We start from the raw sequence: 54,616 nt of genomic DNA, 5'->3' as shown, positions 1-54,616 counted from the left end.
AGTTTTACTACGATCAATAAAATGCATTTAGCTACATTCACGTCCCCCTAAATCACGACCAATAAAACATGTAGGTAGGTAAAAAATAACTGCTTCACGTCATGAACAGAGTGGACAATAGAAATACGAATGAACACGCATTTCCAATCCACATGCCAATAAAAACAACACATTTCCATTCACACCCACCTTTTTTCTCGTGGAATGTTATCAAAGTAGTAATTTTTCACAGAAACTGTGAGCTTCGATACAGCCAATAAAATTATAAATAATTCTTATAAGAATTTGTTTTGTCTGTCTGCTTCCATTTTCCTTGGTTTTTCATTCAGGGAACCAGCAGTAAATCAATTTCATGGCTGCTTTTTGTGTCTATTAGGCGTATTTTTTTTACAAAATTAAGTGGTTTTACCTAAAGAATGAAAAACCTTTTTCCATTTAATAGTAGCTATTTAGGGTTTATCCCGCTTTCTGAAAAGAAAATAAATAACCGTTCGTTACGTGTAAGCGTCCAAGATACCTTTTTCATCTTTTGACATTTGTAATAATTCTTGGCCACACCACAAACGACGCATTGGTCACTTGATACCGTATCGAATGCCAGCCACAGCATGATCGTTAATACCTGAGATGTTATTGTGTATGTGCCAACGGTGATTGAGATTGAAGATTGCACAACAAATCCATACATATGGGTATTTCCAATAGAGATTGCATGTCATCTTTTGCATTGGTTCAAACGAAGTCGGAAAGAAAATGTTTTAACTTAAAAATAAATTAATAAAGGCCTTAGTGCAGCTGCCTCGTCTGCTTGCCTGTATCATTTTTATTATGCATTTTAAATATTCTTGTTGCATTTTAAATATTTTCGTTTCTACGTGGAAATTTGTCTTCAATCGACAATAGCTTATTGCTTAGCGATTTCGAAACTTCTATGGCTGCATCCGATCTGGATTTGATATAGACCAAGTCGTCGATTGTTGCATTAGTTGTATAACGACTTTTGAATAAAGAATAAAATAGATCAATATTGTGATGTGTCGTTAGTTTTATTAAAGAAATATTTCCGTGCTTCTCCCATATGAATAGCACTGCTCTTATAGATGCAATAAATGATTTTACTGAATTATATTTTGATTCATTAAGAAAATTAAGAAGTGTTTGTATTTTCTCTTCCAAAGAGAAACATTCTTCTTGCACCATAATATCTAAGAATTCTATCATGTTCTCTATTACGATTTTGGTCGTATGTTCATCCACGTTTGATGAAAGACAATTTGTCACATTTCTATTAAAATTTTTTAAGTAAAGTTCTAATTTGAACTTTTCATAACGATAACCTCTTTTAAATAGTTTTATAAATTTTATATGGGAGTCGACAAGATCAAAATGAACATATTTGTTTCTAAACATAATTTTTGAAATTGCAAACGTTTACATGAAAACAACTATGCAATGGGGTAAGTCAAAAGAACATGGTAATGTATGCCCTCGTACAATTTCGCAAAGTGGGTTTCCTCTTATTACTTTTGCAAGCAATTTCGTATAGGTATACTGAGCAGGAGTCACAAACTATCAATTCAATTTGTACATTTATGTTATTTGCTGCGATTAGTACTTCATGCAGCCAAATACGCACATTTGGCGTACTACATGGTAGGCCGTATGCAACTCCTATTAAAATAGTATAATCTTTTTTTGCTATGTAATCATGAAAAGGCGAATCGAAAATCTCAACATGTATGCTTTTAACATAAACCAAAGAATGGAACCTTAAAAAATATAAAACAATCTTACATAATGCACTGTAAAATTACATTGAAACAAATTCCCAAGACAATTCGTCAGATAAAGCGGCATAAATAGTCAATTAGACCTTGTTAGCGCCTATATGCACTCACACAGACAGCAAATAAATAAAGTTCTGTGGGGAGTTCTTTTTTTGTTTTGGTATCGACAAGTGTACTGAAGATCAAGGATCAACTTACAAGGCACTTAATCATTTACAACATAGGTATACACACAATTACATGTACATACATATAGCCCTTGAGGATTTATTACGTTAGAGGAGAAATACACGCAAACATTCAAATGTCTGGCTAAACAACTAACTGGGAGGGCTTGTCAAACAATGAACAAAAAAACAAATAGCGGACAAAGGCAAAGGGGTGTCTTCCTCAATGTCTGGCCGACAATGGCCAGGTCAGAATGAATTGGCTGTGTGCATTTTTTTCGTTTTTGTTATGAGTTAAGACACAGTGGGAGAAATGTCCATTTTACATTTTCTGTTCTTTACGTTAAACTACGTTTTGACCCAAAACATACCCTCCGCCACTGTGTTATTTTTATTTGACAATCACTCTTCTGGGCGCTTCGTTCGGTTCTTATTAGATGAATGCATCTTGAGTAGTTTTTGTTTGATTTGTGGATTTTTGTTTTGGGTTCGATGCCAATGGTAGTAACCACCAGCATCGTCGCAGCATCAAACATAAGTAAAAGTTATACCTTTCATCTTTGATGCATGTTTAGTTGTCATCCGACAAAGGTGTGGTAAAGACGTATCGTTGTTCTGTGAATTTTCATTTCGGATGGTATCGAGTGTTTTATTTGAACAAAAAAATGTTGGAATTCAAAATTTGTATTTTTATTGGAATTGTATTTCCGTATCTTCTCGTAACTGCAAGTGATAATGTCAATCGTTTGAAACAGAGACAATTTTTCACGTTGCACAAATGGACGAAGGGCATCGAACTGACATTCCCAAGTGAAAGTGAACGTAGTGCGGCCATAAGCGGTGGTTATTATGACTTGAAGCGGATACAATTACCAGTGGATATTGATATTGAATATAAAGGTAAACAAAGGTGGTCGGTATTTTGGACTGGTGTTGGTAGGGTCTCAATTCTGTTTCTATAAAAATGTGAAATGAAAACTTTTATAAAGAAAAAAAACAACTAGCAAATGAAATAAATTATAAAGGAAATATTTTTCATTTCAAATTTTCATAGAACAAGAATCCAGCCCCCTGGTGGGGAAAGTCTAAAAGATGTTTTAAAATTTCAATATGTGTACTAAAGGGAAACATGTAATTTAACGATTATAATTATACAAATTATTAGGAGGAACATAGGGTCACAACAATTTGAAAACAAATTTCAAACTATTGGCTCACGAGGGTATATGAAGAAAAGACAAAATTTTTTAGTTTTTCATAAAAAAAAAGTTAAAAATTTTTTTTTTAAGCTACATAAAAGATTTTTGGTGCATAGATTGGGAAAAAAATCCCATTCTTAAATCTGTTCGAGATACTAATTTTGGTTGTTGCGCGCAAAAGTTATGGCGGTTTCAATTCTGATAAAAAGAAAAAAAATCTTTAAAAGACTCTAATCATTATATTGAGAAACTCTCTTAATTAGGGGCTCCCTTCATACTATATGTTTACTGAGGTCCCATAACTTTAGTGAAAAAGTTGTAAATTTTCGCGGAAATTGGGAAAGCATTCAAAACAATTGGTAGTTTACAACTTGTTCTAATAAAATTCAAGCTGTTTATGCATCTGAAAAATATATAAAAAATATGTACGTAATCTAAACATCGCGAAGATTCAAATGAAACCAAGACTATACAAATCCGTTTAGCGGTTTGCATATTATAGCAAAAAACAAAAAATATATTGAGGAAATTTATAAAATTTTTGTAAAAGAAAATATTTTTTAAAATTTATTTTGTGAGTTAGTTGAACAAAATGTAAGAAAAATGTGTCGGAGTTTTTCTTCCATTTTAGTTAAATTTCACGCAATAAATCACATTTTTTATTCTAATCACTTCTCGAAAACACGCTAACATCTAGCAGAAGATATGGATATCTTTCAAATAAATGTTGGGTTCCTTTAAATGGGGTATAATCTTGAAATAAAATTGTATCGGGTAATGTTCATTTTGAAATGCGTGTAAATCGCGAAATCCTCAAAATCACTTGATGCGCATGCGGTTTACCAATACAGCGAATTCTTCTCTTTTAATTTGTACAGATTTGCCAGGATTTACTTTGGCCGCTAAGATGTAGCATCGTCTGCAGTTTAGTGTGCAACAAACTGTATAACGCTTATATTTTGCACAAAGTACATACACTTTTTATGCGCATCCGATTTCACTATCAACCGTGAAAAAATACATCGATCTAAACATATTTCAATAAAATCCATCAAGAACCGTGGATGTAGCATCACACAGTATTTTCTGGATAAATCGGACACAGCTCCCATGCCACTAAATTTTTCAAACCGATGTTTTCGCACAAACGCGAGTGATGATTCACTTTCTTCATTGAAATGGAAACGATCCACATAAAACGCGAATTAGTCAGCGATATTTTGAAAAACATTTTTCGCAAATTTTTCAATTTTTGCAGTAGCCATTTCCGCCGTTCTAGTAGATGGATTTTTACGGTCTGTGATTCATATGATCCGGATCGTCGAAAAACTAAAATATCGCGGGGTACCAGCACACTCAAAACGATATTGTAAATACTGTACCCAAAAAATAGGTTTTTTAGAAAAATATTGCACTAAATTTTGGCATTTGGCAGTAGATTACTCTGCTGCTGTGTGGGCTACATACTCAACATACATATCAGATTATGCGAAATCGCGAGTTCTTTAATCCTATAATTGGTTTTTCGAAATATCCGAATGCGCGTCCCAGTTACATAAAAAATACAAAAAACACCTGAAATCCGGCTTCAAAATGTCAGCATCCACAAAAGCTGGATGCAGTGGAAATTTTGGAAAGTGATACATTAGAAGTGTAATCTTCATTTTGTATTCTCCTACTTTTACTTTGGACAGATGTCCGTCATTTGAATGATTTAATCAGAAATCGAATAGCAATGTAAAAAACCTGTTTAGCTTCAACGTGTTTTTACCTATGTTTTTTCCTTTACGCGGTCGTAAGTACCACGTAAATTAATTTTTTTTGCTAAATTTTTGAGGTTTGTACAAAAACATCTAAATTAATCCAGCAATAGTCATAGTTACTGGTAATCTATAATAGTTCGCGCATTATAATAGTGCAAACCTTGGCTTCATGGAAACTAAAAAATTTTGACTTTTCCTCATATACACTTTGATAAGACGATAACAAGTAATAATGTATCAGTCAGCCGTGCCGACAGAGATATAACCTCAGCCTGAGACCTCACGTCTATAGGTATTTTTGGGCCAATTTCTCAGGAAGTATGTATTTGCTCCCGAAAAAAATTGCACCGCCGTAACTAGGGCCGCATACAAAAATAGCCATCAATTTAAAAAAGGTTCCCAGACGAGTTCTTAAACTGCACTCTTTCCAAACTTTGTGCCTACGAGGTACCCGAAAGAGCGGCCCGATATAGTCAATATTCGGACATAATCCGAGTCTGTAAGATATAATACTATGTACAACGTTCGGACCAGGGTTTCGGAGTCGGAGTCTGGGTCGAAAAAATAACTCGACTTTGACTCCGGGCAAAATTTTTCTACATTTTAGAAACATTACATTAAATTCGGGACACAATTTTTTTTTTAAATCATTTTATTTTTCAAAACAAAGATATAAGGAAACATATCGTCTGCTCCGTCGGAAAATGTTGTAAGTCCACTTTTTTTGGAAATCGCTTTTTTGTTACAGGATGATAGTATAAGTCAAAACACGTCGTATGATATAAAGAAAATGGTAGTATGTCGCGTTTTTCTATATGTTTTGCCCTTGTCGGAAAAGGTCGTAAGTCCACAAAACGTACAACTTTTAGTACGAAAAGGTCGTAAGTCCACAGGAAAATGTATACTTTAAAAGAATACTACAGCTAATGTAGTTCAGATATAATGTTTAACGTCATCCATGGTTGGGGTACAATGTAAAGAACTAGCCTACACCTTTGGATGATAATCGGATGATATTTGGCGGAGCCTGTGGACCAAAATTTTGAACAAAAATATCATAAATTCTATATTGCAACGAAAATTTACATTTGAAATCTATTTTCCCCTATAAGCGAACTGATTATGAAAGATGGACTTCTGGCCTTTTCATTGATACAAATTGGGATGCTGTATGTGTTCAAATACCTCATACATATTGAAAAATTTAAAAAAAATCAAAATTTTTACTGTTTTTACTGTCGTATATCTTACTTAACTTTATCAACTGGTAATTTGTGGTTTCTCTAGGGACATTTATTCACATAACGAGATAAGTTTGTATTCTGAATTCAATAAAGTAATACCTTCTAACGGACGGGTAAGTGCAATGTTTATATTATTAAATGATTCTAAAACAATAATTGATTGAAATCAGTATGAATTTGGAATGGAATTAGACGATGGTGTCATGGTTCTAGTTCCCTATGGTTTTCACAGTGATTCTGAAAGCTCTGATGATAAACTTCCTAAACGCCGGACGACATTACATGCTGAAGATTCTACATGGTTTGCAAACAAAAACAAAAGACGCAGGGAGTTGGGGCAGAAATACTTGGGAAGACAAAAAAGGACACTCTTTGGGATTACAATGTAGCTAATAAACCACGTACACTAAACACACTTAATATTAACCGAACCGGTCCACGTTGCTGGCCCTTGAAACAGTTTATGTTACCTTTTCTTATGTCAATTATATTTTTTGCATAACAAACTAGTTAGGATATGCAAGTGACTATCGATAACAAGTAAGAACGTCGTTAAAATCGGCCAGGCCGAACTTGTTATACCCTCCATCAAGAATTGTATTGAATTTTACCTCAATTAGTTTCCTTTCGTTTATGGAGTAGATTAAATACCAAATTTCAGCGATTTCGGTAAAACAATGTGGCTAACCTTCAAAATACCGAAATTTGGGAGGCAGCGTTCTATGGGCTATATGAAGGCATGGACCTATATAGACAAATTTATGGGAGAAAGTTTTATACCCCAAACGAAGAATAAACACCAAATTTCAGCTATTTCGGTGTGATAATGATGCTAAAACCTTCAAAATACCGGAAATCGGGAGGTTCCGTTCTATGGGGGCTATATGAAGGCGTGGACCTATACAGACAACATTCTAGAGGAAAGATGTATACCCAACGAAGACTAAATACAAAATTTGATGGAATAATGAAGCTAAATCCTATATCAAAACGTGGACCGATATACACCCTTTTTAATACCAAACATCCTAGAAGTAATAGAAGCTTCTATACCAAATCACGAAGATCTATAGTACAAATTGGGAGCTGTATCTTAATTTCAAAAGACGGACAGACGGTCATGGTTATACCGACTTAGAATTTTACTCTGATATATATATCGATATGTTTCAAACTGAATAACAAATTTAATTATACCCTCCATATTATGGTGGAGTGTATAAAAATCTTCAGAAATGTTGGTGTCGATAAGCGATTTTAACATACCGCCAAATAACTGATGACTTGACTCATGCCGACTGTGTCCACCTTTATATAATGTATCTTATATACCTATAACTATCGATATGTTGCCTTCTAATCTTAGCACTTGCTTTCCAATAAGACCAAAGCTTCGTTATGCATAACATCTGGTATTTCCATTGATTTGTAGCATATTTAAAAAGTGGGAGTGGTCGGGTGTTTTTGCTAAAATACGTACCCCGGATTAAGGGTACATCACCAGGTTAAATTGCAAGCTTCTTCTTTGTCTTAAATTCAATTCATTCTTAAAATTTCGCGCCGATCGGAATATTACTGCGATCTACAGGACAAAGTCGAGAAAAAATTGAGGGTTTGGTCCATTTCACACCTTTCGATCATAACCAACATCTAATGGGGCACTTCTGGTCGGAACCCGAACTCTCCACAAAATTTCGTGACGAGGCCTGGAGTTTTATTAAAATTGTGAATGGACGGACGAACACACATAGCTAGATCGCTTTATCTCGTCAAGATATGAAAAAATAGCAAGGGGAGGGGGTCTACGACGAATACTTCGCGATGTTACACGAATATTGGACAAAACAAACTTATAATACCCTTTCCACATTGTTTTGTAAAGTATAAATATTTTATTTTAAAAACGTCCGTAAATTGTTGGAAATTGTCGTAAGTCCCTACAAAAATACAAAACTGTACAAGGAAAAGGTCGTAAGTCCAAAGACATCCAATTATCTCCCAAACGCGACGGAATTTTATCAAACAAAGTACAGGTATTGAAGCGGAATAAATAAACGAAGATTACTGCTTTTACCACCATAATAAAATCTTTAATACAGAAAGCGCTGGAATGTTTTTACTTCCTCCTGAAAAATTTATTGAGAGGGACTTACGACCTTTTCCGACGGAGCAGACGATATAAGCAAACGGTATATTAAACAAAGTTAGAGAACGATTCACTGGATATTTACTTTCCTTTGACCTTTTTTACCTTTCTTTTTCGTCTCTATGCATGTCGAGAATATTTTATGGTCCTCAAATTTTTTACAAGTAAATGTGAAGATCTATGACAATCGACATTTTTAGACATTTAACGTCTTATATATACAGTTGCGTTCAAAAAAATTGGAGTGACCATACACAAAAGGGAATGGTCCAAAAAAACATTCATTAACAGAAATGTGGCAATTTTTATTAAATTATGTACTGTTTACACCAACATTATAAATCGTCTTACAATTTTTTGTTAAAATATAGGAGTGTGGAAGAAAAAGGACAATAAAAATATTTTTAGTTCAATTTAAGATCAAAACTGTAAATATTTAAGTTGATAGTACTAAGTACAATGTACTTGATTTTTTTTTTTTTTTTTTTTTGAAAACAAAAGTCCTTTGATAGTATCTAAAAACAGGCTATTGTCCTTATGGCAACTTTTCCAATAAATTAAGCTCTTATTGGGGAATTCAGTGGATTTTATACACAAACCCTTTATTGATTAGACTTGTTTAACACTCTGACTGTTACCTCAAACAAAACATAATGATTGTTATCCCATAAATTGGTGTATTTTGAACCATGAACCAAATTTCAGCCAGTTTCCATTAATCCTTTATGAAAGGATCGGCCAAAGCAGCGCATTCATAAGCCATTTATTCCTCGACCAAATAAAATTATGAGGTCCTCAGGATGTTAGCTTTATGACCTAGACGACGGTCTTAATTTGCATTAACAGCCTTAATTCAAACTAATTAGAACATTATCCCCATGTTTAATGCACAAAATAAAACTGAATTTCTATTGAATTTAGCAATTTCAATATGGCAATGCTGTTGTCAAATGTCCATGTATATGAAAATAACACTGTGCAACAAAATTCAATTTTTTTCAAAATGATGGGAAAAATCGAGTAGATTATGAAAGTAGAGCTAAAAATATGAGTCACGTGTATCGGCGTTTTAAAAGTTTACGTCGGAAAGTAACCAAAATAGGCGGGGCAAGTTCCGCCCATTTTTAATTTTTTCGAAATATTCGAGTTAAGATATCTTTGAATCCTTGCATTTTAGGTATATAGTGTCTTTGGCAACTTTACAGAGGAGTATGTGGGCAATATTCTTGTTAAAATTTTTAACCCTCATGCGGTTCATCAAAGGGGTCTTTTTTGTCCTTTTTTCAAAAATCTTTCAAAAACTCCTTAAAAATGTGATTGTATCAAATCCAAATATTCTACAAAATTGCGTATTTTTAGTACTTTCAACTTAAATTCCGTAGTTTGGATAAGCCATTGGTTGCTTATATTGTAACTGAAAATACATTAGAGGTCTACGGCTACGGTCAAGTGAAAATATAGGTGTCATATGGGCTCTCACATGCACAATTTGGTGTGGTCCAAAAAACTACAATGATGGGGCTAACTCCTACTTTGGTGGCATTTACGGAATAAACCTTAGAAATTGACATAAACGACTATATCGTAACTGGGTTCGTTATGGTCATTCATGATACAGCTATTTATGTCAAATGCTAGTGTTAATTCCGTAAATGCCACCAAAGTAGGAGTTAGTCGCATTATTGTAGTATTTTGGACCACACCAAATTGTGCATGTGAGAGCCCATATGACACCTATATTTTCACTTGACCGTAGCCGTAGACCTCTAATGTATTTTCAGTTACAATATAAGCAACCAATGGCTTATCCAAACTACGGAATTTAAGTTGAAAGTACTAAAAATACGCAATTTGGGCAGGTCCAATGTGGGTTTTTTATATTCCAAATATATATGCACCACAAATATTTCAAAAGCATTTTGAATGGAACGTACAACATCTTCTGTATGAATTCACAACGAAAAACCATCAATATGATATTTACAGTATCCAATCACAACGACAATCTGTATGAAAATTGGGAAATATGGCCCTAAAACATATATATCAAAAACAAGTGCTGCTAAGAATGATATATGCTATGGTTACAGATTTCTTTTATTCAGAGACCCATAATGAAATTTCATTTGGAACATTTCTTTCTTTAACAATATTCCCAAAAAGTAAAGGATTTTGCTAGATTTTGATCCAGTATGGAATTATGTAAAATTAACAGTCCAAAATTGAAACATATAATTTCATCCAAATATATATAAATTTGTAATCTAATTTTTTAAGACTACAGTATACATAGATATATTGTTTATTTTGAAACTCATAGTGAAATTTTGTGTAGAATTTTTGATCCTTTGACACTTTTCGCCTATAACCAAGTTTCAGATTACTCCCATGTACCAACTCGAAAAAAGAAGGAAAAATTTTTCACCAAAAAAATTGGGAAATATTTTCATGTTTTTTCAGCAAAATTGATACTGATATTTTCATGATATAAAATATAAATAGACATTTCATTCCTTTGGTGACCCATAGTGAAATTTGACGAAGAATATTTTTGTCTCTGACACCATCTCTCTAAAATTATGTTTTGTGGGACAATTTTGAATAAATCAGATGAAGTCCGACTTTAACCCTAAAAAGTGTTTTTCATTTTTAGAGATTTCTGGCGATTAGACAAGAGTTACAGATTTGGTGTATTCTGAGACCTATAGTAAAATTTTATGGCGAACAATTTTGTAGAATATTTGGATTTGATACAATCACATTTTTAAGGAGTTTTTGAAAGATTTTTGAAAAAAGGACAAAAAAGACCCCTTTGATGAACCGCATGAGGGTTAAAAATTCTAACAAGAATATTGCCCACATACTCCTCTGTAAAGTTGCCAAAGACACTATATACCTAAAATGCAAGGATTCAAAGATATCTTAACTCGAATATTTCGAAAAAATTAAAAATGGGCGGAACTTGCCCCGCCTATTTTGGTTACTTTCCGACGTAAACTTTTAAAACGCCGATACACGTGTCTCATATTTTTAGCTCTACTTTCATAATCTACTCGATTTTCCTTGTCATTTTTTTGTTGTCGCACAGTGTAATAAAAGATAAACTAATCAGCAATTTTCACGTTTCCTTCAAATAAATAGCAGTCTTTCGCGGCTAGCATAGCAGCTAATCGTTTTTCGCTCCTTCTATCAAATCTATTTTTAAAATTTTTATTTTCACAAACATTTCATTACCCACCATACCAATTTTATCGAAAATAATATATTCTTCAAATGCTTCTTTAAGGCCTACGTACATAAATTCACGTTTTTCGTTCAAAAGTACTTAATTTAGATTAGTTCTCATAGAAAATTGTGTTTTATACGATGCAAAACCTAATAAACATACTCGCAGGGCAACTTCAGAAGTATTTCCTTAAAATTAGCTTTTTAACAAAGCGTGTAGAAAAATGGCTCATATCTGCCAATCATCCAATTTTTCAAATATAAACAAAATAATTGTACTGCGAGTAGTTAAGATGCTAAGGGCCGTAAAAGATTATTTGGTCGAGGAATTAATGCCTTATAGATGCACTTTTCTGTTCAATCCTTAAAGTCTAATGGAAACTGGCTAAAGCTTGGCTCAAGGATCAAAATACACAGATTTATGAGGAACCAATCAATATGTATTGTTCGAGGTAAGAGCTAGAGTGTTAAAAAAACTCTAATCAACAAAGGTTTTGTTTATAAAATCCATCGATTTTCCAATAAATGCTCAAATGATAGGAAAATAGCTGCAAGGACAATATCCTGATTGCGGCCACATCCAAAAGCCTTTTTTGTTTTCAACCAGCCTTCAAATCTATTAAATTCACTACTAATAACTAAAATATTGCCAATTCTGGTAATAAACTAAAATAAAAATTGTTTTATTCTCCTTTCTCTTCCACACTCCTATTTTTGAACAACAATTTTTAAGACGATTTACAATGTTGGTGTAAACAGTAAATAATTTAAAACATATTGCCACATTTCTGTTAATGAATTAACAGTTGGGATGTCAACTATGTTAATCAAATGCAGAATTGACGAAAATGGAGAAGTTTAAACATGTTTTTGGACCACTCCATTTTATGTATGGGCACTCCTATTATTTTGAACACAGCTGTAAGTCCTACAAGTTTTCTGCCAGAAGACCTACTGGCCCTCTTGTCGGAGTCGAGCCAAAAATAAATCGACTCCGAAACCCTGGTTTGGACCAAATCGTTTTCTCCCTTCGTGGGTTATCTTACGTACTATCCAGTTTAGTTGGTGCCGACAGGCTTTTTTGGGCCTTTATCTCAGGAAGTATGGACTTGCCCGTTGTATCAGAGCCCGTAAGAAGAACTTTTTGCAAAAAATTTCAAAAGCTCCCATATTTTGTGTGAGAGGTTCACGAAGGTCCATATAGCACATATTCATTAATATTACCATATGCAAAGTATGGACCAAATCGGTCAGTGCCTTCGAAAGTTATCGTGGGGATTGTTTTAGCGAAAATATTTAAACTTATGTGGGAAGTACCGGAAGGAGTGGATCGATATAACCCATCTTCGAACTTAAACTAAGTTTGGACAAAATATTACGAAAGCTAAATTTTGAACCAAATCGATTGATCCGTTCGAGAGTTATCGTGCGGACCAGCCAACCAGACGGACCTGGCTAAATCAACTCCAAATTGTCTGAAACAACGAATTTTGTCCAACCCAAATATGGGTTCTAAAACTATTATTTCGATGAGGCACAATTTTGGTCGTATAAAAGTGTATATACCCACTTTAACCTAAAGGCTGGGCGTATTAAAATGTACCTCATCGGAATAAGGGCATTAGATCCCATACATGTATGATTGGGCGAAATCCGTTTCAGACAATCTGGAGCCGATTGTTGTTGTAACAGTGTTTATTATTGTGTGTTTGCATGTTCGTTCTTCTCTCCTATATTGTAGGACCTCCCTATCTTGAGCATGAATATCCTTCCTGATATGCCTGGGTGTGTCGGGCCTAACCAGCACATAGTCATTGGGATGGCTCTCACGGTAACACCCGTGCATGTACTGCAACGAAACCAAACTGGCGCCGCATAGCTTACCACAGACCGATCTATCGCGTTATATGTGGTTAACAAAGTTTTTGTCGGAATTCTGCTACGATCGCCACGACATTCAACTCTCTTCTATACTGCGCCGTCCATGTGGCGCAGAGTGACCATAGATTTAGTGGGGGATATCTGCATATTCTTCGCGTGGAAAATGGTGGTAAGATCGACTAAATAGGAGCTCAGTCTCTCACAGATGTCATCAGGGTAGGTAACTGACGCCAGGGGTTTGACTTCTTGCTGTACAATCATCCGCATACGTTACGATCTCAATGCCGTCTGGAGCGGGCGGAATACAGGAAAGGTAGAGGTTAAACAGTTCCGGATATATCACACCACTTTGGGGAACCCCCTGTTTCACTCTACGGAGTTTAGACTTTTTGTTTCTGAATTCCACGTACGACTGGCGTCCACACATATAATTGATTATCCAAGCGATGATCGGTGAACTCTCTGAAACCTGGCCAATCAGCTTTCTTATGTGGTCCGCTTATAGAGACAATTTTGGCGAGATGGTCTGATCCAAGGGAAATTACGGGCTGCTAGGTAACCTCATTTGTCAGACCCGGTGACACTATGGTTATGTCTGGCGAACTGTGACACTCTCCTTTAGAGCTATCAATCTGCTCAGCCAGCGCTGTACCCCTCTGTTTGTTTCCGAGGGCCGAATGCCACATTTCATGATACGCATTAAAGTCCCCCAAGACCAGACGATTATGACCTTCCAAAAGCTTGCTAATGTTAGGCTTGTAATATAAGACAGCTATTTCTCGGCGGAATGTATACGTTCAGCAACTAACTGCTAACTAACTAACTGCTACCCACATACATTCCATGTACGGGTCATTAGAGTCAGGTCCAAGCGAGATAGGTCTGGTGCGATCCTTCCTTAACACCTATAACAACAAAAATTTTTTGGGAGGGTTTGGCAAATCCACACTTCCAGAGATAACGGCACAGAAACTCTAAAAAAATCCTGCCTGCAACTGAAATTACTGATCATGATTACTTACAATTTGAGTTTGGAAGAAATTTTGGACATCGTGACAATTCTTTCACACGTATTGCAAGAAGGTCAACATCTTGGGATGCCTCCCGCACAAAAGTTGAATATTATTAAGTGCAGTTTACGGCAGAACTCCGAATACTCGCTTTAATTCCACTCGCGAGTGAAACTCTTCTCGAATTCGAGCAAGTTGAGGGGGGCAATTTGCCCCCACCCCACCAACAAACACAAATCATACCCCACCCAAAATAAACTTTCCCCAGTACCACCAAAAATTGCACACAAAAAAAATACGACCTACCCCTCAAATTTTCACTAGCAAGTAAATCGGATCTCTGGTTTAAGAGCTGTTCAAAAATCGTTTTGAAATGTTTACCAAAGGTATAGCTTATCATCGTGTTTACGTCGTGTTTTGTGGGCGAGTCCATGCTTCCAGACTTAATCATCCAAAAGCTCTGGAAAATCCAGAAACACTTTCGCGAACGCTCTCAGAAAATTCTAGAGTGTGCCACGACACTATCGAAACGAATGACTCCCAAACTTACGTAAAGTAGCAAGATGAACTACTGCGGTACTTTCTTGTTGTTGTAGCAGCATGCATAGGTTTGGCAGCCGCTGGCCGAAACGTCTTTGGTTTCGGGTCAATCCGGTACAAAGAACCCGCTGTCCTGGGTTTGATTGGCGGTACTTTCTTTCACTTATGCGACCGTGTGAATTATGGGCCCTGAAATGACCCAATATTTAGGGAAAATCCTTCATACATCTGACGTAAAGTAGTATATGCGCTAAAATTTTACTGTGTGTAGTCGGTATTGGATTTAAATTGGATACAGATAAAAATGTACGCTGGCAACTTTCAATGGCAACTACGAAAATGCTATTTATTAGGGATCTGCTCTTAGCACATTTAGGAGCCCCGTTCCTATTAGGGTTTTTTTATTATATTGGCAAAAGAGGACTTTTTACTTGTTAAAGTAACATATGTACATATTAAAAATATGCTCATCATATTCTTACTAATCCCTACCAAATCTTTGTTTTATTTTAGAAAATAATTATCATAGGACATTCCTAACAATACCTCGACTAAATTTTGGAGTTCCTTATTCATTGGCCACAATCAAGGAGGAAGATCTTAAAACAAAATTAAATTCAAAAGTACAGGCATATCCCAGCTATGAATGGCATCATGGTCATGGAACCAACTGCTCTACCATAACGTCAGCCATAAGGACACATGTAAACACGACTGCCTTTTGCAAACATTAAACACAGTACATTCTCATTACATATGCATTAAGAATTATTATACGTTTCAGATCGATGAATGCCAACGGTTGTGGGTACTCGATTCAGGGCAAATAAATTCATTACAATGGTGTCCACCACAAATTCTGCTCTTCAATTTGACAACGGATCATTTAATTCGACGATTTGTACTTCCCCCGAATAATTACAAGGCAGGTATATCTGTGTACACAGATATGGTGACAGATGTAGAAGATGTAGAGTCGGGAAATAATTGTGACAATACCCGTGTATATATTTCCGATGCCTGGGGTCATGGCTTAATTGTTTATGATATGCTGAAACACAAATCTTGGCGCATTGAACATGATCTCATGAAACCGGACAGAACGCTGATCAATAATGCCCATGATGGTATATTTACGGTTAGTTTGAGTCCTAAGAATACTAAATTACAAGGTAGGGGTATTGATTTCTATATAAAAATATTCAAGTTTCAAAACTTATTATTTTTGTTTCTTCTTTGCAGAACGGTATCTTTATTTCCATTCACTCAATAGCTTCAATGAGGTTCGAATTCCTTTGCATTTAATTAACAACGAATCGTTGTGGTACTATCCCAAGGAAAATCTAGCCACTGTCAAGTATTTTACAGTATTGGGTTCACGTGGTACACAATGTGAATCGGAGATAATGGATGATTATGGGAATCTCTATTGTACGCTTATTGGTTCAAATGCTCTGGTAACTTGGAAAGAGGGTCGAGCATATTCTGCAGACAATCTAAATGTTGTAGCATATGGGCCGCAGCAATGGCGTTTTGTCACCGGTTTAAAATTAACAAAATATCGTCACAGACATCAGGAATTGTGGGCTTTAAGCACCGAACCTAAGGTAATCAAACATTGGTTTGCTCTTTTTAAATTAAGGAAACTTTAATACACATTGTGATAATTGTGCTGTTTGTTTTTGGTCTACAGCTCTTTATGGGTAATACAATGCCAAATGACCAAGTCATGTATCAGATTATTGGATGCCGCATAAAAAATTTGCTTCGCAATGAACCGTGTACTGTTGGAGTAATGGATTTTGAAACATCAGCAAATCGTATTTAATAGTTATTAGGAATTGAAACATTTTATTGTAAATACTGTAGTTTTTTATTAGTATAGAAATATATTTGTATGTTTTTTGTATATATTTTTTTTTTTTTTTTTTTTTAATAAATATAAATCATAACAATTTAAAGGGGCTCTCATATAAATAAGTGCACGATGATTCATATTAACTCAATGATATGGGAGCTATTTTTTATTGTCGAGTACGAACGGCGGTCTTAATGGGTTACAGCCACTACAAATTTAAAAAAATCAATTTTTTTATACCCTCAGCCTTTAGGCTAAAGAGGGTATTTACACTTTGATACGACCAAAAATGTGCCTCATCGAAATAATGGTTTTAGACCCCAAGTATGTTTGTACGATATCCGTTTCAGACAATTTTGAGTAGATCTAGCAATGTCCGTCCGTCTGTCTGTCTGGCTGGTGCGCACGATAACTCTCGAGCGGATCAATCGATTCGGTTCAAATTTCGGGTATCGAAATATTTTGTCCAGATTTGATTTAAGTTCGAAGATGGGTTATATCGGTCCACTCCTTCCGGTACCTCCCCCACAAATGTTCAAAAATTGTCGCAAAACTTGTGCGCACGATAACTCTGGAAGGGAATAACCGATTTGGTCCATACTTTGCACATCGTGTAATTTCTACCAAACTTAGATGAGGTTCCAGTATGGACTCAATCGGTTCACTCCTTTGGGTACCTCCCACACCAAATTTCGGAAAAGTTCAGTATAGGACCTGGTCTCGAATTGTTTTGATTTTTGTTTACGCTAGTTGTATTCGCTGTCCTCTATACGACTCTGTAAGTTTCATTAGGCGCAAGTCCATACTTCCTGAGAAAATAGCCTGAAAGTTACAAAAAACCCTATGACACCGTGTGTAGTGGTTGGAGCGCAAGATAACTTTCGAACGGATCTGCCGATTCGGTCCAAAATTTGGCTTTCGTAATATTTTGTCCAAACTTAGTTCAAGTTCAAAGATGGATTATATCGGTCCACTCCTCCCGGTACCTCCCCCACAAAAGTTCGAAAATGTTGGGAAAATTTGTGCGTACGATAATTCTTGAAGGAAGTAACCGATTTGGTCCATACTTTACATCGTGTAATTTCTAGCAAACTTAGATGAGGTTCCAATATGGACTCAATCGGTGAATTCCTTCGAGTACCTCCCACACAAAATTTAGGAAAAGTTCAGTTTAGGACCTGCTCTCGAATCGCTTTGGTTTTTGTTGTAACATCTTGTATTCACTGTCCCCTATACGAAGGTACAAGTTTCCTCAGGGGCAAGTCCATACTTCCTGAGAAAATAGCCTTAAAGTTGGAAAACGAACCCTATGACACCATGTTTATGGCTGGAAGCGCAAGATAATTCTCGAACGGATATGCCGATTCCGGCCAAAATTTGGCCTTCGTAATATTGTTTCCAAACTTAGTTTAAGTTCGTAGATAAGCCATATCGGTCCACTCCTTCAGGTACCTACCCCACAAAAGTTCAAAAATATTCGGAAAAATTGTGAGCACGATAACTCTTGATGGGAGTGACCGATTTGGTCCATACTTTACACATTCTCATATCTACCAGATATAGATCAGGTTCGAATATGGACTATATTTGTCCACTCCATCCCGTACCTCCCACACAAAATTTTGGATAAGTTCACTTTAAGACCTGCTATTGAATCACTTTGATTTTTTGTTGAAGCAACTTATATTCGATGCCTCAATTACGATGGTAAAAGTTGTTTCAGGGGCAAGTCCATACCTCTTGAGAAAACAGCCCGAAGGGTGTAAAAACCCCCTATGGCACCCCCATGGTCTATGTCGGTCCATTCCTTTAAGTACCTTTTCCGCAAAATTTTTGAACGTTAATCGTAATCAACATTTTTGTCGGTTCATACGACCAAAATTTTGAAACCCCCTAAATACATAAGTTTTTTTGTGAAAAAAGTGTTTTAATTTGCACAGGCTGCGGGTATATCTCAGTCGGCAAAGCCGACTGATACTTTTTTACTTGTTATTGGTTAATTTTAAAGAAAAGATAATAGAATATCGTCACCATAAATGCCCGCAGATGTAACCCACATGAAAACCGAAATTGGATTTTGATGGAATCAGTAGTGCGATTCTCTAACTCATTTTTTCAGTTACCTGCAAAAGTCGATAAAATTAAAATCATTATATTTTCGGTAATTAACGATATTATTCGGTAAGTTAGCCACCAATAAAAAGTAGCCGAAAAGTTCTATCGACAGCACCAGAGTTTTCAACTTTTATTTTAACTTTTCATTATTCATAATTTTAGGTTTTAATTTTACCGATTTTTATCGGTAAATTAAAAAATAAGTAAGAGAATCGCCCCTACAGATACATAAAGCCAAACTACATGTATTAGCAATATTTCAAGCTTCAATCTTCTATATTCAAAAATAACGATCCTAATCAAGAAATGGCATTTCGGAAAATGGTATAACATTGTAGATGTTGTTGTAATGACGGATCCAAGCGATTTCAGGGTTTTGGTTTCAATACTTACTCCCATTCGTATATGATTGATAGATAATACACCAAATACTCGCCCTCATAAGTTTGATCTTCTATAAAACAGTAAGGTTTTGGCTTGTGGGTTACGTCTTCGGGCATTTATGGTGACGATATGTTTCAACAAATTTCGAGTCAATCAGAAAAAAATTGGCTGAGAAATGAACGTTGAGTGTTTCATTAATAGGATGTTAAATTCTACATAAATATTAACATATCTAGCACTTAGGGTTATCTTCCCCTTACCACAGAAAAATACTTTGGAAGCCTAGATCTCGGGATGTATACATTTCCGCAACAAAAGAAATACATTGTTAGAATCGGTATAAAAATCACTATCAGTGACAAAATTTCTACTTTTATCTGATCCAGTTCTGTAAAGGAAAGTAATTTCGCACTTTATAACATTTTTTTAAATAATAAGAAAAAAGTATGTTTTTATACAGTCTATCTTTATTGCATACTTTACCAGTAAAGTTAGAAGACATCTAGAGCTATTTGTTTAAAACCACCATATTATTACTAAGTTTAAAGCATATTATACACGTACTCGTCCTAGCCAGTCCTATGTTCCACAATCTTTTGGTATGTATTTTACAACAGCACTCTAATTACGAAAATTAAATCCTTTGGCAATCAAATCTTTGCGTGCCTCCTCAATCTCTTTCTGTAACTCGGCGGCAGCTTTGGGGCAATCATTAAATGTAAATGTACGATACAAAACTGTTCCAGCTGCATAAAACTGCAAACGTATGTTAATTCATATTATTCTCTATATCATATTACATTAATTTGCATTTATTTCGATTTACTTACTCCAAACATCAACACCAACACGTAAGGCAAAATTTGCAAAGGCACCAACAGCATTTGCATGCCCGGTGTTTTTATGGAAGCCGATAGAAGTACAAAATAAGGAATTAGGAACAATACCAAGTACATCAGCCAACGTTGAAGATTTGTCATTGTGATGAAAGTCTGTTTTCTTCTTAATTTAATAAAAAATAATAATAATTAGGAATGTTAAAAAAGCAAGTGAGTGATTCGTTCTTTTGATTTGATTGGATGTTGTGTCTTTCAGATATGAACTAGTTAAAAGTAACGATTCAGTGAAATGAGCTAACGGAAGTTATTCAATCAATCGTTCTAGTTCAAGGTAAATCCAATAAGGTACATCAACATCAACTTGGCTGTTTAGATCCTCGATTTTCCAAAAAGTTCTTGTAAATAAAACAGAAAACAACATATTGTTTAAATTTAATGAAATATGTTTTAAAGTCTAAAATTTTGATTGAATTAACAATTGGTTTGTCTTTTTACGTACTGAACTTTACTGAACATTTTTTCTTCAGTAAAGTTTTGACAATTGTATAATTAAAATGTTGCTAAACATTACTGAAGAAACAATGTTCAGTAAAGTTCAGTACGTAAAAAGACAAACCAAATGTCGTAGTTCTTTTTGATAAACAAGATATCTCTAAGCCAAAATTGTTGGCAACGCATATTTGTTGGTGACGCCGTTAAAAAGTACTATGATGCGGTGGCGGTAATCGGTACTCACGTGTTGAATGTGTCACTCTTTGAGTTTACGCCAAGAAAACGAAAGCGTATAACGCATATACTCCTGTTGCATTTTTTTAAAATAGTATGGTACAAAACCGTTACCAAAGTAAAAATTTAAAAATTATTTCAAATGAAATTGTAGGCTAGCTTTCAGGGTTTTTATATCCCTTGTCATTCCAAATCTGTATTTGTTTTTTAGCATTAAGCAAGTGAGTATATAGTCAGCAAAAATGTACCCTCAACATGAGACATAAAGAAAGAATAATGTTTGGTTTACATTAACGAAATCCACTCGATTTCAACTGTCAATTCCTTTGCGTATACGTCAAATGAAAACTCATCTGAAATCAATTGTAGCTGTGTTCCAGAACTAAAAAGTTTTTACATTTTTTACGACTTTTACACATTTTACTGGAAAAAGCGTTCCCGTACACAAAAAACTTGTAAAATGTTCACTTCTCTTTAAACAAAAATGGAGCTGAATGACGCTCTCTTTAAAAACTTTTTACACGACAAATTTGGGCGAGTAAAAAAATAGTAACATGGTTGCCGGCGTCTGATTGGCAGGTACGCCGACTTTTTTTACGTATTTTCCATTTTCCCGTTCCCGAACTATTTCAAAAAACCTGTGTGTGAGAACAAATTTTTTGCAGTTCTCTCTTTTACGAGTTTTACCATTAAAAAGTACGGGAACGAAGCTTGTATTTCATTTGACGTTTAAGCAATGGAATTGACAGTTGAAATCGAGTGGATTTCGTAAATGTAAACCAAACATAAGATCTATAGGGGTTGGTTCTCAACACAAATCTTTTACTCCTGACCAACTCCTAACTGATTTTCAAACATATGAACAACAGTTAAAAAATATATTCAAAATCTATTGAAATGAAAATTGTTCGTAACAGGCTCACTGTGGAAAAGTGTTATAGGAGACCGTTATTGGAATATACCAACTTGCATGGAATTTGATATGTATAGCTTGGGTGTTGCTGTAAATTTCTTACGATATTAGAGGTGCATAGCTGATTCATTATTTACATTAATTATATTAATGTTTCCCTTTATGCCTTGTTCAGACTGACGGTAATTCGCTCTCTATTCGTTGTTCGACCCCAAATTACAAATTAATTACTTAATTTTCCATACAAAATTCTGAGAGCGAAGAAAGATTTTTATACTTTGTTCAGTTTTAATCAATCTCCGAACGACGATAAAAAAGATGTCCCATCTCTAACAAATGACAGAATTTATCGAAATAAATTAATTATGACAAGAAAAACGAAAAATTAAAAATGTATTAAAAATCCAAACATTTTTAGGAAAACTGCAAAATATGAATGAACAGTAAACGATTTAACGACTAATATACATTCAAAGCATAGCAAATTTTGTCTTCTCTTTCATTGCAGTTACATTTCTTGTCCATCGTTTCAAATTCGCGTACAAATTTAGAAACAAAAATCAAATGCCTGCCGGAAAGTCTGTATACCAAAAAGTTATTTTGGTAGGTCCCTCTCTCGTTAATTTTTAAAATAGAGAAATTTGAAAATATACTGAAAACACCAACATTTTGAGAAAAAATAGAAAACATGAATGAAAATAATATAATTTAATATTGAATAGATATCTGTAAGAAGGACAAATATTTTTTCAGTTCATATCAATTAATTTTACTAGTCTGTTGGCTGAAACTTCTTTAAAATCAGTAAACAAAAACTATGCAAATATGAATCATGTTGCTATGAATTGTGCACCATGTCGTATGAACGGGTTAATTCGTGTACGTAATTATGAGAACGAACGACGTGATTCAAATACTGGTATGAACATGGCATTAATTGACTTCTTAATTTTCTATTGTTATTTTTGGTCTGTTACAGTACTGCAAGAATCTACTAAAGCTGGGTACACATTGTCAGTTTTGAATGACAGCTTGTTGTTGCTTGCTAGTGTGGCCGTTCATTTTTGGCATTCATCATGGAACCACAAAATATTTTGTGGTTACTGGACGGTTGGACAGTTATCGATAATTGCAAAAAATCGTCATTCAAAACTGACAATGTTTACTGTACTTAATATCTACTATTTTTTTCGATAACATAAAGGAAAAATTGTTATCGTAGATTCTTGCAGGTTCTGGAACAGAGCATTTATTTGTTATTTGATTTTAATTTTTTAGATAATTGAAAATGAATGATTGATTTTGGAGTAGTAAATGTATTGTGGTTTCTGGAACCGTTCTTGACCCTATGGGCTAGGTTTTCATTTATGTGACTTAATAAATTAAATTAAGTTAAACTAAAATAAATTAAATATGGGTCAAATCTGCATTCGAAATATTTTTTTGAGCCGCGTGAAAATATAAACTTTAAAAGAAATATGAACCATTAAAAATACGTGAATTCGGAAGGTACCGTAATAGAGAAAGACCAACACTTCCCGAAAGACCAATACTTCCTAACTAATTGCAAACAGAGGACATGGATAAATAGACTTCAAAATGCCTGAAACAGATTTGGTATTAACATAAGTAGGATCTAAATTAGTATCGGGATCTAAATTAAATACTAGTAGGATCTAAATTAAATACCAAACATTGTGTTTGTTTTGTGTTAAGCAACAAGATATACTTCAACATAACGAGAGCACAAGATGTTGCCTATAGTGTATTTGTGCTTCTTTCTGTTCGTCTTCCCTATGTGTGTCGATTTCCAATGCTGATCTAAATCCATTATATTGTCTCCCTATGATCAAGAGTATAGGACATGTCCATTGCTGATCTAAATTCATTATTTCGAAGAAGCAAAAGAGGGTATACATTAGACTGACCCCAACAAAATGGGACTCCTACCCCCATTTTGACCCAAAAACCTTATATGTACAGTGGCGCCCATGTAATTAAGAACGAAAACGTATTAAAAAGTATTTGACTTGCTACGTTCCAACTATTTGAATATTTATGTGGAATAAAATTTGTACATAAAGTACACGGTAAGCACTTTCAAATAAAGCCAAAACATGTTTTAATTCCCCCTCGTTTATACGAAAGAAACCACGATTTATTAAAATAGTTATAAATCGACCTGGCCACATAATTAAGAACGATATAAGTAAAGGTTACTTAAAGGTAATTTTCATACACAATATGTGAATATATCGTTATGCATTTTAGAAATCGGTTACTTTGATTCATTTTTGGTATCAAATATCCTTCAATAGTACATATTATTGAGTCTAAGTTTGATAATTAGGGCATACATAACGTTTTCAAAAATCCTACCGCTTTGTAAGGTGGAAATGGCTCTTACGAAACTATTTCCCAGACAATTCCCTCGTACAGGACTCAAAGAAGTGGGGTAAAAACCAATTTAAGGGTAAATAAGCGCCGATTATGGAACGACAATCACAGGGTATCGTTCAGAGCGTCATCGAGGGAAGAGAGAAAGCCAAAACTGTCGCTTCAGATCACAAAAATAAAACAAATTCGTTAAATTATGGGCAAATTTTGGAAAACGTTATGTATGCCCTAATTATCAAACTTAGACTCAATAATATGTACTATTGAAGGATATTTGATACCAAAAATGAATCAAAGTAACCGATTTCTAAAATACATAACGATATATTAACATATTGTGCATGAAAATTACCTTTAGGTTACCTTTACTTATATCGTTCTTAATTATGTGGCCAGGTCGATTTATAACTATTTTAATAAATCGTGGTTTCTTTCGTATAAACGAGGGGGAATTAAAACATGTTTTGGCTTTATTTGAAAGTGCTTACCGTGTACTTTATTTACAAAGTTTGTTCCATATAAATATTCAAATATTTGGAATGTAGCAAGGCAAATATTATTCAATACGATGTCGTTCTTAATTATATGGCCGCCACTGTATATGAAATTTTATGGCGATCGGTTAACGTTGACTCATACCAACGTAGCTATCAGTGTTTCCATATAATTTGTATGGGCCCAAGGTGAATTTGCAAGAAAATTCTCTAAAGGCCGCAATTACCGCCCAAAAAAACTTTACCAGTTTATTGTTGTGGCAAAAATAGATTTCTACAAAAATGTATGAAGATCGCCCCCTGGCCGATCATTATGCGATTTTTCAGAAAATAGGTAGCTCTATACATAGGTCACAATTATTTTCCAATCGATGAAAAATTTACCAGTTCATTGTTGTGACTAAAAAAGGAATCCTACAAAAATATAATGTAAATGGATAGTTTGGCACGGGTCATATATATATATATGTATGTAGGTTTTGGATAAAATGGACAAAAATTAAGGGGATAGCAGCTCAAAAAAGTTTTGTTTTTTGGGTCGCTTGAAATAATGGTTCAAGTTCCCATGTATATTTGAATAAAATCTATTTCAGACGACTTGCCCTCGTAATATTTTGTCCAAATTTATATCAAGTTCTAAAATGGGCAACATCGCTCCACTTCCTCGCGTACCTCCCCCACAAAAATGGTGCACACTATTACTGTAGAAGGGAGTAACTGAATTGGTCCTATATTTGAATTTCGTATTTTTTTTTGTATAAACTTAGTTTAAATCCGAAAATGGGACATATCGGTTCAATCCTTAGGGTACCGGTTTAATGAACCCACTGGATATCAAATGTCCATCCCATAGCGCAAACCTTAAATAAATCCTCATAAAGGAGGTTAAACCGGCAAAAAGCTCTAATTTAAATTTGAATATTAAATTTTTAAATTTTAGTAAAGTGAAATGGAATATCATTTTTTCAGCATCTTCACTCATTCTTTTTTACAGGAGCGTGACCCCCAAAATATGCAATTCATTTTCAGATCCTAAGCATGTCATCTTCACTAACTCCATGGAATGGCATCTTCAATAATTCTTTGACATGGCATCTTAACCAATTCCCAAAAATAGCATTTTCACTAATCTTTGGCATGTAATTTTCACCAACCCTTTGGCGTGTAATTTCCACGTCTTGTTCGGAAAATGGAAAATGCTGTATTGAAATATGATTTTCATGTTTTTTTATTAATTCAAAGGAATTTATGAAATAACTATAATTTAATTATCAACATAAAGTTTACATCCATAATTTCAGTTTGCTCTCGTTGTTGTAACAGTAGTTAATATGTTTGTATTCTCATTTTTCTCCTTAATCTGACTCGGGGTCTATCAGTCGTAAGAATGTGGCTATTTCGATGGTTTGTAACCACAAATCTGCATACTTTCTTAGCAGGATTGGCAGGGCAATTGAAAAGGAGCAGTGTGTCATGGGGGTCTGTGCTGTATGCTGGGCAGATGTTTTGCACGGTGTCATCACCTATAGCAATTTTGACGGCTGCACCATCCCGAGCGTATTGACCCAAAACTACTCTGGTTTGTCCTGACAGCTGGCGCTTCTCAGCTGCGATAGATGGTGGATGTTCTCCAATGACCGCATTCACACGATAGTTGTTTACTGCATCTGCGACTGCATTCGTGTGAACTTAAACCTGGTTGAAAGGCTTGTTGATCTAGGGGTTCTCTCTTGTAACGTAGGTATTCTCTTTCCCCTGGCTGCCTGGGTCTGTTGTCTGAATTATGCTACCATCGACCATGACATTCAACTCTATTGTTCCCAAATCTGCCGCCCAGGTAGTGAACAGAGTGGCCGTAGATTTATTGGCTGATATTTGCATATTCCTCGCGTGGAAAAAAAGTGGTAAGATCGGACAAAAAGGAGTTCAGCCTTTCACAAATGTCGTCAGGGAAGGCACCTGACGCCAAGATCGTACAATCTTGGACTTCTTGATCGTAAATTCTACGTACTACTGTCGTCCACAAATATAATTTATTATCCTACGTTTCAAACTTGGACGGTGCGTAGTCTGCTCGATGACCTCAAGCAACGTGGGTTGCTTGACAATATCACTGTTCTATCGCACGGCTTGCTCTAAGTGAAGGCCTCGGATTTCTGGAAATCGAAAATCGTGTTTCAGCACACATTCAGCCGCGTAGAATTGCCGCATCTCTACGCAGCTGAATGTGTGTGGCCTTGAGTCCTCGGATAATATGTGTGGAGATGGCCTTCAGCGCAGTTGTTGTGCTGCTTACGGATCCCATGCTATCGATCGGCAACTGGAAAGTTATTTCTGATGCTGGAAGAACTAAAGACACAAGGGTCCTGCTACGGGCGACAAAAGCGAAATCGGTTTGTAAGATTCACATTTGCTGGCATCCTTGCCAGGCTTCAGTAGCTGGCCTATTTTCCAGACTTCGTGAACTATGTGTTTGGCAAGCGACAGGTTGAGAACATAAGTGAGAAACTTGACTTCCGGCCGTCCAAGCTGTTGCAGTCTAAACACCACCGCTGGTCGCAACAGAGTTTACTACCTCCGCAACGGATTTTGATGCATCTTACAAAAGGTTTTTACTTCCCATCAGTGCAGTGCCGATTTCGACATGGACTCCAACTCCAACTGCAGATTACTATTTCGTCAATATCTGGTCTGTTCCAGTACTGCAAGAATCTACTAATTTTAACTATTTTTTCGATAACATAAAGGAAAAAAATGTTATCGTAGTAAAAAATAGTATCTTCTTGAACAGGCATTTTATTTTACAACATTTTGGATATGTATTCTCTTTTGTTTTGTAGGGATCTACAAATCGACTTGTAGAGCAGGGTTCTCTAGAGCAGGCAAGGAAACTTTTATAATTGGTATGTTCCTTTACTTTTAAAAATAGTAATAGTTGCAAAAATATTAAAAGCGGTGAACTGCTCTCATATAAATTGTATGCTTTTAAATGTAAGGGAACACTTTGCGGGTAAAAACTGCTGCCTGACGTAAAGCAACACGACTAACACCAAAGAGTGCAGATCGAATCTATTTTTAGATTGGGACTTCCTAGCATAACAAATCTGACATATCTTTAAACGTACAGTGGGTTCGGATTTCAAATGTCAATCCCATAGCGCAAACGTCAAATAAATCCTCTCGAAGTGGGTTAACCCGGCAAAAAAAAAACTCTAATATAACCGCACTATTTGATAAATAAAAGAATATATGCATGAGTAAAAATAAAAACACAAAATTCATCACTATTGGATCGATGGAATGGGTTCAAATGTTAAGGAAAAGATCGGATCTATCACGACTTCCTTTGAATTGGTTCAAATGCTGATGAAACGATCGGATCTTTCACGACTTCATTTGAACCAATGCAAAAGATCCATTGAAATCATGGCATCTCATGGAACCACCTCCCAGCAAAATGTTTGATGCCAAAGATGCCATTCAATCATGGGTGAAGGTGATCTGGCATGTCATCTTTTTAGCATCTTCATCGATGAATTTTATATGAGCATGGACCCCAAAAAATGCTATTCATTTTTGGATCCAAAGCATGTCATTTACACCAATGCTTCGACATGTCATTTCCACCAATACCTTGGCATGTCATTTTCACCAGAGTTTTAACAACGTTGGTTGTGATTTCGAGTCTCCGACAACATCAAGCCTATTATAAGTAATTAATCTTATATATTTAGAAAAATCATATAAATAAAAACACAAAATTCATCTCAATTGGATCGATGGAATGGATTCAAATGCTGATGAAAAGATCGGATCTTTCACGACTTCCTTGGCATGGGTTCAAATGCTGATGAAAAGATCGGATCTTTCACGACTTTCTTTGCATTGGTTCAAAAGATCGGATCTTTCACGACTTCGTTTGAACCAACACAAAAGATGCCATGAAATCACGTCATCGCATGGAACCCCTTCCTTCAAATTTTGCTGGGATAATGATATGTCACAATATAATACAGTGGGAAAAAGTACCGATAAAAGCCGATGTTTTATTGTATATTCGTCCATAATTTGGATAAGAACAGCTCTAGATTGACAAGTGTACTTCATTCATTATTATATTTAGTAAATTTGTATTTTTAACCATAGAACGGTACGGTAGAACGGTAGATTTGGTATTTAGTCTGCGCTGGGGTTATACATACTGTTACGGAATTAGATTTAACTAATCTCCGTGTAGACGTTGTTTTATTCCCCGATACGATTTGTACCAAATAAAACAGGGTTCGTTTTAGATTACGTTTCTACAATGCTTTATTTACTTTATTACACTTATTCAGAACCGACTTTAATTACAAAGCACACAGCAAGTCTCTAGTTAGCACGCAGCTCTGATTTAACCGATCTGTTCAGTTCAACGCTTAAAACACAACTAACTCGTCATTGCCAGTTCCCCTGTATTTATATCCCAAAGTCTGGAGCAGCCATCGCAGAGCGGAATGATCGGTTCTTAGCAGGAAGTGCTGTCCATACAGGTATTTGTGATAGTGTTTGATGCTCTCCACAACTGCCAGCTGCTCTCTCCTCGTCACACAGTAATTCCTCTCAGGCTTTGACAATGTTCGGCTGTAGTACCCGATGACTTTTTCTTGGCCGTCTATTTCTTGGGAAAGGATACCACCGATCCCGTATGCACTGGCGTCAGTGTCCAACACAAACTTACCACCGAGTACAGGGTACGCCAAAAGAGGAGCTTTGCAGAGCATGTCTTTGAGTTTTTGGAATGCCTCTTCCTGGTCGTTGCTCCATAGAAATTTCTGCCCTTTTTGAGTCAGTCGGTGTAAGCTTGCGGCAATGTTGGCAAAATTGGGGAAAAACCGACGGTAATAGGTGTAGAGACCCAGAAAGCTTCGCAGCTCATGGAGGTTTCGAGGCTGCGGCCAGTCTCTGACGGCTTTAACCTTCTCGCTATCCGTCGATATGCCCTCCGTCGTCACATGGTGCCCCAGGAACTTCACCTCTCGCTGGAAGAGGTTACACTTCTTCGGGTTAAGTTTTAGACCCGAAGACGATAGCTGCTGGAGTACATTCCTTAAATTCGTGAGGTGTTCGTCGAAGGTCTGTCCCATGACTATGATGTCATCCAAGTATATAAGGCACGACTTCCACTGCAACCCTTTGCGTTGCAGAGCCCGAATGGCATGACATTAAATTGCCAGAGACCGCCGTTAACGCCAAACGCTGTCTTTTCCTTATCTTTTTCGGCTATCTCTACCTGCCAGTAACCACTCTGCAGATCGAGGGTAGAGAACCATGACGTCCCGGCTAAGGTGTCTAGTGTGTCATCGATTCTTGGGAGCGGGTAGCTATCTTTCTTGGTGACATCATTTGGTTTTCTGTAATCCACACAAAATCTGGTACTTCCATCTTTCTTCTTGACCAGTACTACTGGGGAACACCAGGGACTCGACGACGGTTCGATCACACCACTCTCCTCCATTTCGCTAATCAACTTCTGGACTTCGTCCCTTTTTGCCAGTGGAACGCTTCTTGGGGCCTGTTTTATTGGTCTTGCGTCTGCTGTGTTTATTTCATGTTTCACCACCGATGTTCTTCCTTGATGCCCTTTTGTAGACGCAAAGGTAGAGGCATGTTTCCATAATAACTGCTTGGCCTTGTTCTTCTCGGAAGGTGATAAGTTGTGTGTCCACTCTTTGATGTAACCATCGAGGTGCTTCTTTTCCGTGGCTGCTGATTTTTCGGTGTTATTTTCCAAATTGATTACAGCTTCGGCTGGTGTACATTGTCCAAAGTCGGAAAATTGGCAAATTTGTTCTTGCTTATCTGACAGGTTCAAAACTCTAACTGGAATCAATCCATCGTCGTTGCTTTTAACCAGGGCATTCGCTATTAAGATGTTACTATTTTTGTTCTCTGCTGGTTCCACCACCCACAATTTCCCGACTCCACAATCTCCATCCATTGGTACCCATATCAATGTTTCGGCACAAGGCGGTATAATCTCTGGATGTTCCATAGTCAGACGTCTAATAGGTGTGTTTTCCTCGTAACCCATATTTAATGGAATTTCCACATTGGACCATGTCATCACACGTTCTTTCATATCCAGATTAAGACCAAAGGCAATCATAAAATCTGCACCTATTATAACTTCGTCTACGATATCAGCAACTATAAACTCGTAATCGACCGATTTATTGACAATAGTTAGTCTCACAGTTATCTTTCCATGTACTGCCGCAGGCTCCCCTGTTGCTGTGCGCAGTCTGACTCCATTTAGTGGCGTTATCTTCCCCCTGGCCAGATCTGATCTGATGATGGACTTTGATGCGCCTGTATCCAAGGTCAGAATTCGCTTGTCGCCATTGATATAACCAGTTGTTGTAAGGTTGTGGTTTTTCTGTTGTACTATCGCTATGGAGATTGTGGGGCCGTCGTCGATGGGAGCCAGTTCACGCCCCGCTGGACTGGCTCGATTTAGTTTAACGGTGACTCATTTACAGAACGTTGAGCCAAAATGACCCATTTTGTCGCAACTGTGACACCTACCCTTGGCCTTAGTTGGTGCTGCCGTATACCTTCCTTGTAATACCCGCTTCATTGCTGCCTCGATCTCGTTAACACGATATTTGGGTTCATCGAACTCGGTATCCAGTTTGCGGACCTTGTGAGTCTGGGGATTGGTGATTATTCTTGCCGTCTCTTGTGTAAGGGCGTACGACACGGTTTCAGCAAATGACGATTTTGGTGACGCATACGTTGCACGTTTGATCTCGGCGTCACGTATACCATTCACAAATGTTTCGATTTTCATACGGTCCAACAATGGATGGTTTTCTCCTGGATACGTCATTAGCACCAAACGTTCTACTTCCGTTGCGAAGTCCTGTAAGGTCTCATTTGGCTTCTGTACTCTTCCCCTTAATTCCATTAGGTAGATGTTTTGCTTATGTTCGCCACCGTACTTACGTTCGAGAGCAGCCATTATATCCCCATAACTGTTTCTAGAAGCGGCGGGAATACTCTGTAATACGTCAGCAGCATCACCCTTCAATACCATAAGGAGTGATACCGCCTTTTCGTTGTCGTTCCAAGAATCTCTAGCAGCCACTGTCTCGAACTGTAATTTGAACACATTGAAAGAGGTAGAGCCGTCGAACACTGGAGGCTTAATTTTTAACGCGTTATGGATAGCTCTCACTGGACCGCCTTTAATTTCCAGTTCCGACATTTTCTTTTCTATGCCCAGAATCTTCTCATCTTGAGCCAGAAATTTCTCGTCAACAGACAAAATCTTTTTATCCAACTCTTTAATTTGTACCTCCATGTTTTCTACTCTCTTTTCAATCACCATCGTGATGTTTTCGAGTTTCTCGTTAATTGTTCTAGAATTTACCTCTAATTTCTCTTCCATGCCCTTAGCGATTTTTCTAGAGTTCTCTTCTAACTTTTCCTCCAATTTTCTGGAATATTCTTCACTCTTTCTGGAATTTTCTTCAACCATTCTGCAATTTTCTGCTTTCATTTCCATCATAAGTCTAGAAGTTTCTTCATTCTTTCTAGACATCTCTTCTAACAATTTACTGGAATTTTCTTCAACCATTCTACAATTTTCCGCTTTCATTTCCATCACAAGTCTGGAAGTTTCTTCATTCTTTCTAGACATCTCTTCTAACATCTTACAGTTGTCAGATTTCATTTCCAGCATCATCATAGCCAGCATTGATTTCAAATCGTCACCCCTGGCAGCTACCGACGAAACTTCCTCAACGCTGGATTCTCCCTTTGCCGGTAACTCGACTTCCTCCTTACCATCGAACTCATATTCATCGATGTTCATTCCACGGCGCTCGAACTCTTCCAACAAGCGTTTTTGTAGTTCGGCCTTGTTGCCAGTAGAACACAACTCCAACTTACTTAGCTCCTTCTTCAAGTCTTCCACTCGTAGATCCTTAAACTTCATTGTAGGATGATCGTAATCTTACTGCTGACACCAATTGTTACGGAATTAGATTTAACTAATCTCCGTGTAGACGTTGTTTTATTCCCCGATACGATTTGTACCAAATAAAACAGGGTTCGTTTTAGATTACGTTTCTACAATGCTTTATTTACTTTATTACACTTATTCAGAACCGACTTTAATTACAAAGCACACAGCAAGTCTCTAGTTAGCACGAAGCTCTGATTTAACCGATCTGTTCAGTTCAAAGCTTAAAACACAACTAACTCGTCATTGCCAGTTCCCCTGTATTTATATCCCAAAGTCTCCCTGTTCGAGAGTCCTCTAGAAAATGTCTGGCAACTCCTCGAATATGTACAACGAACACACAGACGCACATTCGCACTAAGCGAACAACCAGACTCACATACATGGGGGATGATCAATGACGGAATTACAACAACAAATAAATGCAAGAAAAGAAGTAACAAACTAAACGATAATTACATGATTTTGGCAAAACAAACAAAAGAACATTAACAAAAGGCAATGTAACGACTAGAATGATGAAGAGAGTTCTACATGGTAGTTGTTGTTGCTTAAATAAAATAACTGCGTAATAAAACGTTACGTTACAATTCAAATTTTTAAATTAACGGAAATTAAACTAAATTAACTTACACCTATCAGTTACATTCGTAACAATACATTCCTATAAGAATTTTCGGTATAGGTCCACGTTTGTATATAGCCAATAGAACGGTACCCCCAATTTCGGTTACTTTGAAGGTTATAGCCACGTTATCCAACCGAATTAGTTGAAAGTTGGCATTTAGTCTACGTTGGGAGTATAAAATATTCCGACGTAGAATTGTCGGCACAGGTTCACGTTTTGAATTTCGCTAATTTTTGATAAAAAAAATAATAAAAACAATAATAAAATATTTTGTTGCAGGTTGTTACAGTTAGAACTTTACAAATTTGTTAAGAACTATATGTACTAAAAATAAAATAAAAAAAGTACGCGCCATCCTGCGACACTCCCTACTAAATAGCTTTAACAAAGTACACAAGTTGAAAGAAAATCGGATCTCACATGTTTGAAGTGTAAAATCCGAGTTACAATAAATAACATCTTATATTAAATATTTTTTAACTCACCTGTCTTCATGAAATGTTAAATATAATAAAATAAAATTACTTTGTACTTTATATTATAATATATGTATATGATATAAAACAAATTATTTTAAATGCCGTTAGATTCTGTGGGCACCTTAGGTCAATACTGCACCAATAATTTTAAAATTAGCGTACATTATTTTTTTCTTTTTTGGCGTGCTAGATTGTCATTTTTCCACTGTGCAGCGTACCAGTCAATAAGAAGCCTGTAGTAGGAACAATTTAGTAAAATTTCCAGTAAAATTTAAAGAAAAAGTACTTAACAATTCATTGTTTTCTTCTTCCTTGATCGTTTAGTTTGTTGGGGTGTAGAATTTATCTTTCTCTCGAATTGATTTATCCAATACTCGTTACAGAGAGATAATACTCTCAATTTTATTTTCAACTCGAAACGGGTTTTTGTCGATGAACGAACCCAACCCAACCAGCGTTTTGTTTACAAAGTCCCCCATTCATTTGTGGCAACAAATCAACGGCTTAAAAAGTCAGTAGCAGTCGGTTTTGAGCAACGCAGTGAAACGGTAAGACTTAACGGATAGCAGCAAAGTGGAGACTTTTTAATTTAAAATATTTTTTATCTTTCTAATTAATTTTGTTCACAAACGAAAAAACACAGTTGGCATTTAAATCATCAGACATGAGTCAAAAAATTGTGGGATTATTTGTGGCTTTAATTGCTGCAGCAAGTGCAGTCAAGGTAAGTAATTTTATTTTAAACGCGTAAATTAATTTGTATGCAAACGTTCGGTGATGACTTCAGAATTAACAACAAAAACACATACATACATACATTTTTGCGATCTTCAGAACAAATTAAGAAAAAATTCTCATAAAATAACAACAAATACTAGAAGTTAGGCAAGATATTTTGTTAATTTTTTCTTGTTAAACAAACGGGTCTTTGTTTTGAAAATTTCAATGGAAAATAACTGGGTAAACAATGGAGAAATAACATTACAATGAGTGGAGACGTAGAATGCAGTAACTAAAATAGCCGTTATTCACATAATGACCTAAACAATTTATCGCATAATTTGGCCTGATGTACCTACAACAGGTAACATTGTCGTAGTCGTCGTCACGATCGTTGACCTCTTTTTCCATGCCCAACGGCAAAGTAAATGGAAAATTTCTTTCTTACGAATAAGAAAAAGTAAAAACTGTACGTTTTCTTGGCGGTATAAGTGGAAAATGCACAACCGGTTTTCCATAAAAAGGTTTGTGTTTTCGTAATTCTATTGCATTACAATGATTACATCAACGAAAACCCGGTATGGAAAATGAAAATACAAATGTACGTTTCGACGAGTAAATAATCAATCTACGGACCAAGTGACAAATGTTTTGATATTTTTTCTATTCAAGGTTAAGCAACTCGTAAATTTTCGATATAGTAAAAATATTTACGTCGTATTTGTTTGGGACGTTAGTAGCCGGCCATCTTCATTAGTATTCAAAACCAATACTATCGAATATTATTCAAACTTTTTAATCGTTCATGTGATCTGTATATCTAACTTGGTCAAAAGGCTTGTTTTTAACGAATCGTGTTTTTAATGATGATCGAACGTTTTGGGAGATCAAAATTAAGGAAGGTTATAGCCGCAGAACAGTCTCAAAATGTTTTGAAGTAAAAACTTGTATATGGGATAACTTGAGAATCGTCATTTTTTTACATGATTAAAAAGTCTCAAAAATGTAATTTTCATATAAAATTTTAAGTTTCTGGCAAAAATATTCTTGGCGCTAAGCATAGACAAATCATTGCGCTATAAACAATGGGGATTTTGTTCACAAGACGGAACTCAAAGAGTGCCATAACTCAAAAAATGCGTATTCTGAGTTAGCAATTTCTATTTTTTCTACGACTTCTACTTTATCTTGTGTCAAATTTTCATGCTGATATTTCTAAAACTCGACGAGTTACAGCTCATTTACTACGAGTTGCCAATAATTCAAAACACAAGTTTTTCGAGGTTATGAATCACAAAAACACTTCAAATCATGATTGACCTTGCGCAGAAATTTAGCACTGATATCTAGCTATCTGTCTGCAAAATATGGTCCAAGTAGTGATTTTAGTTTTTGTGTAATAATATTTTTAAGTTGGGAAGTCAAATTTCAATCGCCTACTTAAAACGCGTTTTTCTTGAAATTGGATTTTTTGAGATGTGTCACTCTTTGAATAAATGAGCGATTTGTTATTTCAGAACTTTGGAAGACCCTTGAAAATCGAGTTTTTAGATATAATTAGTGACTAAAGTAACGATTTTCTTCTCACAACAAAGCACTCAGCTCACAACGACAAGAGAGAATGTGGACCAAGAAGCTGAGCTGGATCAAATAACACAAAGGACCTTTATAAAGTAATCAGTCACCTCACAGTTAAAATATAGAAACATTAGAGGAAATCGACTAAAATTTTGAATCAAGATATTAAGCCTGTTCGATAACTTCGCATGTAAAAAGTATTGGCAAGTATTTGCAACTACTTCTCATTTCTCTTTTATTGAGCAAGTTTGTTATCGAACAGCATTTTGTAAAATTTTGTACAAATTTATTCAAACTTTTGGGTTAACGAACAGACCTATTTTTTATGACTAAATTTTATCCACACCGAAAAATGATGCCACAGTCCCCAATTTTATGTTTAATTGTACTAAACGATAAAACAGTAACATTTCCATCGATAAACGAGAGGTAGTCCCAATTTACATTGGGCGAGTTTACTTGCGGCAATTGTCATTTTGTAGGAGAGAGAGGTGAGGCATATGGTAAACCTTTGCTTCTCAGCACCCTCTCTCACCTACAAACTGACAATTGCCGCAAGTAAACTCGCCTAATGTAAATTGGGACATATACTTTGAATTTTCCGTCGCCAGATTCTTTTTATACCCTCAGGCATTAGGCTAACCAGTATAGGGTATCCTGGGGCAGTTTCGACACTGGTGCGCATTGGCCGAGATTATTGATGCTACTTAAGATCAAATTACGGGTAGTTTTGTCAAACAATGTAGCTAAACTCCGCAAAATACCGAAAATCGGGAGGCATCGTTATATGGGGCCTATACCAAAACATGGACCTAAGTTTACAATTTTTGGTTAGGAAGTTTCGTGACTGGAGAGAACCTCAAATGTCAAATTACTGGTAGTTTCGTCAAAAACGTTGCCAAAACCCTTGAATTACCGGAAATCGGGAGGTACCCCTATACGGGCCTATACCAAAACATGGACCTATATTGACAACTTTTGATGGAGAACTGTTGTGCGCAATTGAAGCTTCAAATTTCAAAATACAGCAAGTTCGATCTAGAAATACAACTAAAATTTTCAAAATACCGCTTAAATGGGGCCTATACCATAACGTGCACACAGAAAAAAAGCCTCTCTAACCTATGTCCCAAACATATTTTGCAGCGAACATATATTTGTTTGCAAGCAGTCCCAAACATAACATATGTTTGGGTCCTGCAAACAAATATATGTTTGGGTGCAAACAAATTATATGCTTTGGTGCAAACAAATTATATGTTTTTTGTACAAAGAAATATGTTTGGTTGCAAACAAATACAAACCCAAAAGCCACAAAAAAACAAACACATGCACCAGTGGGCGCTTACTGAGAGCAAGGGAGCGTAAATTTCAATGTAAAACACATTGAAATGTATGCTCACTTGCTCTCAATAAACGCTCACTGGATATCTGTAACATATACACACACATTTATAAATAATTGTGGTTGTTTATTGAAATGCATGGAAACCCAGTTGGAAGTTGTCTGCTATGTGTCTTCAAAGTTGTCTCCAATCCATTGAAGACGGCTCGACGACAGGCGTTTGCGATCATCGACGACATTTTCACACAAATGTCGCAAAACTCGTGCACGATAAGTTGAGCGACAAGGTAAGCGAAGTTGCCTTAATGGACGATAGAATGAACATTAACTTGTACCAAGGCACATTGCAAGACATATTCGTTCAGAATGTCACGCATCGCACATGGAAGAGTGACAAATTTGGTGACACCGTCTTGTTTAAAGACAATTTTGAAAATTTTCGTTGATGAAATGGTCATCGCAGATTCAATTTCCCAATGGGAATAAGCAACAACAGACACATACGAGTAGGTACATACAAAATTCCAAAGAAATTCATAACAGACTTTAAAAAAAGAAAAACGGAAAGGAATAATTTATAAAAACTTACTCTTTTAAAAAGAAATAAATATATAGAAACATCGATGAACGCTTCTCCTTAGTTGTGAAATAAAACACATTTTCCTCAAAGTTAAAATCATCAGTGGGAAATCAGCATCTGGAAGTAAATGATTATAAATGTAATAAATAGGTACATCCATATTTCAAACATACTTATGTATGTATGTATATGAAAAATGTATTGATGTAATTACCAATATTAAATGCACGTTATTCCTTGTCCAATAAAATATTTCCATTCACCTTTTTGATTCAATTATAAAATGTCCAATTATAAAATGTATTGGGCATTTAATTTACTAAAAAGCACAATTTCTTTAGGAAAACACAAAACACTGATTTATTCACTCACATTACCGTCTTTACTCAACGATGTTATTCAGACAACTGAAAAAAAGAACAACATAATTAATTTTTTTCTTTTCCTCTTCGCTTGCTACGTTGGTTAACAACATCAAAGCACGAAGCACACGTGTTTGGCCAAAGCTTCTGCATCTCCTATTACACCATACACAGCTCTTTGTTATAAGACAGCATTCCACATCCGCGAGAGTCGTGTTGTTACTCTCTTTGACAAAAATCCTCTCTCCACCCATAGAAAATATGTTCTAACATAAAAAATAACCGATTTGGACCATACTTTGCACATCGTGAAATTTCTACCAGATATAGATGAGGTTTCAATATGGACTCAATCGGTCCACTCCTTTGGAAAAGTGCAGTTTAGGACCTGCTCTCGAATCGCTTTGATTTTTGCTGTAGCAACTTGTATTCACTGCCCTCCATACGACGGTACACGTTTCATCAGGGGCAAGTCCATACTTCCAGAGAAAATAGCCTGAAAGGTGCAAAAAAAACCCATGACACCGTCTGTAGTGGTTGGAGCGCAAAATAACTCTCGAAAGGATCTGTCGACTCGGTCCAAAATTGGGCCTTCGTAATATGTTGTCCAAACTTAATTTAAGTTCGATGATAAGCTATATCGGTCCACTCCTTCAGGTACCTCCCCAACAAAAGTTCAAAAATGTTCGGAAAAATTGTGCGCACGATTTAGTCCATACTTTACACATCCTAATATGTCTACCAGATATAGATCAGGTTCGAATATGGATTATGTTTGTCTACTCCTTCGGGTAGAGTTCTGTAGTTCCGAAACAAACTAGTTCCAAGGAACTATTCCGGACAAGAAACTATTGGAACTATATCCAGCTCTTGGGTTTATATAGTTCCTTTAGTTCATATAGTTCCTTTCGTGTTTCTCGTTGCTTCAATTTAACGCCTACGTCGATCTTTCGTTGTTGTTCGCTGCAATTTCATTATATTTAGTCGTGTTCCTCTACGTGCCTGAGGTTACCAGTTTTTGCCACTTTTTACCCGCAAAGTGTTACTTTAAAAAGCATACTATTTATATGAGAGCAGTTCACCACTTTTACCATTTTTTACCACTGTTACCATTTTTAAAAGTAAAGGAACAGACCGTTTATGTCAATTCATCCACCAAACAATGAAAACATTTCGGTTTCGGAACTATTTGGAACGAAGGAAACAAAAAGAGCGACGAAAGAGAAAGATACGTTGAACTATTTGGAACTCTCGGAACTATTTGGAACATAGATGAACAAGATGAGCACTACTCGCCTTTACTTTTTCGTACGATTCCCCATACAAATACTCTCTTAGCGTTCATCATCGATTTGGAACGAAAAGAACGATGAAAGAGAAATCTTAGTTGAACTATTTCGGTCTCGGAACTATTTGGAATGAAAAGAACAATGAAAGAGAAAGATTCGTTGAACAGTATCGATCTCAGAACTATTTGGAACTATGGAACTATTTTAAGGAACTAGTACCTTTTGGGAAAAGGAACTAGAAAGATCGATCCGCTCCGGGAACTAGATTGCCCAAGTCTACCTTCGGGTACCTCCCACACAAAATTTCGGATAAGTTCACTTTAAGGCCCGCTCTCGAATCACTTTGATTTCTGTTGAAGCAACTTGCATACGCTGCCTCCTTTACGTCGGCAAGAGTTTTTTTCAGGGGCAAGTCCATACTTCTTGAGAAAATAGCCGGAACGGAGCAAAAAAAACCCTATGACACCGTGTTTAGTGGTTGGAGGGCAATACAACTCACGAACGGATCAACCGATTTGGTCCAAAAGTTGGTCTTCGTCATATTTTGTCCAAACTTAATTTCAGTTCGAAGATGGGCAATATAGGTATTTCCCCCAATATTTAAAAAAATGTCACTCAAATTGTATGCACGATATATCTTGAACCGGGCAACCAATTTGGTCCAAACTTTTGATCTCCTAATATTTTGCCACATTTAGTTTAAATTTTAAAATGGTCCATATCGGTCCTCTCCAAAAGTTCAACGTTTATGTCTAAGAGCAGTTTAGGGTCTGTTCGAAGATCCTTGGGATATGTATACCGATGCTGTTTGTTGTGGTCCCGCTGTGGTCCCCCTTCAAGTACCTCATCCGCAAAATTTTGAACTTTAATCCTAAACCACATTTTTGTCGGCAAGTTCAAATGTCCAAAAAGAGCCACAAAATTCTGTAAGTAGATGGATGTTTCGATTCATATAGGCTGTGGCTATATCTCTGTCGGCAAAGCCGACTGATACTTTTTTACTTGTTTTATTTTGACCCAATACAAATTCCGTCATTAAATGCCAATATTATATTACGTTTTTTAGTTTGCTAACATTTCTTTGAATCTTTTTTAATTAATTTGACTTAATGACATGGAAGCTAAAGGGAAGAAAGTGTATATGTATATGCCTTAGAATTTGATCGCTGATGATCTAACCAACCCATCAGAAGATAGGTTAAATGAAGAGATGAAAGGGGCAATGATAAGTGAAACGGATGTGATCAAATACAAAGAAATACACATCACGGAGTAAAGCAAAAACAAAATCAATTGTTTTTATGCACTTCGTCGTGTGGCTTGTAATTATTTACTGTTTTAATTGTATTTTATTTATTTTATTGAGTTTGTTTTCTTGAACTTCATATGCATACTAAAAAGTTCTCAAGTTTTTTTTTTTTTGTTTAAGAAACACTTGTGTTAAAACCGGTAAACAAAATTATTTTATTTTCCAATTTGAAAGTAGTCATAGCTCGGTGAGCATCATCATATGATTCACTTAATTGAAGATTGATAAAGTAGTGAGCTTTAAAGCCTCCAAACGATCGGTTAAGTCATTTGAACTTCACTTTAAATTTCCATTACAAGTCTTCAGTAATGGACGCAATTAAAAAAAAATTCGTTTAGAATCAGAATCTAAATCTCATCGTATAAAATGCAAATAAAATAACGTATTTGTTTACTCTTGAAATTGTATCAATATTATTACTGAAAATATTGTTAGTTAGGTTGTTGTTTGTTATCCAATGCATCATTGAAATCTCCACTTATTGTTAATGTTTACATTTATTGTCATTGTTGCATATAATTGCAAAGGGGGAGCAATAACAAAACCATGCAATTTTCGCAACGCAGAAATTATCATTTGACCACCCTTTGCGCAGTCTATGTAAATACATGAATTTGGCACAACTGCCTGCCGCCAACAATGCATTTTCAAGTTTTTTTACTTTGAACTATCAATAATAGTTCATAGTATTTTAATATATATCAAAAAATCTTTTATTTGAATACCTATGTATAAATATTTTTAAATATTCAACAAACAACATTGTTGATCACGCAAACACTGATTTAAACAAAACACAAAGTTGTATTGATACGAAATATCGTGTCAATATCAATTTATTGGTGATAGTGTCGAAACGATTAAGCAAAATTAGCATTTCCTAACCAAATCTCAAAAAAACTATAAATTAAAGCCCAAATGTCATGACATAAAATCACGTTTTACATAGTACCTGGTTTGAAGACTCATCTTATATTTAGCAATGCATAGATATGTATGTATGTACATAAGTTTGTGTGTGTGTATGAATACTTTCGCTTACTACAGTTGCAGTTTGAGTATAAAATTCATTAACGTTGTGCAGCTAATTAGAATTTCTATAGAAATTTCAATTATTAAGACGAATGGAAATTGTAACTCATAAGCGACACATAGAGTACACAACACACAGTGGTATGATGATTGACTGCAAGGCACGAAGGGTCGTCGTAATTTATTTCATTGAAGTAAAAAAATAGTTGTTACATTTATTGGGTCAATTAAAGGTCTTTTCAAATTGATTAAGGGTCAACCAAAAACGATTTTTAACCAGCATAGAATTGTTTATCGCATAATACAGAAGCAACACCAATTGTATTACAACCGACCACTCATAAGCGTTTTGTATTACTTCACATGTTGTGTTCTCTACAAGACCGGCAAGTAGTGCGATACTTTTTTTAAAAAAAAAACTTACGTTTTCAAAACAATATGGATAGGATTAAAGAGCAAAAAATTGCGGGCATATCGATAGATAGGGCTTTTTTAACTGAGTTTCGACAATATTTAGAGTACCATTTTATTGAATATTTTCGAACTTTTGTGGGAGAGGTATCGGAAGGTCCACTCCTTCCACCTTCGAATTTCATCTAATATTCGAAGAAATATTACGATATTCAAAGTGTGGCCGAACGCAGTATTCGGTTCTAGCTCTCCAGTCACTACATATGGTGCCATAGGGGGTTTTTACAACTTTCGGGCTTTTTTTATCAAGCAGTATGGACTTGCCCTTAAAAAAAATTTACTGTCGTAATTGATCCGTAGGTCTTAAAGTGAATTTATCCAAAAGAGTGTGTGGAAGGTACCCGAAGGAGTGGACAAATATAGTCCATATTCGAACCTGATCTATACCTGGTAGATATATTAGGATGTGTAAAGTGTGGACCAAATCTGTCACTCCATCAAGAGTTATCGTACGCACAATTTTTCCGAACATTTTTGAACTTTTGTGGGGGAGGTACCTGAAGGAGTGGGCCGATATGGCTTATCTTCGAACTTAAACTAAGTTTGCACAAAATATTACGAAGGCCACATTTTGGATCGAAACGGCAGATCCGTTCGAGAGTTATCTTACGCTCCAACCACTACACACGGTGTCATAGGGTTTTTTTGCACGTTTCAGGCTATTTTCTCAGGAAGTATGGACTTGCCCCTAATGAAACTTGTACCGTCGTATTAGGGCAGTGAATATAAGTTGCTACAACAAAAATCAAAGCGATTCGAGAGCAGGCCCTAAACTGAAGCTTTCCGAAATTTTGTGTGGGAGGTACTCGAAGGAGTGGACCGATTGAGTCCATATTGAAACCTTAACTAAGTATGGTACACATTTCACGATGTGCAAATAACCAAATTGGTTATTCCCTTCAAGAATTATCGTGCGCACAAATTTTCCGAACATTTTCGAATTTTTGTGGGGGAGGTACCTGAAGGAATAGACCGATATGGCCCATCTTCGAACTTAAACTAAGTTTGGACAAAATATTACGAAAGCCAAAATTTTAACCGAATCGGCTTATCCGTTTGAGAGTTATCGTGCGCACCAGCCAGCCAGACAGACGGACAGACTGACGGACATTGCTAAATCGCTAGAGCTAATAACTATACCGAAATTATAGACATTTTAATTTTATCGATTCTCTTCGTAAAAATGAGTTTCATAATCGCACCTCACATTACCGGCAATTATCGAATACAGCAAATTTTTGTTTGCTTATATCTTCGGTATTTAACGACACACAGCATTACGACAGCAGCCAAAACTGGTTAAAACCAAGTACCTCGGATTACAAATATAATGACGGGAGTCGATAGAAAATATTCCAATTAGAAGGATTTTGAATTTTTGAATTGATACGTGAAGTAGTTTTGTCCATCTAAGGGTTCAAATCCGATAATTGTTGGCAATGTGCATTTTTTCATATTTTCCCAAATTAACAACATTAGGTCTGTCTGGTTAAAAACAATTTTATTGTGATTACTTCAAATGTATAAAAGTGAGGTTGCAGAGGTTTGCAGACGAATGTTATTTATCACTTTCCATGGCCAACTCATTAAAGGGTTACCCCCTTTTTAACACCGCAAGAAAAGTTCGAAAACGAATGGACCGATCATGATATATTTTTTGTGGGCTTACTATGTACCGAATAACCTTGTCTTTAAACCAGATAAATATATCAATATCAATTTTTTAAAAAAATAATCGAAATTTAGATTTTTAACAAAAAGGACCGTTTTTGACCATTAATCGGCCAAAACACCTTTTAAGGAAAATTCTCTTATTTAAATACAAAATGTTGTGTATTTAATAAGCCCACAAAAATATATGAAGACTGAACACCGATTTTTAGTCATTTCGGATGGATAATGTGGCTAAAACCTTCAAAATACCGATAATCGGGCGGTGTCGTTCTATGGGTGCTATATATCTCCACTAGGAAACCTTAACATCTCCAAAATACGGAAAATCGTGAGATACTGTTATATGGGGTCCATATTAAAACGTGGACCTATGCCCATAATTTTTATTAGATTTTTTTTCCAAAATTCAGCCTATTTGGCCGATAAAATATCGAAAATTAGGAAGTACAGTTATATGGGGGCTATACCAAAACTTGGACAGACCTTCCCAATTTTTTTGCCCTCGACATTGTCAATCAACAATAAGTAACAATAAGTACCTGTACCAAAATTCATCTAACTACGCCAACTGCTTCTATTTCTGGCCAACGTTTATATGAACTCGCGACATACATATGTATGTATACTAGGGTTATGATTTTTTTACAACTTGACATTCCTGTACCCTTTCCTCACTAGAGTGATTTCATTGAAAAAATTGCATGAAATTATGCGTCTCTAGATCGAACCCGTTCGTTAGTATTGTTAAGGTTACGAAGTTTTTCGGCAAATCACACACATGCGACCCGAACGCAAACTAAGAGAGCAAATGTTTTGATTTTTTTTACTTCAGTCTTGTACTGAATGTCATGCAAGCAGGTTGATGCCGTTTATTTTTTTTTTTTTTTTGTGGTTACACTGAAAAGATTTTGCAGTTGTACAGCAAATATGTGGAGGGAAGAATTTGCTGGCATCCTTGCCTGACTTCAATAGCGGGAACAAATGACAGATTAACAACTTTAGTGATTTAAATGAGTGAAAATTCTAATAATATGTGATTTGTATTCATCTCTTCTATTTGACCATATTTACGGAATTTTCTTACGACAATTGTCAGTTGATTCGAGTGGGAGACAAGGGAAATTACCTACTGTAAATCCAGACTTTATAATGTAATTATACTGTAATTCCGGACTATCTACGTTAAATTATTCGTTGAAATGTCATCATATTACACCATCATTGTTTCCACTGTTTCCTTAGTACTATTATTAATAATATTTGTTTCACAATATCCATTTTATTTACTTAAATTATGATATTTACTTTGAAATGAATGCTTTTATAGAATAACAAATACATTCTTGTACTTCGACAAAACATATAAAGAGGAAACGGAAGTATGCTTATTCGCCCAACACAAACGACTTTCACTGACTACAATTTTACAAAACACACACAAATAACATTGCAGTTCTAGCAACAGGGTAACACGACAGCACACTCACTCACTCACGAAATAGACTAGATAATCGAATTGCACCACCATTATTATGACAGCATTGTTTACAACAAGATTCCTCATTGTGTTTGTTTTTGCTTTCTTTCTTCCTTTTTTTACAGGTGCCCATTACTGTGTACTATGAATCGCTGTGTCCAGATAGTGCCAAGCTTATCACTGAACAAATTTATCCAGCCGTTAAAGGAGAACTGAAAGACCATGTTGATATTACATGGGTACCATTCGGCAAATCACAGGTATGTATGGAAGGAGGATGCAATTGGAAGTCCAAGTGGGAATAATTAGAACTGCATTTGTTTTCTGCTTTCAGTACTCCACACAAGGTTCAGATGTTATGTTCACTTGCCACCATGGCCCAAATGAATGCTATGGCAACAAGGTGCATTCCTGTGCCATTGAACACATTCAAGCCAACTCCTACCAGGTTGAGTTCACACGTGAATCTCTTACTTTGGACTTTATTAATTGCATGATGAAAATCGGCAAGAACTTCCCCGACAATGTTTATCCCGGAGCTAAGTGCGCTCGTGACAATCACATTAACACTTGGGAAAATATTCAAACATGTGCCAATAACACTGAAGGCAGCCATTTGTTGATGAAGCATGGCGAGACCACAAATCACTTTATGAATCCATTGAAGAGTGTGCCCGTTGTGGTTTTCAAGCAGGTTGGTACAAATGATTAGTGCAATTGCATTTAACATCCAAACAACTAAATTAAATTCGTTCGTTTCACTTTTTTAGCAATACGATGCCAAAGTCAATGACCGTGCCCAAAGCGATTTTGTTGGCGTTCTCTGCGGTTACATTTCTCAACCCAAGCCCAAAATCTGTGCCAGCCGTAACTCAGCTGTAAGCATTGCTGCTGTTTCTGCTCCTTTCTTGGGTCTCTTGGCTTATGCTTTGTCTAAGCTTTTCAATTAAAAATCGTAAACTCTACAATTTCGACATCTACTACAGCCAGCCAAAATTAAAGCTTTATCTTCAATTCAACTTATCCGCTCCATACTTGGCTATAGTTAGTAGCTATTGTTAGTTCTTAGTTTATTTTTGTATAAAATTTGTTAAAACGCATTTTACTTTTTTTAATTTTTACTTTTTATAATTACAGAAAAAGGCAGTTTAATTTTTCTCAAATACGAGTACTGCTACAATTAAAGTATTGAATGAATCTCAAAAAATAAATATACAACATAATTCATCTGTTTTGTTATGTCTTAAATTTCTCAAAAAAAAAATTGCCAAAGACAAGTGATTATTTCATTAAGACTTGAATGACTCGTCATCTAACCAGCCATGTGTCATGTGTCAGACAGGACAGATATTTTTAATTCAGAGCGCCCTATTCAAGTCTTCTTTTCAGCTCAATGACTAGTTCAAAAAGGTGTGCCAAACATAGAAGTCTTACATGGTTAAAATATCCAGAGAAAGTAAAGTCATGAAAGATGTGATGTTGTATTGTCGGATTATAAAACCCACGATTTTCGATATAAAAGCGACTTTTGCAGCACGATAACACCGAAGCTTACACAAAAAGTATTTTATGAAAGCACAATTGAAATTACTGGTATTAGCACCAAGATTCTCTTATTGCGAGTACGAGTACCGTACTATTCATTAATATTCTCATTCCAATGAATTCGCCAATCATACTTATTGAAAAAAAAAAAAATAGAAAGCTAAACAATGTTAACTACCTCCCATTTCAAACAACTTTTTGTTTTAAAATTTAAACGGAATTATTTTTCAAAGAAAAATATATGTGATGAAATAGATCTTTCTTCAAACACTTTTCAATTTTGATTCTTAAGACAATTCAGAAAAGATTTTTATGCGATTTCGTATACAATAATTAACATTGTATAATCTTAATTTCAATGTGTTCTATTTTTAATTTATCCAAAAGTAATCCAATGAAATTCTTAAACCTGTTATTGACTGAAATTTATTCAGAACACAAATTGAAATCATAATTTATGCAAATCAATTAACATAAATCATAACTTCAATCTGAGTAAACAATCAACAATCGCTGCGATAGCTGTTGTAACTCAATTGGACATAAACTGACAACCTGATAAGCTTACGAAAGTAATTATTGACGGTTGGCACAGTGGGTTGGTATGTATGATATTGGAAGTACATCTAGAACCAATATCGACCATGACCAATATCGGCAATGAAGAAGGTTTCTTTATTTACTTATGTAGTTCATTAAGGAAATTGTACAGATTGTTTATGATTTCAGCCTTTATGCTAACGAGTGTATATTAGGGTGATGACTTGTTGACTTTTTCTCAAAGTTATTTTTCCTGTAGCAGGAATGTGTGAACTTTTGCTCAAACTGTTCCCAACGTTGACCTTTTGTGAGGGGTAACATCGGATGAATTGGACCAATATGGCCCATTTTCGATTTGGACGTACGTTTGGAGGAACGATTACCATGTGAAAATATTAGAACAAATCGAGGACCCTCTTTAAGAGTTAGTCATCATATGTAAAATGAAAATTTTCAAAACGATCAATGACATATCTCTACACTGCACATTTGCGAACATTTTTGAAATTTCGTGTAGTAGTGGACCATATAGTTCATATTCGAACATGATTTAAGTTTGCAAGAAATATTAGAATGCGCAAAGGTTGGACCAATATCAATCACTATGCCAATCAGGCACTTTAGTTGGCCAACGTGGATTTTTCAGAGCTTTTGGATTCTTATGTCGAGAAGCATGGACTTGTCCACGAAAAACATTATATATCGAATTATATCGGTAAAAATTTGCAAACGATCCTCAAACAGCCCTTAAACTGCACTAAGCAAATATTTCCAAAACTGCACTTGTGCCACACTAGGGTGGTTTTAAAAATCGATTTCGGATTTTTTAGGCGGTTTAGTTTTGTTAGATATTAATATTACCAAAGTTTGAGCACATCTGGAATATGTCGTGTTAACATCCACTGGGGCATCAAAGTATCCATAGCAATTTGTATGGGGCTCAAAGGTGAATTTTTACGAAATTGCTCTAAAGGCCACATTTATTGTCCAATCGATGAGAATTTTTTACCAGTTCATACCTGTGGCCAGAAAACGAATCCTACAAAAATGTATGTATACAGTCCCCAGTAAGTCGTCATCGGATTACGAAACTCCCTCGTCGTCTGATTATGAAACTCCCCCGTAGTCCTCTCGACAGCAACAGCACACACAGCCTTTAACACCAGCTGTTGTTGTCCCAATCCCAGAAAATGCATCCTTTTTGCAATTTAATTGCAATGGACTCCGAGGTAAGATCGAGGAAATAGTAGATGTCATGAGTCGGAAGAAAATTAAGGTCGCAGCGATGCAAGAAACCAAGCTCAACAACTGTAGCTTACAACGTTGTGATGATTACAACGTGTTTAGGAAGGATCGCACCAGAAGTGGAGGTGGGGTATTAGCTTTCTTATTGCACCAGTCTGTCCAATACAGACCTATCTCGCTTGAGCCTGACTCTAATGACCCGTACATGGAATGTATTGGGGTAGCAGTCAGGTGTGGAACCGCCGTGATAGAGTTGCTGAACGTATACATTCAGCTTGGAAGGTCATAATCGTCTGGTTTTGGGGGACTTTAATGCGCATCATGATATGTGGCATTCGGCCCTCGGAAACGACCAGAGGGGTACAGCGCTGGCTGAGCAGATTGATAGCTCTACGTTTTGCTCGGTCAATGAGGACGCTCCTACCAGAATTAAAGGAGAGTGTCACAGTTCGCCAGACATAACCCTAGTGCCACCGGGTCTGACAAATGACGTTACTTGGCAGCCCGTCATTTCCCTTGGATCAGACCATAATTATCTCCATTAGCAGAACACCCGATTTCATCACCTCTTAACTCCGGACGTTCGTCAATCATAGGAAAGCTGATTGGCCGAGTTTCAGAGAGTTCACCAATCACTGCCCAATCCTTCTAATGTTCGGGTAGCGGAAAGGATGTTCCGAGACATCATCACTACTGCAGCCGTATACCTCCTGGTCGAATACGCGAAGTAAGACCAAATTTCCCAGCAGAGGTGACGATATTAACAAATGAGCGTGATGAGCTTCGTCGAAGATGGGACCTCAGTCGCATTTGGCGACGTTACGTTGACTGACCCGAAGAGCGCAAGTTATTTCAATCGACAGTTTGTCGAGCACCCCGAGAGTATTACGTCGCATCAGATCTCTTCCTTCCGAGGATGAACCACCACAGTTTGCAATGGATGATGTTGCGAATGCCATCAGGAACGCTAAATCATCCAAAGCGTTGGGCTCTGATGGAATCTCCATGGTAATGCTGAAGCAGCTGGATGATCCGGGAGTGGAGTATATTACTAAAGTTCTCAACTTGTTGCTAGCTACACTCATTGTTCCCGAAGTCTGGAAAATTGGCAGGGTGGTCCCGCTAAGGAAGCCAGGCAAGGATGCCAGCAAAAATGAATCGTACAGGCCGATTTCGCTTTTGTCGCCCTTAGCAAAGACCCTTGAAGCCTTAGTATCAGGAATAGCTATTAAGTTGCTGATCATCAGCATGGATTCCGTAAGCAGCACAGCACGACAACAGCGCTGCACGCCATCTCCATATATATTTGTCAATGACTCAACCAGAGACAGCCGTGTGATAGAACAGTGATGGTGGCGCTTGACTTATCAAAAGCCTTTGATACAGTCAGGCACTTCACGCTGTTTGAGGACATTGTGCAGACAACCCTCCGACCAAGCTTGAAACGTTGGATAGTCAACTATATGTGTGGACGTCAGTCGTACGTGGAATTCAGGAACAAGAAGTCCAAACCCCGCAGAGTGAAACAGGGAGTTCCCCAAGGTATACGGGGAACGTATACGGATGATTGCACGATCCTGGCGTCAGGTACCTTCCCTGATGACATCTGTGAGAGACTGAACTCCTATTTAACCGATCTTAAACTCCTATTGAGGAAAACATGGAACTTACCTCATATATGGTAACACGGGGCGCCTTCGCCACGTTTTTGTTCAAAATGTTGTCATGCCGACACCGTTAAAGTTTTTTCAAAAATTATTTTTGGTGCAAATATTAGCGTATCTAGACTATAAGTTTTAATACACACATATATATGTGTAATAATTTTGTTTCTGAAATATTATTTTTGAGAATGTACAAAATATCTAAAAAGTGGGGCAGCTTCGCCATCGATATTGAACATTCTCCAACGGGCTCTAAAACTGTTTTTTATTGAATAATCAAAAATGCTTTTAAAATTCACAAAAAGTAACCGATTCTAGCGGTTAATTGAAGTAGGTTTCTTGAATTTAGGTACAAAAATCATAATATAACTAAAAAAGATACCTTTAGGATAATATTTGATTTTAACATCACGTTATAGTGTGGTACATCTATGCTATAAACATAACAAATTTTTAACATTAACCCACCACGCCCCTATCATGGCGTAGGCGCCCCAACCCTTATATATTTCATAATATTAACATATTGACATTTGGAATTGCTTTTTTCATGCGAATTATTGGGATTTATAGTCTTCAGTAGTTGTCTTCTAACGGTATAAAATGTTTTTTTATATCACAAAAGGTAAAGAAGATATCACAAAAAATACCTACCATAATTATTTTTCCCAATACCCTGAAAACACAAAACCGCGTGCGTCCGCTGTCATACCTATGACACAACTGGCGAAGGCGCCCCATTTTACTATATGTATCTGGTCAACCGATTTGTGCAAAACTGGTCAACCGATTTGTGCAAAACTGGAAGAGTGTGAGCAGTGAAGAAAACCCCAATACGTTGATTTATTGAATGAACTATTTTACATCTTCATAGCAACATTGGGCGTGCAAAAAGGAAAATAACCTCTACAAAATGCAGTACAGATAGACCTTGGTAGGATGACAATGTAACATCAACGTAAAAATTAACCACCAATTTTGTACATACTTTCCATATGGTTCAGTACCCCCCGATTTGCGGTGTTTTGAAAGTTTTTGAAAGAGAGGAGGAGGAATTCAATACGAGGGCTGCGCTATAACTATCTGGCCTAACAATAAAAACGCGAATATTTACCATCAAAAATAGTTTTATAGTTTTCTTAAGTAGTCTCCAGCATGACTTATTCACTGTTTCATGCGCTCAAACCATTTGTTCAAGGACTTTTTCCACTCCGATTGAGACACCTCCAAAACATCGGTTTTGAACGCTTCAACAGAATCTTCCGGAATGCAATGAATTCATCGGATCCTTTGTCAGGGCTGTACGGCGGATGACCGATCAATTCCACGTTTTGTCCGGTCAAACAGACGCTGGTTTGAACCGATGGTGAGAGCTCGCATTGTCAGAATGATTCGTGTTATCTTGTTCGTTTTTCAAATTTCTCAGGAAACTTCATGCAAACAAATTGTAGTGTACCACTCAGAATTAACCGTCCTACATTTCTCAAGCCATATAGTCGCCACATAGTCAGTTTTGCGGAAGAAACAGGCGACTATTTGCTTCGAAATGCTTCTACGATCGTCGGATTTGGCTCGCTTTTGAAGACCTAAACGGTCGATTCCTGTTTTGTTTCGGGCTCCAAAGCATAGATCGAAGATTCGCATCTGTGACGATATTATAAACGTCGTTTGAAGCACCGCGATCGTTTTTATTGACAATTTCTTTTGCACCAGTACATAAGAGCCCGAGAAAAATCCATTTTTGGTGGAAGAAATGCCCAAGGATGCCACTATTTTACAGTACACACGCACGGCTTAATTTTTATACCCTCCACCATAGGATGGGGGTATATTAAGTTTGTCACTACGTTTGTAACTACTCGAAATAATCATTGTAGACCCCACAATCTATATATATTCTTGATAAACGTGCAATTCTACATCGATATAGCCATGTCCGTCTGTGGAAATCACTCTAGCGTCCGAACGGATGGACGTAGGTGGATGAAATTTTGGGAAAATTTATTATATGTACGTAGGACTTTTGGTATTGAAAGCGGGCTATGTAGGTCCACGCTTTCGTATAGCCCCCATACAAAATGACGCGTGACGCGTCGTCGTTTGTACGAATTTTTAAGATATTTGTCCCATTTAACCACCGAATTGGTTGTAATTTGGTATTTTGTGCCTCCAGAGACCAAAAAACATTCCTACCAAAGTTGGTTTATATAGGTCCACGTTTTGGTATAGCCCCCATATAACGCCCCATATAAAGTATGAGTCATTATACCCTCAGCATTTATGCTAACGAGGGTATATACACTTTCATACGGGCAAAATAATAATGGTTTAGACCCCAAGTATGTTTGGACGAAATGTGTTTCAGACAATTTGGAGTCGATTGAGCAATGTCCGTCCGTCTGTCTATCTGTCTGGCTGGCTGGAGCGCACGATAACTCTCGAACGGATGAACCGATTCGGTTCAAATTTTGGCTTTCGTAATATTTTGCCCAAACTTAGTTTAAGTTCGAAGATGAGCTATATCGGTCCACTCCTTCCGGTACCTCCCCCACAAAAGTTCGAAAATGTTCGGAAAATTTGTGCGCACGATAACTCTTGAAGGGAGTAACCGATTTGGTCCATACTTTGCCCATCGTGGAGCGTGTACCAGACTTAGATCAGGTTTTAATATGGACTCAATCGGTCCACTCCGTCGGGTACCTCCCACACAAACATTTGGAAAAGTTCAGTTTAGGACCATCTCTCAAATCGCTTTGATTTTTGCTTTAGCAACTTGTATTCACTGCCCCCCATACGCCGGTATAAGTTTCATCAGGGGCAAGTCCATACTTCCTGAGAAAATAGCCTGAAAGTTGCAAAAAACCCTTATGACACCGTGTGAGGAGGTTGGAGGGCAAAATAACTCTCGAACAGGTCTGCTGATTCGGTCCAAAGTTTGGCCTTAGTAATATTTTGTCCAAACATAGTTTAAGTTCGAAGATAAGCCATATCGGTCCACTCCTTCAGGTACCTCCCCCACAAAAGTTCAAAAATGTTCGGAAAAATTGTGCGTACGATAACTCTTGAAGAGAGTGGCCGAATTGGACCATACTTTACACATCCTAATATATCTACCAGATATAGATCAGGTTCAAATATGGACTATATTTGTCCACTCCATCCGGTAACTCCCACACAAAATTTCGGAAACATGTTTACTTTAAGAACTGCTTTCGAATCGCTTTGATTTTTGTTGAAGCAACTTGCATTCGCTGCCTCAATTGCGATGGTAAAAGTTGTTTCAGAGGCAATTCCATACTTCTTGAGCAGACATACCTGAAGTTGTAAAAAACCCCTATGGTACCATATGTAGTGGCTGGAAATCCATTCTTTTTAGTATCTCCTCCGCAAAACTTTTGATCTCTAATCCTAATCAACATTTTTGTCAGTTCAAACGCCCAAAATTTTAAAACTCCCTAAATACACACGTATTTTGGGAAAAAATTTTTTCAATATACACAGGTATATCTCTGTCGGCAAAGCCGACTGATACTTTTTTACTTGTTTTAATATATTTTGAATATATTAGTCCCATTTGACAACAGAATCGGTTGTAACTTTGTATTCTGTGTTTCCAGAGGCTAAGAAACATTTCTACCATAAAACGTTTATATAGGTCCATATTTTGATATAGCCCCATAGGACGATATCTCCCGATTTTCGGTATTTTGAAGGTTTTGGCCTCATTATCACACCGAGATGGCTGAAATTTGGTATTTAGTGTTCGTTGGGGGTATGAAACTTTCCCCCAGAAGTTTGTAGGTATAGGTCCACGCCATCATATAGCCCCCATAGAACGGTACCTTCCGATTTTTGAAGGTTGTGGCCACATTAATCCACCGAAATTTCTGAAAATTGTGGTGGAGGGTATAAAAAGTTCGGCCCGACCGAACTTAACACTTTTCTTACTTGTTTCGAACTTCGTTTTTTACCGAGTGTTGGC

The 54,616-nt window shown here is 36.4% G+C and overlaps 3 protein-coding genes across 3 annotated transcripts; 2 read left to right on the top strand and 1 right to left on the bottom strand.

Moving 5' to 3' along the window:
• Nucleotides 1-1,452: 1,452 nt before the first annotated feature.
• yellow-e3 (L-dopachrome tautomerase yellow-e3) lies at nucleotides 1,453-16,790 on the top strand. The gene is made up of 6 exons (XM_073966994.1): nucleotides 1,453-1,457; nucleotides 2,685-2,854; nucleotides 15,476-15,666; nucleotides 15,747-16,140; nucleotides 16,205-16,569; nucleotides 16,656-16,790. The coding sequence occupies exons 1-6, from the start codon at nucleotides 1,453-1,455 to the stop codon at nucleotides 16,788-16,790; spliced, it is 1,260 nt and encodes a 419-aa protein (XP_073823095.1).
• Nucleotides 16,791-19,764: 2,974 nt separating this feature from the next.
• Nucleotides 19,765-20,426, bottom strand: Dpm3 (Dolichyl-phosphate mannosyltransferase subunit 3). The gene is made up of 2 exons (XM_073964397.1): nucleotides 20,150-20,426; nucleotides 19,765-20,075 (listed from the first exon to the last, which is right to left on the bottom strand). Exons 1-2 carry the CDS (start codon nucleotides 20,297-20,299, stop codon nucleotides 19,941-19,943), a joined length of 285 nt encoding a protein of 94 aa, XP_073820498.1. The 5' UTR covers nucleotides 20,300-20,426; the 3' UTR covers nucleotides 19,765-19,940.
• A 13,781-nt stretch (nucleotides 20,427-34,207) lies between these two features.
• GILT1 (Gamma-interferon-inducible lysosomal thiol reductase 1) lies at nucleotides 34,208-46,870 on the top strand. The gene is made up of 5 exons (XM_073962840.1): nucleotides 34,208-34,351; nucleotides 34,447-34,527; nucleotides 45,766-45,900; nucleotides 45,975-46,334; nucleotides 46,411-46,870. The coding sequence occupies exons 2-5, from the start codon at nucleotides 34,468-34,470 to the stop codon at nucleotides 46,588-46,590; spliced, it is 735 nt and encodes a 244-aa protein (XP_073818941.1). The 5' UTR covers nucleotides 34,208-34,351; nucleotides 34,447-34,467; the 3' UTR covers nucleotides 46,591-46,870.
• Nucleotides 46,871-54,616: the final 7,746 nt, after the last annotated feature.

The sequence above is a fragment of the Musca autumnalis genome, unplaced genomic scaffold (assembly GCF_047663935.1).
Source record: "Musca autumnalis isolate F117 unplaced genomic scaffold, ASM4766393v1 scaffold_1, whole genome shotgun sequence".
In the NCBI taxonomy this organism is placed as follows: Eukaryota; Metazoa; Arthropoda; class Insecta; order Diptera; family Muscidae; genus Musca; species Musca autumnalis.
Note: the sequence above shows the minus strand (reverse complement) of the source record. Positions and strands in the feature narration are given on the sequence as shown.

What these genes read in the sequence shown, in the direction of transcription:
- yellow-e3 (XM_073966994.1), top strand. An exon ending in CGTCAGCCATAAGGACACAT is followed by an intron (nt 15,667 to 15,746) that starts GTAAACACGACT and finishes TATACGTTTCAG; the next exon opens with ATCGATGAATGCCAACGGTT. An exon ending in CTTTAAGCACCGAACCTAAG is followed by an intron (nt 16,570 to 16,655) that starts GTAATCAAACAT and finishes TTTGGTCTACAG; the next exon opens with CTCTTTATGGGTAATACAAT.
- Dpm3 (XM_073964397.1), bottom strand. Translation starts at nt 20,299, where the DNA reads ATGACAAATCTTCAACGTTGGCTGATGTACTTGGTATTGTTCCTAATT. An exon ending in TGTTGGTGTTGATGTTTGGA is followed by an intron (nt 20,076 to 20,149) that starts GTAAGTAAATCG and finishes ATACGTTTGCAG; the next exon opens with TTTTATGCAGCTGGAACAGT.
- GILT1 (XM_073962840.1), top strand. Translation starts at nt 34,468, where the DNA reads ATGAGTCAAAAAATTGTGGGATTATTTGTGGCTTTAATTGCTGCAGCA. An exon ending in CTGCAGCAAGTGCAGTCAAG is followed by an intron (nt 34,528 to 45,765) that starts GTAAGTAATTTT and finishes CTTTTTTTACAG; the next exon opens with GTGCCCATTACTGTGTACTA. An exon ending in TACCATTCGGCAAATCACAG is followed by an intron (nt 45,901 to 45,974) that starts GTATGTATGGAA and finishes TTCTGCTTTCAG; the next exon opens with TACTCCACACAAGGTTCAGA.